Below are 72,089 nucleotides of genomic sequence, written 5' to 3' on the forward strand. Positions count from 1 at the left end.
GCTCGTACTAGGCCTACCTCCGGGAGAAGGAGCCGCCGCGGCCTCAGGGGTCCTACGGGTCTTCATACTGGATCCCTTGCCTGATTCTTGGCCAGATCTTGTGACCCTAGCCGGAGTTGGAGTCCTCCCACCCCCCGCCGGCTTGGACCGGGAGGTGGGAGCCGGGGGCCCAGCCCCGGAGGCCAGTCCAAAAATGAGCCTTCTTTCCTGGGAAGGGGGCAGACAAAAAGTCCTGGATGAAAAACGTTACCTCCCTTCCCAGGAGAACTCTCTAGGCAGCACACAGAGCACACGGCAAGCAGGCTCCACCTCTTCCTCTATGACACTCCAGAGCTGCACTCACTATTCTGCTGGTGCAGTCGCTGTGTACATACATTACATTACTGATCCTGAGTTACATCCTGTATTACACCCCAGAGCTGCACGCACTATTCTGCTGGTGCAGTCACTGTGTACATACATTACATTACTGATCCTGAGTTACCTTCTGTATTATACTCCAGAGCTGCACTCACTATTCTGCTGGTGCAGTCACTGTGCACATACATTACATTACTGATCCTGAGTTACATCCTGTATTATACTCCAGAGCTGCACTCACTATTCTGCTGGTGCAGTCACTGTGTATATACATTACATTACTGATCCTGAGTTACCTTCTGTATTATACTCCAGAGCTGCACTCACTATTCTGCTGGTGCAGTCACTGTGTACATACATTACATTACTGATCCTGAGTTACATCCTGTATTATACCCCAGAGCTGCACTCACTATTCTCCTGGTGCAGTCACTGTGCACATACAATACATTACTGATCCTGAGTTACATCCTATATTATACCCCAGAGCTGCACTCACTATTCTGCTGGTGCAGTCACAACGTACATACATTACATTACATTACTGATCCTGAGTTACCTCCTGTATTATACCCTAGAGCTGCACTCACTATTCTGCTGGTGCAGTCACTGTGTACATACATTACATTACTGATCCTGAGTTACATCCTGTATTATACCCCAGAGCTGCACTCACTATTCTGCTGGTGCAGTCACTGTGTACATACATTACTGATCCTGAGTTACCTCCTGTATTATACCCCAGAGCTGCACTCACTATTCTGCTGGTGCCGTCACTGTGTACATACATTACTGATCCTGAGTTACATCCTGTATTATACTCCAGAGCTGCGCTCATTATTCTGCTGGTGCAGTCACTGTGTACATACATTACATTACTGATCCTGAGTTACATCCTGTATTATACCCCAGAGCTGCACTCACTATTCTGCTGGTGCAGTCACTGTGTATATACATTACATTACTGATCCTGAGTTACAGCCTGTATTATACCCCAGAGCTGCACTCACTATTCTGCTGGTGCTGTCACTGTGCACATACATTACATTACTGATCCTGAGTTACATCCTGTATTATACTCCAGAGCTGCACTCACTATTCTGCTGGTGCAGTCACTGTGTACATACATTACATTACTGATCCTGAGTTACATCCTGTATTATACCCCAGAGCTGCACTCACTATTCTGCTGGTGCAGTCACTGTGTACATACATTACATTACTGATCCTGAGTTACCTCCTGTATTATACCCCAGAGCTGCACTCACTATTCTGCTGGTGCAGTCACTGTGTACATACATTACATTACTGATCCTGAGTTACCTCCTGTATTATACCCCAGAGCTGCGCTCACTGTTCTGCTGGTTCAGTCACTGTGCACATACATTACATTACTGATCCTGAGTTACATCCTGTATTATACCCCAGAGCTGCACTCACTATTCTGCTGGTGCAGTCACTGTGTACATACATTACTGATCCTGAGTTACCTTCTGTATTATACTCCAGAGCTGCACTCACTATTCTGCTGGTGCAGTCACTGTGCACATACATTACATTACTGATCCTGAGTTACATCCTGTATTATACCCCAGAGCTGCACTCACTGTTCTGCTGGTGCAGTCACTGTGTACATGCATTACATTACTGATCCTGAGTTACATCCTGTATTATACCCCAGAGCTGCACTCACCATTCTGCTGGTGCATTCACTGTGTACATACATTACATTACTGATCCTGAGTTACCTCCTGTATTATACTCCAGAGCTGCACACACTATTCTGCTGGTGCAGTCACTGTGTACATACATTACATTACTGATCCTGAGTTACATCCTGTATTATACCCCAGAGCTGCACTCACTATTCTGCTGGTGCAGTCACTGTGTACATACATTACATTACTGATCTTGAGTTACATCCTGTATTATACCCCAGAGCTGCACTCACTATTCTGCTGGTGCAGTCACTGTGTACATGTACATACATTACATTACTGATCCTGAGTTACATCCTGTATTATACCCCAGAGCTGCACTCACTATTCTGCTGGTGCATTCACTGTGTACATACATTACATTACTGATCCTGAGTTACATCCTGTATTATACCCCAGAGCTGCACTCACTATTCTGCTGGTGCAGTCACTGTGTACATACATTACATTACTGATCTTGAGTTACATCCTGTATTATACCCCAGAGCTGCACTCACTATTCTGCTGGTGCAGTCACTGTGTACATACATTACATTACTGATCCTGAGTTACATCCTGTATTATACTCCGGAGCTGCACTCACTATTCTGCTGGTGCAGTCACTGTGTACATACATTACATTACTGATCCTGAGTTACATCCTATATTATACTCCAGAGCTGCACTCACTATTCTGCTGGTGCAGTCACTGTGTACATGCATTACTGATCCTGAGTTACATCCTGTTTTATGCTCCAGAGCTGCACTCACTATTCTGCTGGTGCAGTCACTGTGTACATACATTACATTACTGATCCTGAGTTACCTCCTGTATTATACCCCAGAGCTGCGCTCACTGTTCTGCTGTGGTGAGCCGGAGCTGCTGATTCTATTGTTTGGTAGAATTAGGATTGTGGCACCTGAGCTGTCGTCCCCGTGTGGCCTTATTGATCAGACATACCAGAAATGTCTCTCCAGAATATGTGAGGATAATCTGGGGTTTCTCCTTTATTTCTGTATTTTGAGTCCGGGGGGGATGTTTTAGTTGTGAGAATATGAAGAGTTAATGGAGACATTTTTAAGGCATTTTATTAATTTATCATCACAAGAGCGAACAAAAGAGCAGAAGCGCGGCGGAGCACAATGACAGCGCAGGTGATCTCCGAGCCGAGCGCTTGTCCGGAATAATTAGAACATTTATAAAAAAGGTAACGGAGAATTCTCCCACAGAGATCGAAGGAAAGTTCTGAGGCAAAGAGACCTCAACAAAGCAAACAGCCCCCGTCAGCCGCGCGTCCAGCTGGCAATAAAAGGCGGCAGAGAGGAGTTGTGAAAGTTTAATTATCTTATTACTAAAGCGAAACCGCAGGGACCCCAGTGTCTTGTCATCCATGTGACAGCCCCCAAAACCTGTGATGCGACAGCACGTCCCCCCCGCTGCTGGGGCAGGAATGGAAGGTGGAGGTGTGTATTCATACAGGAGGATTCTGACATTGTCCTACTGAAAGCGGCCGACTCGCGAGTTGTCACGTGACTTTCTCCTCCACAAGAAAACTTTGGTGCTTTGCAATAAAAGTGTATGGATTCCAATGAGACAAGAAGTGACGAGGAAAATGGCGCTGGATGAAATGAGCAATGAATGAGACAGCTCTGCATGTGCAACCACCTGACAGTGTGAATGAGGGCTGATTGTGGAGATGCAGGAGCTTCTCACAATATTACAATATCTCCAAAACGTGAATGTATTTCAGTTCTTCTATACAAAAAGTGAATCTCCTATATTCTATAGAGTCATTACACACAGAGTGATCTATTTCATGTGTTTATTTCTGTTAATGTTGATGATTATGGCTTACAGCCAATGAGAACCCAAAAGTCATTGTCTCAGTAAATTAGAATACTTTATAACACCAGCTTGAGAAATGATTGTAAAATCTGAAATGTTCCCTACTGAAATGTATGATCAGTAAATGCTCTCAATACTTGGTTGCAGCTCCTTCTGCATCAATTACTGTATCAATGCAGCATGGCATGGAGGTGATCAGCCTGTGGCACTGCTGAGGGGTTATGGAAGCCCAGGTTGCTTTGATAGCAGCCTTCAGCTCGTCTGCATTGTTGGGTCTCATGTCTCTCATCTTCCTCTTGACAATACTCCATAGATTCTCTATGGGGTTAAGGTCAGGTGAGTTTGCTGCCAATCAAGCCCAGTGATATTGTTGTTTTTACACCAGGTGTTGGTACTTTTGTCAGTGTGGAAAGGGGCCAAGTCCTGCTGGAGAATGACATTTCCATCTCCAAAAAGCTTGTCGGCAGAGGGAAGCATGAAGTGCTCTAAAATTTCCTGGTAGACGGCTGCGCTGACTTTGGTCTTGATAAAACACAGTGGACCTACACCAGCAGATGACATGGCCCCCAAACCATCACTGACTGTGGAGACTTCACACTAGACCTCCAGCAGCTTGGATTGTGGCCTCTCCACTCTTCCTCCAGACTCTGGGACCTTGATTTCCAAAGGAAATGCTAAATTTACTCTCAACTGAAACCAACACCTTGGACCACTGACAACAGTCCGGTTCTTCTTCTCCTTGGCCCAGGTAAGACGCTTCTGACCTTGTCTATTGGTCATGAGTGGCTGACACAAGGAATGTGACACTTGTAGCCCATGTCCTGAATACGTCTGTGTGTGGTGGCTCTTGAAGCAATGACTCCAGCAGCAGTCCTCTCCTTGTGAGTCTCCCCCAAATTCTTGAATGGCCTTTCTTGACAATACTTTCAAGGCTGCGGTTATCCCGGTTGCTTGTGCACCTTTTTCTACCTGTTATGACCCCAATGGCAGAGGGTCTCAGAAATAATTACTAAGTCTGCAAACACAAAAAACCAGCTCATAGGGCAGTGGTAACTGCGCTGACCATATATCTAATCCTAGCACCACAAATAGCAGCATCCTAGCACAAAAGGATCGCCAGAACCTGGAAACAAACTGGGATCCTCTGTTAGACACAATATTCTCAGGAATACCGTGCAAACGAACCACATTCTGAAAGAACACAGGAACCAGATCGGAAGAGGAAGGCAGCTTAGGCAAAGGCACCAAATGGACCATTTTAGAAAAGCGATCACATACCACCCAGATGACAGACATGCCCTGAGACACCGGGAGATCTGAAATGAAATCCATAGAAATGTGTGTCCAAGGCCTCTTCGGGACAGGCAAGGGCAAGAGCAACCCGCTGGCACGAGAACAGCAAGGCTTAGCTCGAGCACAAGTCCCACAGGACTGCACAAATGACCGCACATTCCGTGAAAAGGAAGGCCACCAAAAGGACCTAGCCACCAGATCTCTGGTGCCAAAAATTCCCGGATGCCCTGCCAACACCGAGGAATGAACCTCGGAAATGACTCTGCTGGTCCACTTATCAGGAACAAACAGTCTGTCAGGTGGACAAGAGTTAGGTCTACCAGCCTGAAATCTCTGCAACACACGTCGCAAATCAGGAGAAATGGCCGACAAGATAACTCCCTCTTTAAGAATACCAACTGGTTCTGCGACTCCAGGAGAGTCAGGCACAAAGCTGTTGTGGATTCTGTTTGCGGGCTCCCTCTGGTGGTTACTGCTGGTACTGGGTGACTTTGGTGGGTTGCGGCCTTTGGTTTCCATCTGTCCATCAGAGGCTGGGTGTTTCCTATTTTACCTGGCCTCTCTGTCATTTCCCTTGCCGGCTATCAATGTGTTCAGATGTGCTCTGTTTGGTTCCTGCCTACCTGCTCCCAGATCTTTCAGGATAAGCTAAGTGCTGATTTTCAGTTGTTTGGTTTTTTGTCCAGCTTGCTTAGAATGTTTCTTTGTTAGCTGGTTGCTCTAGTGGACTGAGGTTCTTCCCATGTGCCATGAGTTGGCACATGGGTTCTTGTAATCTCAGGATGGTTTTTTTGATTAGGGTTTTTTGCTGACCGCTCAGTCCCCTTTTGTGTCATTCTGCTTTCTAGTTTTCAGCGGGCCTCTATTTGCTAAAGCTATATACATCATCTCTATGTATGTGCCTTCCTCTCATTTCATCGTCAATACATGTGGGGGGCAACGATATCTTTGGGGTTAATTCCTCTGGAGGCAAGTGAGGTCTTTGTTTTCTCTGCAGTACTAGTTAGCTCTTAGGCTGGTGCGTGGCGTCTAGAACCAACGTAGGCACGCTCCCTGGCTATCTCTAGTTGCGTTTGTCAGGCGTAGGGCAGCGGTCAGCCCAGGTTCCATCACCCTAGAGCTCGTCCGATATTTATTATACTTTGATTATCCTGTGCTATCCCTAGCCATTGGGGATTCATGACAGTATAGCCGGCCCACAAAGTGTTAATTGTTTGGGCTGAAGCAGGAGGAAAAGAAGTGTTCAAGGAAAATTTTTTTTTTTTTTTTTTCCTTCAGAGTTTTACTGCCTAGCCCTTAATTGCTGTCTAGCTGCTTCTTACCTCCTCTTAACCCTTGAATGGCTCTGATCTTAGCTGTTTATCATGGATGTTCAGAGTTTGGCTTCCAGCCTGAGTAATCTCGCGGCAAAGGTTCAAAACATACAGGATTTCGTTGTTCACACTCCCATGTCTGAACCTAGAATTCCTATTCCAGAGTTTTTTTCTGGAGATAGATCTACCTTCCTGAATTTCAGGAACAATTGTAAATTGTTTCTCTCTTTGAAATCTCGCTCCTCTGGAGACCCTGCTCAACAGGTCAAGATTGTTATATCGTTCCTACGGGGCGACCCTCAGAATTGGGCATTTGCATTGGCACCAGGGGATCCTGCATTGCTCAGTGTGGATGCGTTTTTTCTGGCATTGGGATTGCTCTATGAGGAACCTAACCTAGAGATTCAGGCTGAAAAGGCTTTATTGGCCCTCTCTCAGGGGCATGATGAAGCGGAAATATATTGTCAGAAATTTCGGAAATGGTCGGTGCTTACTCAGTGGAATGAGTGCGCCCTGGCTGCAAACTTCAGAAATGGTCTTTCTGAGGCCATTAAGGATATTATGGTGGGGTTCCCTGCGCCTACAGGTCTGAATGAGTCGATGGCTATGGCCATTCAGATTGATCGGCGTTTACGGGAGCGCAAACCCGTGCACCAGTTGGCGGTGTCTTCTGAACAGGCACCTGAGACTATGCAATGTGATAGAATTCAGTCCAGAAGTGAACGGCAAAATTATAGGCGGAAAAATGGTTTGTGTTTTTATTGTGGTGATTCAGCTCATGTTATATCAGCATGCTCTAAACGCACAAAAAGGGTTGATAAATCTTTTGCCATTGATACTCTGCAGTCTAAGTTCATTTTGTCTGTGACTCTGATTTTTTCACTGTCTTCCATTTCCGTCGATGCCTATGTGGATTCGGGCGCTGCCCTGAGTCTTATGGATTGGTCATTTGCTAAACGCTGCGGTTTTAGTCTAGAGCCTCTGGAAGTTCCTATTCCTCTGAAAGGAATTGATTCTACACCATTGGCTATGAATAAACCGCAGTATTGGACACAAGTGACCATGCGCATGACTCCCGTTCATCAGGAGGTGATTCGCTTCCTTGTACTGTATAATTTACATGATGTACTAGTGCTGGGTCTGCCATGGTTACAAACTCATAATCCTGTCCTGGACTGGAAAACAATGTCTGTGCTAAGCTGGGGATGTCAGGGGGTTCATGATGATGCACCTCCGATTTCTATAGCTTCATCTACTCCTTCGGATTGTCGGATTATAGGGATGTTTTTGAGGAGCCTAAGCTCAATTCGCTCCCTCCTCATAGAGAGTGTGACTGTGCTATAGAATTGATTCCTGGCAGTAAGTTCCCTAAGGGTCGTTTATTTAATCTGTCACTGCCAGAGCATACTGCTATGCAGAATTATATTAAGGAGTCCTTGGAAAAGGGACATATTCGTCCATCTTCGTCCCCTCTGGGAGCAGGTTTTTTTTTTTCGTGGCAAAAAAAGATGGTTCCCTGAGGCCTTGTATAGATTATCGCCTTCTGAATAAGATTACAGTCAAATACCAGTATCCATTGCCTTTATTTACGGATTTGTTTGCTCGCATTAAGGGGGCTAGGTGGTTCACTAAGATAGATCTTCGCGGTGCGTATAATCTGGTGCGGATAAAACAGGGTGATGAGTGGAAAACCGCATTTAATACGCCTGAGGGCCAATTTGAGTATTTGGTAATGCCTTTTGGACTCTCCAATGCTCCGTCAGTCTTTCAGTCCTTTATGCACAATATTTTCCGTGAATATCTGGATAAGTTTATGATTGTGTATTTGGATGATATTTTGGTGTTTTCTGATGACTGGGAGTCTCATGTTCTTCAGGTCAGGAAGGTGTTTCAGGTTCTGCGGGCCAATTCTCTGTTTGTGAAGGGCTCAAAGTGTCTCTTCGGAGTCCAGAAGATTTCTTTTTTGGGGTACATTTTTTCTCCTTCTACTATTGAGATGGATCCCGTTAAGGTTCAGGCTATTTGTGACTGGACACAACCTACATCTGTTAAGAGCCTTCAGAAGTTCTTGGGGATTGCTAATTTTTATCGTCGGTTCATTGCTAATTTTTCCAGTATTGTTAAACCTTTGACTGATTTGACTAAAAAGGGTGCTGATGTTGCTGATTGGTCTCCTGCGGCCGTGGAGGCCTTTCGGGAACTTAAGCGCCGGTTTTCTTCTGCTCCTGTGTTGTGTCAACCAGATGTTTCACTTCCTTTCCAGGTGGAGGTTGATGCTTCCGAGATTGGAGCGGGGGCGGTTTTGTCACAGAGAAGTTCTAATGGCTCGGTGATGAAGCCATGTGCTTTCTTCTCTAGAAAATTCTCGCCCGCCGAGCGCAATTATGATGTGGGTAATCGGGAGCTTTTGGCCATGAAGTGGGCATTTGAGGAGTGGCGTCATTGGCTTGAGGGTGCTAAACATCGCGTGGTGGTCTTGACTGATCACAAGAATCTCATTTACCTTGAGTCTGCCAGGCGTTTGAATCCTAGACAGGCTCGTTGGTCGTTATTTTTTTCTCGTTTCAATTTCGTGGTTTCATACCTGCCAGGTTCAAAGAATGTGAAGGCAGATGCTCTTTCCAGGAGTTTTGTGCCTGACTCTCCTGGAGACACTGGGCCTGCTGGTATCCTTAGGGATGGAGTAATATTGTCCGCCGTATCCCCAGACTTGCGACCCGCATTGCAGGAGTTTCAGGTGGATAAACCGGATCGATGTCCACCAGAAAGACTGTTTGTTCCGGATGATTGGACCAGTAGAGTCATCTCCGAGGTCCATTCTTCTGTGTTGGCTGGTCATCCTGGAATATTTGATACAAGAGACTTGGTGGCCAGGTCTTTTTGGTGGCCTTCCTTGTCTAGGGATGTGCGTACCTTTGTGCAGTCTTGTGAAGTGTGTGCTCGAGCTAAGCCTTGCTGTTCACGGGCTAGTGGGTTGTTGTTATCCTTGCCCATCCCGAAGAGGCCTTGGACGCACATTTCCATGGATTTTATTTCTGATCTCCCGGTTTCACAGAAAATGTCTGTTATCTGGGTTGTGTGTGACCGCTTTTCTAAGATTGTTCATTTGGTGCCCTTGCCTAAGTTGCCCTCCTCCTCTGAGTTGGTTCCTTTGTTTTTTCAGAACGTGGTTCGTTTGCATGGGATTCCGGAGAATATCGTTTCTGACAGGGGATCCCAGTTTGTGTCTAGATTTTGGCGGACGTTTTGTGCCAAGATGGGCATTGATTTGTCTTTCTCGTCTGCATTCCATCCTCAGACGAATGGCCAGACGGAGCGAACTAATCAGACCTTGGAAACTTATTTGAGGTGTTTTGTTTCTGCTGATCAGGATGACTGGGTTGCTTTTTTGCCACTGGCCGAATTTGCTCTTAATAATCGGGCTAGTTCGGCCACGTTGGTCTCTCCTTTTTTTTGTAATTCGGGGTTTCATCCTCGTTTTTCCTCTGGTCAGGTGGAGTCTTCGGATTGTCCTGGAGTGGACGTGGTGGTGGACAGGCTACATCACATTTGGAATCAGGTGGTGGACAATTTGAAGTTATCTCAGGAGAAGACTCAGCGGTTTGCTAATCGCCGTCGCCGCGTGGGTCCCCGACTTCTTGTTGGGGACTTGGTGTGGTTGTCTTCTCGTTTTGTCCCTATGAAGGTCTCTTCTCCTAAGTTCAAGCCTCGGTTCATCGGTCCTTATAGGATCTCGGAGATTCTTAACCCTGTATCTTTCCGTTTGGATCTCCCAGCATCGTTCGCTATTCATAATGTGTTCCATCGGTCGTTGTTGCGGAGGTATGAGGTGCCTGTTGTTCCTTCGGTCGAGCCTCCTGCTCCGGTGCTGGTGGAGGGAGAATTGGAGTATGTTGTTGAAAAGATCTTGGATTCTCGTGTTTCCAGACGCAAACTCCAGTATTTGGTTAAGTGGAAGGGTTATGGTCAGGAGGACAATTCCTGGGTGGTCGCCTCCGATGTTCATGCGACTGATTTGGTCCGCGCCTTCCATAGAGCTCACCCTGATCGCCCTGGGGGTTCTCGTGAGGGTTCGGTGACCCCTCCTCAAGGGGGGGGTACTGTTGTGGATTCTGTTTGCGGGCTCCCTCTGGTGGTTACTGCTGGTACTGGGTGACTTTGGTGGGTTGCGGCCTTTGGTTTCCATCTGTCCATCAGAGGCTGGGTGTTTCCTATTTTACCTGGCCTCTCTGTCATTTCCCTTGCCGGCTATCAATGTGTTCAGATGTGCTCTGTTTGGTTCCTGCCTACCTGCTCCCAGATCTTTCAGGATAAGCTAAGTGCTGATTTTCAGTTGTTTGGTTTTTTGTCCAGCTTGCTTAGAATGTCTCTTTGTTAGCTGGTTGCTCTAGTGGACTGAGGTTCTCCCCATGTGACATGAGTTGGCACATGGGTTCTTGTAATCTCAGGATGGTTTTTTTGATTAGGGTTTTTTGCTGACCGCTCAGTCCCCTTTTGTGTCATTCTGCTTTCTAGTTTTCAGCGGGCCTCTATTTGCTAAAGCTATATACATCATCTCTATGTATGTGCCTTCCTCTCATTTCATCGTCAATACATGTGGGGGGCAACGATATCTTTGGGGTTAATTCCTCTGGAGGCAAGTGAGGTCTTTGTTTTCTCTGCAGTACTAGTTAGCTCTTAGGCTGGTGCGTGGCGTCTAGAACCAACGTAGGCACGCTCCCTGGCTATCTCTAGTTGCGTTTGTCAGGCGTAGGGCAGCGGTCAGCCCAGGTTCCATCACCCTAGAGCTCGTCCGATATTTATTATACTTTGCTTATCCTGTGCTATCCCTAGCCATTGGGGATTCATGACACAAAGCTCCTTGAAAGAGCATCAGCCTTCACATTCTTTGAACCTGGTAAATACGAGACCACAAAGTCAAAACGGGAGAAAAACAATGACCAGCGGGCCTGTCTAGGATTCAGGCGTTTAGCAGACTCGAGATACATCAGATTTTTGTGATCAGTCAAGACCACCACAAATAATAACGGTGAGGTAAGAGGAAAAGACAAACGTAAGAATGAGCTAGGTATTTAGCAAAGAGAGGCCCACTGACTAATAGCAGAATATAGTAAGATGAGTTATATGGTCAGCAAAAACCCTATCAAAATATCCACGCTGGATATTCAAGAACCCCCGAACCGTCTAACGGCCCGGGGGGAGAACACCAGCCCCCTAGAGCTTCCAGCAAAGTCAGGAATCACATTTAGTACAAGCTGGACAAAAATAAGAGCAAAGCAAATAACCAAAAAACAAAGAAGCAGGACTTAGCTTAATTTTGCACGAACCAGGAACAGCAGACAGGAGCAAACAGAAAGGATCTGATTACAACGATGCCAGGCACTGGACTAAGGATCCAGGAAGTTTATATAGCAACACCCCTGGACTAACGACCCAGGTGAGTGCCAAACTGAGGAAAGACAATCCCAGAGTCATATCACTAGTAACCACAAGAGGGAGCCAAAAAGTCTAATTCACAACACTACCACACTGTTTCCTTCCACTCCACTTTCCTTTAATATTCTTGGATCCAGCACTGTGTGAACAGCAGCTTCTTCAGCAATGACCTTTTGTGGCTTCCCCTCCTTTTGGCGTGTGTCAATGACGCCTTCTGGACATCTGTCAGGTCAGCAGTCTTCCCCATGATTGTGGAGCTTCTGAAACAAACTAAGGACCTTTATAAACACTTAGGAGCCTTTACAGGTGTTTTGTGTTAATTATTCTAATTTACTGAGATAATGACTTTTGGGTTTTCATTGGCTGTAAGCCATAATCATCAACATTAACAGAAAGAAACACGTGAAATAGATCACTCTGTGTGTAATGACTCTATAGAATATAGGAGATTCACTTTTTGTATTGAAGAACTGAAATAAATTAACTTTTTGATGATATTCTCAATTGAGTAGCACCTGTAGATGTGAATTTCAGCAGTGGAACCAGCATCTGTCAGTGAATGAGAACGCTGTCTTGACGTTCAGCTGTAGTAAACTCTGTTCATATTTCTTTCTCCTTTGATGTAAGAACTGGATACAATTGTTTGTTAATAATGCTCATCAGATGTAATGTATCTGCAGCGGCCCAGGGTCCTGGTCGATGCAGTAATGTCATTCTCCCACCAGGGGGAGTGATGTTGCGTCCAAAGACAATAAAGGAGATCTCTTTACCAGGTATCACATACCACACAACACACTTCACACTCCAGTCCACCAGGGGGAGCTATGCTCCTATATATTAGGGCACTCTTCACAATTAGGTAAAACTGGTGGCCTGGATAGGAAGTTAGGCAGAAGCTGACTGGGCTTCACCCAGTAAGCTGCTATCTGAGCTCCGCTCAGGTAGTGGGTCCCTGACAGGGGTGGGATCCTGTCAGAGGCCTAGACAGAAGGCCACGGAGCTGCGCCTGCCCCACGTGCGGCAGCATCCTAAGAAAGAGACAAGAACAGCAGATTGTGTTGTAGAGGGTGAGAAGAAGTCATAGCAAAAGGAGAGGAAACCAGAAGGAGTTCTGCCCTGCACAGGCTGCCTCCTTCTGAGGTGCAGGATCCGGTAGCCGGAACACCGAGGGAGCGATCGTCTCTATGCCTTGCTCCAGAGACCGGCAGGACAGCTAATTCCATATTACCTGCCCGACCTATACCCAGGAGGCACGGTGGCAACTTGTGGGGCCGGGGCGTGCTAGAGTCCCTGTAAAAAGCCTCAGGCCATCAGTCATATGGGTTTGTCCTATGTTTACCATCAGGGGGACAGAGAGAGACATAACATCTACAACAGTTGTGAGGACCTTACCGAGAAGCTCAGCAGGAAGGCACTACAACTCCCAGGCGCTAGAGGAAGGCTGATTTCCACAAGGATAAGGGGACTCTGGACTTGCCTTCAGACCGGCCGGACTCTGCCTGCCCTGTGATCTGGTGCCCTGGACTGTGGATTCTGAAGCCTTCAGTAAAAAGGTAAAGAGACTGCAACCTGGTGTCCTCGTTCTTCACTGCGCCTCTCACCATCCACCATCTACACACTGGGAAGCCCTGGGGACACACTTCACCTGTGGGAAGGTATACCATCTAGCTGCCATAACATCACCACAGCGGACCTCTTAAAACAGCATCGGTCACCCTGACCGAATACCACAGGTGGCGTCACGAACATTTCCCCTTTAAAGACCTTTTCCTCCTTTTACACGGACGTCCCTAGGGCCACGGACCGGGTCAGCCACCATGACATCCCCCCTGTGAACCGAAGGACCCGGTACCGAGTACCCCACTGCCCTATGGGGGCGCTCCATATCAGTCTGGAGTCCAGGCAGTTTAGCTCACAGAGCATTGCTGCACTGGATACATTGTATCTTCTCCCCATCTGTGCACAAAGTAAGAGAAGAGGCACACGGCCTTCAGAAGAGGATCGCAATGCAATACCCGGACTGGCCGGCAGCTCTCCCAACCTGAATGTGACAGCTGCATAGAAATCGCTGACCTATAAATCTGTATTTCTACTTTTCACCCTGTTGAACTGCACTATAGAGTATGCTATGGGCCTATTTTGATGTATTCGGAACATTGAACGTCTGAGTGAGGTCATACGCAGAAAATATGACCAGGTGATAAAGGTTTCCATCAGAAAAGCAAGCCTTCTCCATGTCTTGGCTACTTTCTGCCTATACTGATACATTGTATCAGTCTGGAGTCCTGGCTGCTTCAGAGGTTTTCTAGATTGGATAGAATGTAGAAATATCAGCTCTGGCCCGATCTCTGGATAATCAGCAGTGTTGCCATTCCTTCACAGCAATCAGAGATCTTAAAAACAATAGTGAATTAAAACACAAGTTATGTAAAAAAAAATGCAGAACTTTTCATTAATTGCAAATCCTTAATTTGTAGAAGACTGAGCCAATCCTTTATGACCAAAAATGCTCCGGTCACTAAGGGGTTAGGTAGCGTGATACCAATGTGCTCCTGTAGTGTCACTCCTATGGCTTCTGATGAAGAGCTGAGACCTCCAGGCGCTGCGGCTTCTCCTACTGACCGGTCACTTGAGGATTCTTCAGCTGACCCCCGGATTCAATGCTCGGTGGTCACAGAACTTGCAGTTTCTCAAAGATGATGAAATATCCACAATCTACAGGGAAGAAACCACAGTACGAAACCCGGCAATTAAGAGGTTAATTTCTATATACTTATCCTGTCGCCACTAAATGATCCCTTCCCGTTCTCCGGTCCCCACCAGAGCAGCGAGTCCTCAGCAGAATATAATTAGCAGTTGGCAGCCAGTAATTAGGTCTCCATTACTGTATAGTTAGAAAACTGGAAACCGGAGGTGTGGTGACAGCTGACCGTCACTATCCTCTTGTTAGGCGCAGTGCACACGGCCTACAATGTGCGGCTGGAGCGTGTACGGCGTCTACTGTAATGCTGCCACCAGATGCCCCTGGACCGTTTATAGCATAGGAAAGTGCAGCACCTGCAAAGAGACGTTCACCATGCGGGTCCCCCAGCATCCAGCCTGCGGTGCCTCTGTGCAAGGCTCCTGAGACTATGCGCCAGACGATAGACACAAGCGTAGTGTGAACATGGCCCTAACCCTGCAACTGCACAAATCACCGTCACTTACAAAGCTGCATCCACAATCCTACTCCACCAGGTCTGCATCACATCCATCTGCATTTACAATCCTGCTGCTACATTCTACTTTATACTCCAGTCACATCCAGAGCTGCAAGTACATACCCCGTTTTACAACCAGAACAGCAGTCAGTCACAATTCAGGAATATATATATAAAAAAATAAATACTATAAACACTTAAACAGCAGAATATAACTCCAAGTAGAGCAAACTTCTGTGAAATCCAACTGTCCACTTAGGAAGCAACACTGATTGACAATCAATTTCACATGCTGTTGTGCAAATAAAATAGACAACGGATGGAAATTATTGGCAATTATCAAGACACCCTCAATAAAGGAGTGGTTCTGCAGGTGGGGACCACAGACCACATCTCAGTACCAATGCTTTCTGGCTGATGTTTTGGTCACTTTTTGTTGGTTGTGCTTTCACACTCGTGGTAGCATGAGACGGACTCTACAACCCACACAAGTGTCTCAGGTAGTGCAGCTCATCCAGGATGGCACATCAATGCGAGCTGTGGCAAGAAGGTTTGCTGTGTCTGTCAGTGTAGTGTCCAGAGGCTGGAGGCACTACCAGGAGAGGCCAGTACACCAGGAGACATGGAGGGGGCCCTAGGAGGGCAACAACCCAGCAGCGGAACCGCTACCTTAGCCTTTGTGCAAGGAGGAACAGGAGGAGCACTGCCAGAGCCCTGCAAAATGACCTCCAGCAGGCCACAAATGTGCATGTGCCTGCACAAACGGTTAAAAACCGACTCCATGAGGATGGCCTGAGTGCGTGAAGTCCACAGATGGGGGTTGTGCTCACAGCCCATCCGTGCAGGATGCTTGGCCAACCGCACCAGCATATGGTCTCACAAGGGGTCTGAGGATCTCATCTCGGTACCTACTGGCAGTCAGGCTACCTCTGGCGAGCACATGGAGGGTTGTGTGGCCCTCCAAAGAAATGCCACCCCACACCATTACTGACCCACTGCCAGACCGGTCATGCTGAAGGATGTTGCAGGCAGCAGATCGCTCTCCACGGAGTCTCCAGACTCTCACTTCTGTCACATGTGCTCAGTGTGAACCTGCTTTCATCTGTGAAGAGCACAGGGCACCAGTGGTGAATTTGCCAATCCTGGTGTTCTGTGGCAAATGCCAAGCGTCCTGCACCATGTTGGGCTGTGAGCACAACCCCCCCATCTGTGGACGTCGGGCCCTCAGACCATCCTCATGGAGTTGGTGTGCAAAAAATAAGCCCTCACCCGACCCGAGATCCTGAAAAATGGAGACGCTACAGGTCTCGGAAAATTGAGCAATTTTTTTTTTTTTAGCAAAGTTTGGAATTTTATTTCACCACTTAAATAAAAAATAACCTAGACATGTTTGGTGTCTATGAACTCGTAATGACCTGAAGAATCAAGTGTGGTATTGCACTTTTTTTCCAATTTCACTGTATTTGAATTTTTTTTCCCATTTTCTAGTACACGACATTGTAAAACCAATGGTGTCATTCAAAAATACAACTCGTCATGCAAAAAATAAGCTCTCACATGACCATATTGACTGAAAAATAAAAAAGTTATGGCTCTGGGAAGAAGGGGGAGCAAAAACAAAAACGTGAAACAGAAAAAAGCTCCGGGGGTTAAGGGGTTAAATTCAGAAAAATATTTCAGAAATTCAGAGAACTGTTTCCTTGGCCTCTAGATAGATCATGGTGACCTTTGCATTACTTATTCGGGACAGTTCCTTATTGTGCACCATAAAGCGCTGCGGAATATGTTGGCGCTATATAAATAAAATTATTATTATTATTATATTGTGAATCAACTTTTTCTTGTAAGTGTGAATAAGGCCTAAATGTAAAGCTATAAACACTGAGATCTGATGCGAAAACCTGACGTTACACAGAGCTGCTGATGAATGTGGTGATCACATGAATGGCTCCGGAGAAAAACGTTTCCAAACCGATGAGACGTCTGTCAGACCCCAATCACTTCTCATCATACACGTCTGAACTGCCGCGCAGATCCCACCAGATCCCGATGTAAAGGCTGGAACATGGACATGTGTCAGTCACCAGGTCTGGGGGAACCCTGGCCGGGTATTTGCTTCTTTCCCACTGAGGGACATATGTAAGAAGCCCCCGAGGGCAGTGTACTGTGCGGTCAGGGCCCATCAGGGATGGGGGTCCTCTGGTGGGTTATGGAGTTTAATCGATGAGCATTTCTCAGTGCTTCATGTAAAAGTGCAGAAGAACTGATACAAATGTAGCCAATGAAGCAGCCTGCTACACAAGGAAGCATCCTCATCAGAGGAGACATTCGGCAGGTCGGCTTTGACTATTTTGCATATTTAGGATATAGAATCGCGGTTGTCCAGACACGTGCCGGCGGCCCAGCATTGATCCTTGGGGGCATAGCTGATCGGGGTCCTGTTCTGTAGATACGATGGACCCTTGCTCAGCGCCATCTAGATCTCACCCAGGGGAAGAAGATTCTATAGGAAACATTTAGATTACAAAATGGGCAAAATGGGAGAAGAGGGAAGCGGGTAGGAAAACATTTCTTCCCACTGTCCACTGCAGGAGGATTAGTGTTCTGCCCTTGGAATTCATACATCACAATGAGGCTCGGGTCACACAAACAGATTTTCTCTCATTCCAAGAGAATTGGGACAATTACGGTAATCACAGTGTGATCCGAGTGTGATCAGGGTTTTATCAGAGTGAGATCGCAGTGTGATCAGGGTTTTATCAGAGAGAGATCATGGTGTGATCAGGGTTTTATCAGAGTGAGATCACAGTGTGATCAGGGTTTTATCAGAGAGAGATCACGGTGTGATCAGGGTTTTATCAGAGTGAGATCACAGTGTGATCAGGGTTTTATCAGAGTGTGATCAGAGTGTGATCAGGGTTTTATCAGAGTGAGATCATAGTGTGATCAGGGTTTATCAGAGTGAGATCACAGTGTGATCAGGGTTTATCAGAGTGAGATCACAGTGTGATCAGGGTTTTATCAGAGTGTGATCAGAGTGTGATCAGGGTTTTATCAGAGTGAGATCACAGTGTGATCAGGGTTTTATCAGAGTGAGATCACAGTGTGATCAGGGTTTTATCAGAGTGTGATCAGAGTGTGATCAGGGTTTATCAGAGTGAGATAACAGTGTGATCAGAGTGTGATCAGGGTGAGTTCACAGTGTGATCAGGGTTTTATCAGAGTGTGATCCGAGTGTGATCAGGGTTTTATCAGAGTGAGATCGCAGTGTGATCAGGGTTTTATCAGAGAGAGATCATGGTGTGATCAGGGTTTTATCAGAGTGAGATCACAGTGTGATCAGGGTTTTATCAGAGAGAGATCACGGTGTGATCAGGGTTTTATCAGAGTGAGATCACAGTGTGATCAGGGTTTTATCAGAGTGTGATCAGAGTGTGATCAGGGTTTATCAGAGTGAGATAACAGTGTGATCAGAGTGTGATCAGGGTTTTATCAGAGTGAGATCATAGTGTGATCAGGGTTTATCAGAGTGAGATCACAGTGTGATCAGGGTTTTATCAGAGTGTGATCAGAGTGTGATCAGGGTTTATCAGAGTGAGATCATAGTGTGATCAGGGTTTATCAGAGTGAGATCACAGTGTGATCAGGGTTTATCAGAGTGAGATCACAGTGTGATCAGGGTTTTATCAGAGTGTGATCAGAGTGTGATCAGGGTTTTATCAGAGTGAGATCACAGTGTGATCAGGGTTTTATCAGAGTGAGATCACAGTGTGATCAGGGTTTTATCAGAGTGTGATCAGAGTGTGATCAGGGTTTATCAGAGTGAGATAACAGTGTGATCAGAGTGTGATCAGGGTGAGTTCACAGTGTGATCAGGGTTTTATCAGAGTGTGATCCGAGTGTGATCAGGGTTTTATCAGAGTGAGATCGCAGTGTGATCAGGGTTTTATCAGAGAGAGATCATGGTGTGATCAGGGTTTTATCAGAGTGAGATCACAGTGTGATCAGGGTTTTATCAGAGAGAGATCACGGTGTGATCAGGGTTTTATCAGAGTGAGATCACAGTGTGATCAGGGTTTTATCAGAGTGTGATCAGAGTGTGATCAGGGTTTATCAGAGTGAGATAACAGTGTGATCAGAGTGTGATCAGGGTTTTATCAGAGTGAGATCATAGTGTGATCAGGGTTTATCAGAGTGAGATCACAGTGTGATCAGGGTTTTATCAGAGTGTGATCAGAGTGTGATCAGGGTTTATCAGAGTGAGATCATAGTGTGATCAGGGTTTATCAGAGTGAGATCACAGTGTGATCAGGGTTTATCAGAGTGAGATCACAGTGTGATCAGGGTTTTATCAGAGTGTGATCAGAGTGTGATCAGGGTTTTATCAGAGTGAGATCACAGTGTGATCAGGGTTTTATCAGAGTGAGATCACAGTGTGATCAGGGTTTTATCAGAGTGTGATCAGAGTGTGATCAGGGTTTATCAGAGTGAGATAACAGTGTGATCAGGGTTTTATCAGAGTGAGATCACAGTGTGATCAGGGTTTATCAGAGTGAGATCATAGTGTGATCAGGGTTTATCAGAGTGAGATCACAGTGTGATCAGGGTTTATCAGAGTGAGATCACAGTATGATCAGGGTTTTATCAGAGTGTGATCAGAGTGTGATCAGGGTTTTATCAGAGTGAGATCACAGTGTGATCAGGGTTTTATCAGAGTGAGATCACAGTGTGATCAGGGTTTTATCAGAGTGTGATCAGAGTGTGATCAGGGTTTATCAGAGTGAGATAACAGTGTGATCAGGATTTTATCAGAGTGAGATCAGGGTTTTATCAGAGTGAGATCACAGTGTGATCAGGGTTTATCAGAGTGAGATCACAGTGTGATCAGGGTTTATCAGAGTGAGATCACGGTGTGATCAGGGTTTTATCAGAGTGTGATCAGGGTTTTATCAGAGTGTGATCAGAGTGTGATCAGGGTTTATCAGAGTGTGATCAGAGTGTGATCAGGGTTTTATCAGAGTGAGATCATAGTGTGATCAGGGTTTATCAGAGTGAGATCACAGTGTGATCAGGATTTTATCAGAGTGAGATCACAGTGTGATCAGGGTTTATCAGAGTGAGATCACAGTGTGATCAGGGTTTATCAGAGTGAGATCACAGTGTGATCAGGGTTTTATCAGAGTGTGATCAGGGTTTTATCAGAGTGTGATCAGAGTGTGATCAGGGTTTATCAGAGTGTGATCAGAGTGTGATCAGGGTTTCATCAGAGTGAGATCATAGTGTGATCAGGGTTTATCAGAGTGAGATCACAGTGTGATCAGAGTTTTATCAGAGTGTGATCAGAGTGTGATCAGGATTTTATCAGAGTGAGATCACAGTGTGATCAGGGTTTATCAGAGTGAGATCACAGTGTGATCAGGGTTTTATCAGAGTGAGATCAGGGTTTTATCAGAGTGAGATCACAGTGTGATCAGGGTTTATCAGAGTGAGATTACAGTGTGATCAGGGTTTTATCAGAGTGAGATCAGGGTTTTATCAGAGTGTGATCAGAGTGTGATCAGGGTTTATCAGAGTGTGATCAGAGTGTGATCAGGGTTTTATCAGAGTGAGATCATAGTGTGATCAGGGTTTATCAGAGTGAGATCACAGTGTGATCAGGGTTTTATCAGAGTGTGATCAGAGTGTGATCAGGGTTTATCACAGTGAGATCACAGTGTGATCAGGGTTTATCAGAGTGAGATCAGGGTTTTATCAGAGTGTGATCAGAGTGTGATCAGGGTTTATCAGAGTGAGATCACAGTGTGATCAGAGTGTGATCAGGGTTTATCAGAGTGTGATCAGAGTGTGATCAGGGCTTATTAGAGTGAGATAACAGTGTGATCAGGGTTTATCAGAGTGAGATAACAGTGTGATCAGAGTGTGATCAGGGTTTATCAGAGTGAGATCACAGTGTGATCAGAGTGTGATCAGGGTTTTATCAGAGTGAGATCACAGTGTGATCAGGGTTTTATCAGAGTGAGATCACAGTGTGATCAGGGTTTTATCAGAGTGAGATCAGGGTTTTATCAGAGTGAGATCACAGTGTGATCAGGGTTTATCAGAGTGAGATCACAGTGTGATCAGGGTTTTATCAGAGTGAGATCGCAGTGTGATCAGGGTTTATCAGAGTGAGATCACGGTGTGATCAGGGTTTATCAGAGTGAGATCACGGTGTGATCAGGGTTTTATCAGAGTGTGATCAGGGTTTTATCAGAGTGTGATCAGAGTGTGATCAGGGTTTATCAGAGTGTGATCAGAGTGTGGTCAGGGTTTTATCAGAGTGAGATCATAGTGTGATCAGGGTTTATCAGAGTGAGATCACAGTGTGATCAGGGTTTTATCAGAGTGAGATCACAGTGTGATCAGGGTTTATCAGAGTGAGATCACAGTGTGATCAGGGTTTATCAGAGTGAGATCACAGTGTGATCAGGGTTTTATCAGAGTGTGATCAGGGTTTTATCAGAGTGTGATCAGAGTGTGATCAGGGTTTATCAGAGTGTGATCAGAGTGTGATCAGGGTTTTATCAGAGTGAGATCATAGTGTGATCAGGGTTTATCAGAGTGAGATCACAGTGTGATCAGGGTTTTATCAGAGTGTGATCAGAGTGTGATCAGGATTTTATCAGAGTGAGATCAGGGTTTTATCAGAGTGAGATCACAGTGTGATCAGGGTTTATCAGAGTGAGATCACAGTGTGATCAGGGTTTTATCAGAGTGAGATCAGGGTTTTATCAGAGTGAGATCACAGTGTGATCAGGGTTTATCAGAGTGAGATCACAGTGTGATCAGGGTTTTATCAGAGTGAGATCAGGGTTTTATCAGAGTGTGATCAGAGTGTGATCAGGGTTTATCAGAGTGTGATCAGAGTGTGATCAGGGTTTTATCAGAGTGAGATCATAGTGTGATCAGGGTTTTATCAGAGTGTGATCAGAGTTTGATCAGGGTTTATCACAGTGAGATCACAGTGTGATCAGGGTTTATCAGAGTGAGATCAGGGTTTTATCAGAGTGTGATCAGAGTGTGATCAGGGTTTATCAGAGTGAGATCACAGTGTGATCAGAGTGTGATCAGGGTTTATCAGAGTGTGATCAGAGTGTGATCAGGGCTTATTAGAGTGAGATAACAGTGTGATCAGGGTTTATCAGAGTGAGATAACAGTGTGATCAGAGTGTGATCAGGGTTTATCAGAGTGAGATCACAGTGTGATCAGAGTGTGATCAGGGTTTTATCAGAGTGAGATCACAGTGTGATCAGGGTTTTATCAGAGTGAGATCACAGTGTGATCAGGGTTTTATCAGAGTGAGATCAGGGTTTTATCAGAGTGAGATCACAGTGTGATCAGGGTTTTATCAGAGTGAGATCACAGTGTGATCAGGGTTTTATCAGAGTGAGATCAGGGTTTTATCAGAGTGAGATCACAGTGTGATCAGGGTTTATCAGAGTGAGATCACAGTGTGATCAGGGTTTTATCAGAGTGAGATCAGGGTTTTATCAGAGTGTGATCAGAGTGTGATCAGGGTTTATCAGAGTGAGATCACAGTGTGATCAGGGTTTATCAGAGTGAGATCAGGGTTTTATCAGAGTGAGATCACAGTGTGATCAGGGTTTATCAGTGAGATCAGGGTTTTATCAGAGTGTGATCAGGGCTTATCAGAGTGAGATCACAGTGTGATCAGGGTTTTATCAGAGTGAGATCACAGTGTGATACGATTTTCTTGGATGTGGAAAGGGTGGAAAAAAACTTCTCCATCTTCTCCATTTTGTGAGTCCATGAAAATCACACTGCGCTGGGATATCGCCTGGGTGCGGTTTGATGGTTTACACACGCTCATTGACTTGCATTGCTGAGTGCGATCTGATGTGCATGCTGTGATTCCTCCGATAGACTTGGTCCAGGGAAAAGATTGGACATGTACACAGCCCCATAGAATAACATTGGTCTGAGTGTGATCTGACGTTTTGTCGGACTGCCCACGGACCGAAAATATGGCCGAAGTCGCTACTGTTCTAAGTGATAATTGTGTTAATATAATGTAAAACGTGAAGGGTTCGACCACCTTTGAGGACACTTTTTCTTCACTTAAATGCAGGTATTTGGATATAATAAAATCATTTTTGCAATTGGGTTTCTGGAAAAATGTCACACTGACTTTTACAGGCTGTTGCCTTAGACTTTGATGTGATCTGCGGAGATAAGACAGATAAATAAGTGATAACCTCCCCTCTTACAGTGAAGCTTGGGGGCTAAAGAAGGACAGCACTTTTAGTATAAAAATGAATGACAACGCCTGTTTTGTGCCACGATAAACTTGGCTCAGTGTTTCTCTGTTTGCAGGAGTCAGAACAGAGAATTGGGGGGAGGCTCCTGCTGCAGCCAGCTGCCTTACAGACAGGACTACTGAGTTTCCTCAGCAGTGGCCGATCTCCTGATTGTGCTCGGATGCTTAGGCTATGTGCTGTGCACATGTTGCGGATTTGGCTGCGGATTCGCGGCAGCTTTCCATCAGGTTTACAGTATCATGTAAACCTATGGAAAACCAAATCCGCAGTGCACATGGTGCGGAAAATACCACGCGGAAACGCTGCATTGTATTTTCCGCAGCATGTCAATTTTTTGTGCTGATTCCGCAGGGTTTTACACCTATTCCTTAATAGGAATCCGCAGGTGTAAAAACGCAGGTGAACTCTGCACAAAATCCGCAGTAAATCCATGTGGAAAAATCTGCAAAGGAATCTGCAATGTGTGCACATAGCCTTAGAGTCCTTTCCTGTAAGCCAACTGTCACGATAATGCCAAAAAATGTCCTATTGTGAGTTTAGTTTCAGAAGGACATGGCTTTCTATACACACACAATGCAGCTGCGACCCCCCTTTCCCCCCTCTGCATTCCTCCACCCAAAGGCAAAGCCCAGAGCAGCAACACCGGGTAACTTGAAACTAGTGTGTGAGCAGGGTGTAGCTTTAAACTGCAGGTGACCAATCCTGCAAAGCCACCCGTTGTCGCTCCCCTCTCACTCAGGAATGCCTTTGTCTCCAGACTCTAAGAACATAGATAACTATCAGATCAGTGCATTTCATTACTCAGCCCCTTAGTGATGTCACAAGCCCAGAAGTATAAGTTACTACACTTAGCCCAGCCTTTATTCTTGCCTGGGACCTTAATGCCCTTTGTAATGCATTGTGATGTCTGGATCCTCAACCAGCAGTGACTTAAGCAAAATGTGAGTGTAATCTTCTATTTTAATCCTTATTTTATTTTGTAATCTGTAATGTATATACGAATTGTCTCCTTTCTAATATCTTTTTATACTTTCTAAACACTGCCTAATTTTTTATGGAGTAAAATATTTAATTGCTAGCTTGTCACTTCTGCTCTATAACGAACTGTGTCCTCTGAATTGAATTGCGCTACTGATTTGGGGTGGCTTCAGACCCATTAATCGGAGCTGGTGGCAGCATACTTTGTGCGATTGGGAATCTTTGCAGCGACAGCGGTGTTGATAATTATTGTTCCTGCCTGTGGAAGTAGTTATATTGCCCTCGCTGCAGTGTGCCCAATAGCCAGTACACAGCAGGCAGCCTTTCTGGCGACTAATTACCCTAGGTGCAGTACCTAGTCTGACCTGAGGGTAAGGGGGGGCGCCAGAGAGCTGTAAGTTCCAAACCGGAAATGGGAAGTGGGATATAGATAAATCCCCTTCAGAAGGAACCAGAGGCAGCCAAACAACCCCGGTTCATGACAAATTGGTGTGAGCGGTGGGGACGATAAAGATATCCTCCCAGGGATGCCTGACATACTGCTGGGATCCGTGACATAGTGTTGGCAGCACGGTGTGAACCGTTACACCAACAATCCACAAACATTCACAAAAGCTCAAGCTCACGATCGTGCAACCGATAAGTCAACTCATGACCAAAACATTAATTCACTGGGAGAAGGATCAATTATGCAGGAAAATATATCACTGTACAAGTTGCAGGGGGACAAATCAATCACATCAATGCTATATTCTGCATCCCCCCCATGTGAATGGGCATTCACATGAGCTCTGTGAGACAGACGATCTGCCCTCTTTTTGGCAATAATTTTGCCCATGTGAACAAGCCTTTATTTTCAATAGAAAATAATGTGAGTTTGGAAACTGTCACACTGAGCACAGGAAAAATCTACGAAAAAACTAAAATGTTCAGCTTAAGGGGTTTGTCCGGTCCAAACTGATAAGTCTGCAGTGCACATTGCGGGCGCTGGGGGGATTCAAGTCTGCAGTCATCCTGAGACATATCCGTTTGAATCAGACAACCCCTTTACTTATAACCCATTAATACAAAAGAGAAAGTATATTACAAAGTAGCCTAAAATCATGCACATGACGGCCTGGAGTAGGACGGACAGCCTTTAAGTGCAGAGCTTATTATAAGGCTGGGGGCCATGAAGGTAGAGGGAGCAATAGCTGCACGGCCCAAAGATAAATGATAAGGCTGCTTGTTTGGATCTGAATTGCTTTTATGGATTATTCATTTTTTGTTTTTCATATTATACACATATTTGCACATGGATATTGCACAGCTTTCTTCTCCTTTTAGTTATAAGGCTGGGTGCAGATGGCTGTATTTTCGGTCAGTGCCCTGTCTGTTCGATCTACGGACAATACACGGATCACAGCCGACACATGTCTGGTGCGACATCACAGCCGGCACATGTCTGGTCCGAGATCACAGCCAGCACATGTCTGGTCCGAGATCACAGCCGGCACATGTCTGGTCCAAGATCACAGCCGGCACATGTCTGGTCCAAGATCACAGACGGCACATGTCTGGTCCGAGATCACAGATGGCACATGTCTGGTCCGAGATCACAACCGGCACATGTCTGGTCCAAGATCACAGCCGGCACATGTCTGGTCCGACATCACAGCCGGCACATGTCTGGTGCGAGATCACAGCCGGTATATGTCTGGTACAAGATCACAGTTGGCACATATCTGGTCCGAGATCACAGCCGGCACATGTCTTGTCCGAGATCACAGCCGGCACATGTCTGGTCCGAGATCGCAGCTGGCACATGTCTGGTCCGAGATCACAGCTGGCACATGTCTGGTCTGAGATCACATCTGGCACATGTCTGGGCTGAGATCATAGCCGGCACATGTCTGGTCTGAGATCACGGCCGGCACATGTCTGGTCTGAGATCACAGCCGGCACATGTCTGATCTGAGATCACAGCCGGCACATGTCTGGTCCGAGATCACAGCTGGCACATGTCTGGTCCGAGATCACAGCTGGCACATGTCTGGTCCAAGATCACAGCTGATGAGATTTATGTATTAACACTGTAATCTTGTCACTGTGACAGGTTATGCCCTTTAAAACAGGGATCGTTTGTTTCTCCTCCACTACTGCCACCTTTATGCATGTATATCATTGGACTAGAGGTAAAACTTTGTATAGTCTATTTTCATTATCATTGCACTTTATGACAGAATTGTTTCGCCGCTCCTGATTGTATGACCATTGTCATCCTTCGAGTTGTTTTGTATATATTAGTCTTGCTTGTTTTTCCTTTTGGTGATTTATTTTATTTATCTATTTTGTAGTTATGTATCCTTACCTAATGTATGTCAAACAATTGTTTATATATATTTTTTGTTTGTTTCTCCAGTAACCCCATGAATAAGGCCCGGGAGGGTCGAAACGTCGGGTTTTGTTCTATCAATGTGGCAAACTATTACTTTGTTTTTTCTTGAATAAAATTGGCATAAACCCTTTTTCTGCATTACACCAGTATCGAGTGTGCGGTAATTTTCTCTATGATAGACTTGACCTTATGGTCAGTTTACCAGCACCTCACTGTCCTACGACCTGAGTGCACACCATTTTCCCTATACCAAGATCACAGCTGGCACATGTCTGGTCTGAGACCACAGCCGACACATGTCTGGTCTGAGATCACAGCCAGCATATGTCTGGTCCGAGATCACAGCCGGCACATGTCTGGTCCGAGATCACAGCCGGCAAAAGTCTGGTCTGAGATCACAGCCGAAACATATCTGGTCCGAGATTACAGCCGGCACATGTCTGGTGTGAGATCACAGCCGGCACATGTCTGGTTCGAGATCATAGCCGGCACATGTCTGGTCCGAGATCACAGCTGGCCCATGTCTGATCCGAGATGACAACCGGCACATGTCTGGTTTGAGATTACAGCCGGCACATGTCTGATCCGAGATCACAGCCGGCACATGTCTGGTGTGAGATCACAGTTGGCACATGTCTGGTCCGAGATCACAGCCGGCATATGTCTGGTCCGATTTACAGATGAGACTAGTGCATGTACAGTACAGACCAAAAGTTTGGACACACCTTCTCATTCAAAGATTTTTCTGTATTTTCATGACTATGAAAATTTTAAGTTCACACTGAAGGCATCAAAACTATGAATTAACACATGTGGAATTATATACTTAACAAAAAAGTGTGAAACAACTGAAATTATGTCTTATATTCTAGGTCCTTCAAAGTAGCCACCTTTTGCTTTGATGACTGCTTTGCACACTCTTGGCATTCTCTTGATGAGCTTCAAGAGGCAGTCACCGGGAATGGTCTTCCAACAATCTTGAAGGAGTTCCCAGAGATGCTTAGCACTTGTTGGCCCTTTTGCCTTCACTCTGCGGTCCAGCTCACCCCAAACCATCTCGATTGGGTTCAGGTCTGGTGACTGTGGAGGCCAGGTCATCTGGCCTAGCAAACCATCACTCTCCTTATTGGTCAAATAGCCCTTACACAGCCTGGAGGTGTGTTTGGGGTCATTGTCCTGTTGAAAAATAAATGATGGTCCAACTAAACGCAAACCGGATGGAATAGCATGCCGCTGCAAGATGCTGTGGTAGCCATGCTGGTTCAGTATGCCTTCAATTTTGAATAAATCCCCAACAGTGTCACCAGCAAAGCCCCCCACACCATCACACGTCCTCCTCCATGCTTCACGGTGGGAACCAGGCATGTAGAGTCCATCCGTTCACCTTTTCTGCGTCGCACAAAGACACGGTGGTTGGAACCAAAGATCTCAAATTTGGACTCATCAGACCAAAGCACAGATTTCCACTGGTCTAATGTCCATTCCTTGTGTTCTTTAGCCCAAACAAGTCTCTTCTGCTTGTTGCCTGTCCTTAGCAGTGGTTTTCTAGCAGCTATTTTACCATGAAGGCCTGCTGCACAAAGTCTCCTCTTAACAGTTGTTGTAGAGATGTGTCTGCTGCTAGAACTCTGTGTGGCATTGACCTGGTCTCTAATCTGAGCTGCTGTTAACCTGCAATTTCTGAGGCTGGTGACTCGGATAAACTTACTCTCAGAAGCAGAGGTGACTCTTGGTCTTCCTTTCCTGGGGTGGTCCTCACGTGAGCCAGTTTCTTTGTAGCGCTTGATGGTTTTTGCCACTGCACTTGGGGACACTTTCAAAGTTTTCCCAATTTTTCGGACTGACTGACCTTCATTTCTTAAAGTAATGATGGCCACTCGTTTTTCTTTACTTAGCTGCTTTTTTCTTGCCATAATGCAAATTCTAACAGTCTATTCAGTAGGACTATCAGCTGAGTATCCACCAGACTTCTACACAACACAACTGATGGTCCCAACCCCATTTATAAGGCAAGAAATCCCACTTATTAAACCTGACAGGGCACACCTGTGAAGTGAAAACCATTTCCGGTGACTACCTCTTGAAGCTCATCAAGAGAATGCCAAGAGTGTGCAAAGCAGTCATCAAAGCAATAGGTGGCTACTTTGTAGAACCTAGAGTATAAGACATAATTTCAGTTGTTTCACACTTTTTTGTTAAGTATATAATTCCACATGTGATAATTCATAGTTTTGATGCCTTCAGTGTGAATGTACAATTTTCATAGTCATGAAAATACAGAAAAATCTTTAAATTAGAAGGTGTGTCCAAACTTTTGGTCTGCACGGTACACAGCAGGCAGCACCTGCAGAACAGCACATGGACACTGTCTTTCTTCACCACAATTTGTGAAGTGCCTGGCCTGAGATTTAAGACGACTGTCTAAGGCCATGTTCCCACCTTCAGTATTTGATCAGTATTTTACATCAGTATTTGTAACCAAAACCAGGAGAGGAACAATCAGAGGAAAAGTGTAATAGAAACACGTCACCACACTTCTGCATTTATCACCCACTGCTGGTTTTGGCTTGTAAATACTGATGTAAAACCCTGACCCATCCTCTGTATCTAGCTATCGCCCTATATCGCTTCTCCCCTATGCCTCAAAACTACTGGAACAACACGTCCATCTTGAACTGTCCTCCCATCTCTCTTCCTGCTCCCTCTTCGACCGCTCACAATCAGGCTTCCGGTCACACCACTCCACTAAAACTGCCCTAACTAATGACCTATGACCTATTAACCACCAAGACCAAGCGACACTACTCTGTCCTCCTCCTCCTGGACCTGTCCCTATCCTGGATCTCATCATACCTAACTGACCGGACATTCAGCGTCTCCCACTCACACACCACCTCCTCACCTCGCCCCCTATTTGTCGGATTCCCGCAACGTTCAGTTCTAGTGCCCCTGCTCTTCATAGAATCTCATGGCTCTCACTATCACCTCTATGCTGATGACACACGGATCTACATCTCTGGACCAGAAATCACCTCCCTACTAACCAGAATCCCTCAATGTCTATCTGCTATTTCATCCTTCTTCTCCGCTAGATTTCTGAAACTTAACATGGACAAAACAGAATTCATTGTCTTTCCCCCATCTCACGTGACCCCCCCCCCCCCAACAAACTTATCCATTACAGTAAACGGCTGCCCACTCTCCCCAGTCCCACAAGCTCACTGCCTCGGGGTAATCCTTGACATTGATCTCTCCTTCAAACCTCATATCCAAGCCCTTTCCACTTCCTGCCACCTTCAACTCAAAAATATTTCACGGATCCGTACATTCCTAAACCAAGAATCTGCAACCCTAGTCCATGCCCTCATCATCTCCCGCCTGGACTACTGTAACCTCCTGCTTTGTGGCCTCCCCTCTAAGGCTGGGTTCACATTGCGTTAATGGGTTAACGCTAACGGACTGCGTTGCACGGCGAAAATGTCGCAATTAACGCCGTGCAACGGGTCCGTTAGCGCACCCATTGACAGCAATGTAAATTTAGCCTGCAGCGCATCACTAGCGCGTGCCTTTTTCAGCTCGCGCTAGTGATGTGCCGTTCTTCTGTGACGCGCCTCGGACGCTGCTTTCAGCGTCCGCGGCGCGCCCGAGGTCCGTTCCCCGCTCTCGCAGATCAGGGATCTGCGAGAGCGGGGACGTTAACGCGACCCCTAACGCGGCCCCTAAAAAAACATTGCGTTAGCGCAATCCGCTAGCGCTAGCGCTAAACGGATTGCCCTAACGCAATGTGAACCTAGCCTAACACTCTCGCACCCCTCCAATCTATTCTAAACTCAGCTGCCCGACTGTCATGGTTCTCAATGGCAAGAGAACGTAGTAAAGCATACAAAAGGACTAGCTCTTGGAAGATGGGAACTCGAGCTGACCGTGAGCTAAACCTACCGCACAACTAACAGTGGCCGGGTAGCGTGCCTACGTTTTATCCCTAGACGGCCAGCGCCAGCCGGAGAACTGACTGACCCTAGCAGAGGAAAATACAGACCTGGCTTACCTCTAGAGAAATTTTCCCCAAAAGGCAGACAGTAGCCCCCACATATATTGGCGGTGATTTTAGAGGAAATTGACATACGAAGTATGAAGATAGGTTTAGCAAATTGAGGTCCGCTTACTAGATAGTAGGAAGACAGAAAAGGGAACTTCACGGTCAGCTGAAAACCCTTTCAAAATACCATCCTGAAATTACTTTAAGACTCTAATATCAACTCATGACACCAGAGTGGCAATTTCAGCTCACAAGAGCTTCCAGCCTCAGAATATTCAATCACAGAGAACTGGAACAAAAATACAAAACAAACTTAGGACTACAAGTCCAACTTAGCTGATAGTAGTCTAGGAGCAGGAACATGCAACAGAAAGGCTTCTGGTAACATTGTTGGCCAGCATAGAAATGACTGAGGAGCAAGGCTAAATAGACAACTCCCACATCCTGATGGAAACAGGTGAACAGAGGAGATGAAGCACATAAGTGCAGAACCACCAGAAACCACCGGGGGAGCCCAGAAACCAAATTCACAACACCCGACTAATCCACCTGTCCCCCCGCTATTCCCCGGCCTCTCCCCTCTGTCAATCCCTTCACTGGCTCCCCATTACCCAGAGACTCCAGTACAAAACCCTAACCATGACGTACAAAGCCATCCACAACCTGTCTCCTCCATACATCTGTGACCTCGTCTCCCGGTACTTTCTGGCACACAACCTCCGATCCTCACAAGATCTCCTTCTCTACTCCCCTCTTATCTCCTCTTCCCACAATTGTATACAAGATTTCTCTCGCGTATCACCCCTACTCTGGAACTCTCTACCACAACATATAAGACTCCCACCTACCATTGAAACCTTCAAAAAGAACCTGAAGACCTACCTCTTCCGACAAGCCTACAACCTGCAGTAAACACCGATCGACCAAACCGCTGCACGACCAGCTCTATCCTCACCTACTGTATCCTCACCCATCCCTTGTAGATTGTGAGCCCTCGCGGGCAGGGTCCTCTCACCTGCTGTATCCTCACCCATCTCTTGTAGATTGTGAGCCCTCGCGGGCAGGGTCCTCTCTCCTCCTGTATTCTCACCCATCCCTTGTAGATTGTGAGCCCTCGCGGGCAGGGTTGTTGTGAATTCTGCTTTTGGGTTCCCTCCGGTGGTGGTAGGTGGTAATGCAGTTGTCCCTGAGTTGCAGTCCTGGTCAGGTGTTTCTGCTGATTGCAGTTCTGACTGGGGTATTTAGGTGTGCAGGATTCATTAGTCCTTGCCAGTTGACAATTGTTGTTGGGAGGTGTTGGACCTCTGCCTGGTTCCTCCTGCCTTTCTGCCAAATCAGCAAAGATAAGTTTCTGGCTTTGTTTCTGTGGCGCACATGCTGTGTGCTTCATGATTCAGTGTTATTCTTTTGTGTTTTCTTGTCCAGCTTAGATTGTGTCAGTATTTTCTCAGTCTTGTTGGATTCTCTGGGGTTGCAGATATTCATTCCACTTTAGTTAGATTGTGGAATTTTTTGTATTATCTGCTGTGGATATTTTTTGAAGGGTTTTAATACTGACCGCCTAGTATTCTGTCCTATCCTTTCCTATTTAGCTAGAGTGGCCTCTTTTGCTAAATCTTGTTTTCTGCCTGCGTGTGTCTTTTCTTCTCCAACTCACAGTCAATATTCGTGGGGGCTGCCTATCCTTTGGGGTTCTGCTCTGAGGCAAGGTAGTATTCCTATTTCCATCTATAGGGGTATTTAGTCCTCCGGCTGTGTCGAGGTGTCTAGGGTTTGTTAGGCACACCCCACGGCTACTTCTAGTTGCGGTGTTAGTTCAGGATCTGCGGTCAGTATAGTTTCCACTACTCCAGAGAAAGTTTCATGTGGCTCCAAGGTCACCGGATCATAACAGTACAACTGGCCAATAATAAGCTAAATGCATCTCAGAAGAAGGGAAGAAAGGTGTTGAGCCATTTTTTTTCTGCAGTCTGTTTTGTCTTTTTTTCCCTCTTTATCTATGGGTGGCTGAGGAGTCTTGTGCTAGCATGGATGTTCAGGAATTAGCTTCTTGTGTAGACCAGCTTGCTGCTAGGGTACAGGGCATTTCTGATTATATTGTTCAGACTCCTGTTTTAGAACCGAAGATTCCTACTCCTGATTTGTTTTTTGGTGACAGGTCCAAATTTTTGAGTTTTAAAAACAATTGTAAACTGTTTTTTGCTTTGAGACCTCGATCCTCCGGTGATTCCATTCAGCAGGTTAAAATTGTCATATCCCTGCTGCGTGGCGATCCACAGGATTGGGCAATTTCCCTGGAATCTGGGAATCCTGCTTTGTTTAATGTAGATTCCTTTTTTCAGGCTTTAGGATTATTATATGATGAACCGAATTCTGTGGATCAAGCGGAGAAGACCTTGTTGGCCCTGTCTCAGGGTCAAGAGGCGGCAGAATTGTATTGTCAGAAATTCAGAAAATGGTCTGTGTTGACTAAATGGAATGATGATGCTTTGGCGGCAATTTTCAGAAAGGGTCTTTCTGAATCCGTTAAAGATGTTATGGTGGGGTTTCCCACGCCTTCCGGTCTGAGTGATTCTATGTCTCTGGCCATTCAGATTGATCGGCTCTTGTGGGAGCGTAGAACTGTGCGCACTGTGGCGTCGTCCTCAGAGCCAATTCCTGAGCCAATGCAGTATGATAGGATTCTGTCTAGGACAGAACGACAAGGACTCAGATGTCTGAATAGGTTGTGTTATTATTGTGGCGACGCTTCTCATGACATTTCAGTCTGCCCTAAGCAGACAAAAAGGATCGCTAGTTCATTTACCATCAGTACAGTACAACCTAAATTTCTGTTATCGGTGTCCTTGATCTGCTCACTGTCATCATTTTCTGTCATGGCATTTGTGGATTCAGGTGCCGCCTTGAACTTAATGGATTTTGAGTTTGCCAGGCGTTGTGGTTTTCCCTTGCAGCCTTTGCAGAACCCTATTCCTTTAAGGGGCATCGATGCTACACCTTTGGCTAAAAATAAGCCTCAGTTTTGGACACAGGTGACCATGCACATGGCGCCAGCCCATCAGGAAGATTGTTGATTTCTGGTGTTGCATAATTTGCATGATGTTATCGTGCTGGGTTTTCCGTGGTTGCAGGTACATAATCCTGTGTTGGATTGGAAGTCTATGTCTGTGACTAGTTGGGGTTCTCAGGGGGTTCATAATGATGTTCCTTTGATGTCAATCTCCTCTTCTTCTTCTTCTGAAATTCCAGAGTTTTTGTCTGATTTTCAGGATGTATTCGATGAGCCCAAGTCCAGTTCCCTTCCACCGCACAGGGACTGTGATTGTGCGATTGACTTGATTCCAGGCAGTAAGTTTCCTAAGGGCCGACTTTTCAACCTGTCTGTGCCTGAACATACCGCCATGCGGAGTTATGTTAAGGAGTCTTTGGAGAAAGGGCATATTCGGCTATCTTCTTCACCGTTGGGAGCGGGATTTTTTTTTTGTTGCTAAAAAGGATGGCTCCTTGAGACCTTGTATTGATTATCGCCTCTTGAATAAGATCACGGTCAAGTTTCAATACCCTTTACCTTTGCTTTCTGATTTGTTTGCTAGGATTAAGGGGGCTAGTTGGTTTACTAAGATTGACCTTCGGGGGGGCATATAATCTTGTTCGTATTAAACAGGGTGATGAATGGAAAACTGCGTTTAATACGCCCGAAGGCCATTTTGAATACCTTGTGATGCCATTCGGCCTCACTAATGCTCCATCGGTTTTTCAATCCTTCATGCATGATATCTTCCGGACTTATATTGATAAATTCTTGATTGTATATTTGGACGATATTTTGATTTTTTCCAATGATTGGGAGTCTCATGTGGAACAGGTCAGGATGGTATTTCAGATCCTTCGTGACAATGCTTTGTTTGTGAAGGGGTCTAAGTGCCTCTTTGGAGTGCAGAAGGTTTCTTTTTTGGGCTTCATTTTTTCTCCCTCATGGAGATGGATCCGGTTAAGGTTCAGGCCATTCATGATTGGATTCAACCCACATCCGTGAAGAGCCTTCAGAAATTTTTGGGTTTTGCAAATTTTTATCGCCGTTTCATTGCTAATTTCTCCAGCGTGGTTAAACCCTTGACCGAGTTGACGAAGAAAGGCGCTGATGTGGCGAATTGGTCCTCTGCGGCTGTCTCTGCCTTTCAGGAGCTTAAACGCCGATTTACTTCTGCTCCGGTGTTGCGCCAACCGGATGTTTCCCTTCCGTTTCAGGTTGAGATTGACGCCTTTGAGATTGGGGCAGGGGCCGTTTTGTCTCAGAGGGATTCTGTGGGTTCCTTGATGAAACCGTGTGCCTTCTTCTCCCGCAAGTTTTTGCCTGCTGAACGCAATTATGATGTCGGCAATCGGGAGTTGTTGGCTATGAAGTGGGCGTTTGAGGAGTGGCGACATTGGCTTGAGGGAGCTAAGCATCGTATTGTGGTCCTGACTGATCATAAGAATCTGATTTACCTCGAGTCTGCCAAACGGCTGAGTCCTAGACAGGCTCGATGGTCCTTGTTTTTTTCCCGTTTTGATTTTGTGGTTTCGTATTTTCCGGGTTCTATGAATATTAAGGCTGATGCCCTTTCTAGGAGTTTTTTGCCTGATTCTCCTGAGGTCCTTGAACCGGTCGGCATTCTGAAAGAAGGGGTGGTCCTTTCTGCCATTTCCCCTGATTTATGGCGGGTTCTTCAGGAATTTCAGGCTGACAGACCTGACCGCTGTCCTGTGGGGAAATTGTTTGTTCCTGACAGATGGACTAGTAGAGTGATTTCTGAGGTTCACTGTTCCGTGTTGGCTGGTCATCCTGGTATTTTTGGTACCAGAGATTTGGTTGGTAGGTCCTTTTGGTGGCCTTCCTTGTCGCGTGATGTGCGTTCTTTTGTGCAGTCCTGTGGGACTTGTGCACGGGCCAAGCCTTGTTGTTCCCGTGCTAGTGGGTTACTTTTGCCATTGCCGGTCCCTGAGAGGTCCTGGACGCATATTTCTATGGATTTTATTTCTGATCTTCCGGTTTCCCAGAGGATGTCGGTTATCTGGGTTGTTTGTGACCGGTTTTCTAAGATGGTTCATTTGGTGCCTTTGCCTAAATTGCCTTCCTCTTCAGATTTGGTTCTGTTGTTTTTTCAGCATGTGGTTTGTTTGCATGGCATTCCGGAGAATATTGTGTCCGACAGAGGTTCCCAGTTTGTTTCTAGGTTTTGGCGGGCCTTTTGTGCTAGGCTGGGCATTAATTTGTCTTTTTCTTCTGCATTTCATTCTCAGACAAATGGCCAGACCGAGCGAACTAATCAGACCTTGGAGACCTATTTGAGATGCTTTGTGTCTGCCGATCAGGATGATTGGGTGGCCTTTTTGCCATTGGCCGAGTTTGCCCTTAATAATCGGGCTAGTTCTGCTACCTTGGTTTCGCCTTTCTTTTGTAATTTTGCTTTTCATCCTCGTTTTTCTTCGGGGCATGTTGAGCCTTCTGACTGTCCTGGTGTGGATTCTGTGGTTGACAGGTTGCAGCAGATTTGGGCTCATGTGGTGGACAATTTGGTGTTGTCTCAGGAGGAGGCTCAACGTTTTGCTAACCGTCGTCGGTGTGTTGGTTCCCGGCTTCGGGTTGGGGATCTGGTGTGGTTGTCTTCCCGTCATGTTCCTTTGAAGGTCTCTTGCCCTAAGTTTAAGCCTCGGTTTATTGGTCCTTATAGGATTTCTGAGATTATTAATCCGGTGTCTTTTCGATTGGCGCTTCCGGCCTCTTTTGCTATCCATAATGTCTTCCATAGATCTTTATTGTGGAAATATGTGGTGCCCGTTGTTCCCTCTGTTGATCCTCCGGCCCCTGTGTTGGTTGATGGGGAGTTGGAGTATGTGGTTGAGAAGATTTGGGATTCTCGTTTTTCGAGGCGGAGGCTTCAGTACCTTGTCAAATGGAAGGGTTATGGCCAGGAGGATAATTCTTGGGTTTTTGCTTCTGATGTCCATGCTGCTGATTTGGTCCGTGCCTTTCATCTGGCTCATCCTGATCAGCCTGGGGGCGCTGGTGAGGGTTTGGTGACCCCTCCTCACGGGGGGGTACTGTTGTGAATTCTGCTTTTGGGTTCCCTCCGGTGGTGGTAGGTGGTAATGCAGTTGTCCCTGAGTTGCAGTCCTGGTCAGGTGTTTCTGCTGATTGCAGTTCTGACTGGGGTATTTAGGTGTGCAGGATTCATTAGTCCTTGCCAGTTGACAATTGTTGTTGGGAGGTGTTGGACCTCTGCCTGGTTCCTCCTGCCTTTCTGCCAAATCAGCAAAGATAAGTTTCTGGCTTTGTTTCCGTGGTGCACATGCTGTGTGCTTCATGATTCAGTGTTATTCTTTTGTGTTTTCTTGTCCAGCTTAGATTGTGTCAGTATTTTCTCAGTCTTGTTGGATTCTCTGGGGTTGCAGATATTCATTCCACGTCTTTAGTTAGATTGTGGAATTTTTTGTATTATCTGCTGTGGATATTTTTTGAAGGGTTTTAATACTGACCGCCTAGTATTCTGTCCTATCCTTTCCTATTTAGCTAGAGTGGCCTCTTTTGCTAAATCTTGTTTTCTGCCTGCGTGTGTCTTTTCTTCTCCAACTCACAGTCAATATTTGTGGGGGCTGCCTATCCTTTGGGGTTCTGCTCTGAGGCAAGGTAGTATTCCTATTTCCATCTATAGGGGTATTTAGTCCTCCGGCTGTGTCGAGGTGTCTAGGGTTTGTTAGGCACACCCCACGGCTACTTCTAGTTGCGGTGTTAGTTCAGGATCTGCGGTCAGTATAGTTTCCACTACTCCAGAGAAAGTTTCATGCGGCTCTAAGGTCACCGGATCATAACACAGGGTCCTCTCTCCTCCTGTATCCTCACCCATCCCTTGTAGATTGTGAGCCTTCGCGGGCAGGGTCCTCTCTCCTCCTGTACCAGCTGTGACTTGTATTGTTTAAGATTTTTGTGCTTGTTTTTATTATGTATACCCCTCCTTACATGTAAAGCGCCATGGAATAAATGGCGCTATAATAATAAATAATAATAATAATGCCTAATTTACTGACAACTGATGGGACATGTCCAGCCCCTCACAGTTGTCAGAGGCCTGTACACTGTAAGCCGCTCAGATGAGTGTCCTGTAGATCTGATTTCCCCTCCTGATCTGATCCTGATGCTCTTTTTGCAAAGTTATCTTTATCAGACTCTAACATTTTATTTTCCAATCCAATAAGTTGTTTGTAATTATTTTTTTCCTTTTGAGAAGCAACATAATAACTCCCTGTAAAATGTAATTGCTCTTAAAGGTACGTCGCCCATTAATGTCTTTACTTTCTCTATCCCATCCATCTCTGCATTAAGCTGCAAGTGTTAAGCCTCTGTCCCAAACCTTGTCTTATTGGTGATTTCTTGGGGCTTCTTTTGGGGTCTTACAAGCTTTCTCCCCTATACCCGTAATGGTGGAGAGAGCTAAACCAGATACAAAACCTTGGCATGGCAATGGTTAAATCCAGCCCAGGCAAAGTAATTTAAGAGCCTTGCAGGCCAAATTAAGTGTAATCCTTCCAGAACCGCTCTCAGCCCATAAATATGTTTTAATGAGAATTCCAGCGAGCCAGATAGAGCGACCTAAACACAAATAACACAATAACAAAGCAGGAAAAGCAGGAAGAGGGGAGGGGCCAAAGTGCAACAATGTAACAATGCAAAATACAAACAAAGACGGAATGTTACAGTGCGGAGTGGAGGGATATAGGGCGATCAGTGGGGACTCGCGGACCTGAGATCGCCAGCCAGATCCATGGGAATCCACGGAGAGCTGAGCCGGGGAATAAATCAACGTTTGCAAATGTCATTTGGTTTTTCACCTGTCCCCGCTATCAGAGTTATTGGCTCATGAATGTGAAGCACATGTTGAGCCTCTTGTCTGGAGGACGGTAATGAGGTGCGTTTAACGCTCTCCAGTCGCTGCCTCTGACACGACTCCCAGTTTTTTTGTTTTTTTTTAGCATTTCCCAACGAGCAGGAATAATGAGTGAATACTGCGGGGAGCATTTCCGAAGGAAGGGCGATAACTTCTGCACTTTTCCCCCTTGCGGCGCGTCTCCCGGGACGGCTGCTGACTTCTGGCAGATTGCGGTGTCCGCCGTGATGGATGACATCATTTAGGCGGTTTGCGAGCTGCGCTGGGCGGTTCTCGTCCGCTGGCTCCATAGTGAGGATTGATCTCGGATGCATCTATTATCATTACTATTACGGGAGGGTTGTCCCAGATTAGGGACCAGGACACTAAATAAACGCTCTGGACGGGCCGCTGCCTCCTCCTGAGACGTCCGCGGTAATGGAGAAGAACGCCGCCGGATTTATGGATTTCTCCATGTTTGCGCTGGTTCCTTGGAGTCTTTCTTAAAGAGCCCTGCGCCGCTCCTCAGCTCATTCACTTCTATTGAGCCTTCACAACTTTCTTCCTTATATCTTATTCTGGGAAAGCTGTATGAGAACCAGTATAGCTGCCATCACAGCGCTACAGGGATTGTCACCCAGCTTTCCCAAACCTCTGCATTCAGAACCATCTTTAATAGCAGAAATAATATAATAGCAGATCATCTCCAAGCCACATAGTACATACAGTGCAGTATGCCTTTCCGGAGACTGGGAGAGCTGGGTAACAACAATATGGCTACTATTAAATCAGAGGGTCCTACAAAGCTTTGCGAGACCCCTAAATTCCTATGAATTCCAAATCTAAAGTTATACAAACCCAACCTGTATCTGAGGGTTGTAATTCAGGAGACTGGAAAAGCTGGATGAGACCAATATGGCTGTCATTATAGTTAATTTGTAGGATGCCGCCCAGCTCTCCAACATTTCTGACACTCACATTTTCTTAGTTTTGTGCTGGTAGAACTACAATTTGATATTCCAGATATTCTATGCAGGAAAAGCTGGGAGACAACCAATATGGCTGCCATCATAACGCATGCAGAGGTTGTCACCCAACTTTTTCAGACTTCTGATATTTCATATACTGTTAGTGTTGAAATGGCACAATCCTAAAATGCAAAGTGGACACATTTGCATTCAGGAGGCTAGGAAAACAGGGTTACAGCCAGTCTTTGTGGTAGGGCTCATACTCAAAAACGGACGAGTGCAATCAGATAAAAAATCTGATTGCACTCTGACCAATGTTATTCAGTGAATTACATCTCATCTGCGATTTTTTTCTCAGCTGAAATCGGACTGAGAAAAACTTTTCTGTATGCTACGTATCTCGGACGAGACTCGCCAATGCTGCCTTATACTACAGGGTCTGGCTATGGGGTGCTGCCTTATACTACAGGGTCTGCCTATGGGGGTGCTGCTTTATACTACAGGCTCTGCCTGTGGGGTGCTGCCTTATACTACAGGGTCTGTGTATGGGGGTGCTGCTTTATACTACAGGGTCTGCCTGTGGGGTGCTGCCTTAAACTACAGGGTCTGCCTATGGGGGTGCTGTCTTATACTACAGGGTCAGCCTGTGAGGTGCTGCCTTATACTACAGGGTCTGCCTAAAGGGGTGCTGCTTTATACTACAGGGTCTGCCTTTGGGGGTTCTGCCTTATACTACAGGGTCTGCCTATGGGGGTTCTGCCTTATACTACAGGGTCTGCCTATGGGGGTGATGCTTTATACTACAGGGTCTTCCTATGGGGGCTGCCTTGTACTACAGGATCTGCCTATAGGGGTGCTGCCTTATACTACAAGGTCTCCCTATGGGGATGCTGTCTTATACTACATGGGCTGCCTATGGGAGCTGGATAATATTACAGGGTCTGCCTATGGGGGTGCTGGCTTATACTACAGGGTTTGCCTATGGGGTGCTGCCTTATACTGCAGAGTCTTCCTATGGATGCTGTCTTGTGCTATAGAGTCTGACTATGGGTGCTGCCTTGTGCTATAGAATCTGCCTATGGGGGGTGCATTATACAATATAGAGTAGGCATATGGGGAGTGCATTATACTATATGGAGTCCTATGGGGAGTGCATTAAACTATATTGAGGACTATCTGGTGCATTATACTATATGGAGGTTATCTAGGGGGCATCATATAGTGTGGAGATTACAGTGAGGGGGCCATCATACAGTGTTGGAGCTATCAAACAGTTTGGAGGTTACTAAGGGGTCAGTATATTGTGTGGGTGGTACTATACAGTGAGGTGCTGCCTTATACTACAGGGTCTGCCTATGGGGTGATGCTTTATTCCACAGGGTCTGCCTATGGGGGCTGCCTTGTACTACAGGGTCTGCCTATAGGGGTGCTGCCTTATACTACAAGGTCTCCCTATGGGGATGCTGTCTTATACTACAGGGGCTGCCTATGGGGGCTAGCTTATATTGCAGGGTCTGCCTATGGGAGTGCTGGCTTATACTACAGGGTTTGCCTATGGGGTGCTGCCTTATACTACAGAGTCTTCCTATGGGTGCTGCCTTGTGCTATAGAGTCTGACTATGGGTGCTGCCTTGTGCTATAGAGTCTGCCTATGGGGGGTGCATTATACAATATAGAGTAGGCATATGGGGGGTGCATTATACTATATGGAGTCCTATGGGGAGGGCATTATACTATATTGAGGACTATCTGGTGCATTATACTATATGGAGGTTATCTAGGGGGGCATTATATAGTGTGGAGATGACAGTGTGGGGGCCATCATACAGTGTTGGAGCTATCAAACAGTTTGGAGGCTACTAAGGGGTCAGTATACTGTGTGGATGGTAATATACAGTGAGGGGGCATTATACTGTGTATAAGAGAGCATCATACTGTGTATAGAGGAGCTGTACAGGGGGAGACTCGGGATATGGTTAAATATAAAGTGGGCACTTATTGTTATAGGGGAACTCAGGTTACTGTGACTATCAAAGTGGAACACACAGGGCATTATTACTTTCTAGGGGGGCAAAATGTGTGCACTGTTTTCTAGGGCAGTTGCACCCGGCATTACTATATTATAGAGGGGTGCTTTAGAATTTAGAGGGCACAGAGAACCACACAGCAGGGGCAGTAATAGGGACACATACGGCAGCAGCGGCTCAGTATTGAGGTATCAGGTGCAGTAATAAGGACACGACTGCAGAGACCCGTGTGTCGTAAACCGTGCCTTCCCCCGTCCCACCACTCCGTAATAAAAGATACCAAGAAACCTGGATGGGTTGAACAGGTCGGTCACAGTTTATTTTGCAAAGTAGAGAAGGGCAATTACATTTCGCGACGCACTCATTGCTGAAGGCCCCAGCCGACGACCGCTGGGCCAGCAAGCCGATGAGAGGTTACGAACCTTTGCCTCCCTCTACCTACCGCTGTGACGTATATAAAAAGAACGTCAACATTTTTTTATTTATTTTTTTTTTTTTAAATAATTTAACCCCTTAGTGACAGAGCCAATTTGGTACTTAATGACCGAGCCAATTTTTACAATTCTGACCAGTGTCACTTTATGAGGTTATAACTCTGGAACGCTTTATCGGATCCCGCTGATTCTGAGATTGTTTTTTCGTGACATGTTGTACTTCAAGTTAGTGGTAACATTTCTTCGATATTACTTGCGATTATTTATGAAAAAAATGGAAATATGGCGAAAATTTTTAAAATTTTGCAATTTTCAAACTTTGTATTTTTATGCCCTTAAATCAGAGAGATATGTCACAAAAAATAGTTAATAAATAACATTTCTCACATGTCTACTTTACATCAGCACAATTTTGGAAACAATTTTTTTTTTTTGTTAGGGAGTTATAAGGGTTAAAAGTTGACCAGCAATTTCTCATTTTTACAACACCATGTTTTTTTTAGGGACCACATCACCTTTGAAGTGATTTTGAGGGGTCTATATGATAGAAAATAACCAAGTGTGACACCATTCTAAAAACTGCACCCCTCAAGCTGCTCAAAACCACATTCAAGAAGTTTATTAACCCTTTACGTACTTCACAGGAACTAAAACAATGTGGAAGAAAAAAATTAACATTTTACTTTTTTTTGCAAACATTTTACTTCAGAACCATTTTTTTTAATTTTCACAAGTGTAAAAACAGAAATTTAACCACAAATTTTGTTGTGCAATTTTTCCTGAGTACGCCGATACCCCATATGTGGAGGTAAACCACTGTTTGGGCGCACCGCAGAGCTTGGAAGTGAAGGAGCACCGTTTGACTGTTTCAATGCAGAATTGGCTGGAATTGAGATCGGACGCCATGTCGCGTTTGGAGAGCCCCTAATGTGCCTAAACAGTGGAAACCCCCCACAAGTGACACCATTTTGGAAACTAGACCCCCCAAGGAACTTATCTAGATGTGTGGTGAGCACTTTGAACCCCCAAGTGCTTCACAGAAGTTTATAACGTAGAGCCGTGAAAATAAAAAATCGCATTTGTTTTCACAAAAATGATTTTTTCGCCCACAAATTCTTATTTTCACAAGGGTAACAGGAGAAATTAGACCACAAAAGTTGTTGTGCAATTTCTCCTGAGTACGTCGATACCCCATATGTGGAGGTAAACCACTGTTTGGGCGCACCGCAGAGCTTGGAAGTGAAGGAGCACCGTTTGACTTTTTCAATGCAGAATTGGCTGGAATTGAGATCGGATGCCATGTCGCGTTTGGAGAGTCCCTGATGTGCCTAAACAGTGGAAACCCCCCACAAGTGATACCATTTTGGAAACTAGACCCCCCAAGGAACTTATCTAGATGTGTGGTGAGCACTTTGAACCCCCAAGTGCTTCACAGAAGTTTATAACGTAGAGCCGTGAAAATAAAAAATCTCATTTTTTCTACAAAAATGATCTTTTTGCCCCCAAATTTTTATTTTCACAAGGGTAACGGGAGAAATTAGACCACAAAAGTTGTTGTGCAATTTCTCCTGAGTACGTCGATACCCCATATATGGGGGTAAACCACTGTTTGGGCGCACCGCAGAGCTTGGAAGTGAAGGAGCACCGTTTGACTTTTTCAATGCAGAATTGGCTGGAATTGAGATCGGATGCCATGTCGCGTTTGGAGAGTCCCTGATGTGCCTAAACAGTGGAAACCCCCCACAAGTGATACCATTTTGGAAACTAGACCCCCCAAGGAACTTATCTAGATGTGTGGTGAGCACTTTGAACCCCCAAGTGCTTCACAGAAGTTTATAACGTAGAGCCGTGAAAATAAAAAATCTCATTTTTTCTACAAAAATGATCTTTTTGCCCCCAAATTTTTATTTTCACAAGGGTAACAGGAGAAATTAGACCACAAAAGTTGTTTTGCAATTTCTCCTGAGTACGTCGATACCCCATATATGGGGGTAAACCACTGTTTGGGCGCACCGCAGAGCTTGGAAGAGAAGGAGTGTCGTTTTACTTTTTCAATGTAGAATTGGCTGGAATTGAGATCGGACGCCATGTCACATTTGGAGAGCCGCTGATGTGCCTAAACAGTAGAGACCCCCCACATATGACACCATTTTGGAAACTAGACCCCTTAAGGAACTTATCTAGATGTGTGGTGAGCACTTTAAACCCCCAGGTGCTTCACAGAAGTTTATAACGTAGAGCCGTGAAAATAAAAAAATCGCATTTTTTCTACAAAAATGATCTTTTTGCCTCCAAATTTTTATTTTACCAAGGGTAACAGGAGAAAATGGACCCCAGAAGCTGTTGTACAATTTGTCTTGAGTACGCCGACACCCCATATGTGGGGGTAAACCACTGTTTGGGCGCATGGCTGAGCTCGGAAGCAAAGGAGCGCCATTTGACTTTTCAATGCAAAATTGACTGGAATTGAGATCGGACGCCATGTCGCGTTTGGAGAGCCCCTGATGTGCCTAAACAGCAGAAACCCCCCAAAAGTGACCCCATTTTGGAAACTAGACCCCCCATGGAACTTATCTAGATGTGTAGTGAGAACTTTGAATGCCCAAGTGCATCACAGAAGTTTATAATGCAGAGTCGTGAAAATAAAAAATATATATTTTTTAACAATAAAGATTTTTTAGCCCCCAAGTTTTTATTTTCACAAGGGTAACAAGAGAAATTGGACCCCAAAAGTTGTTGTCCAATTTGTCCTGAGTATGCTGGTACCCCATATGTGGGGGTAAACCACTGTTTGGGCGCATGGCAGAGCTCGGAAGGGAAGGAGTGCCATTTTGGAATGCAGACTTTGATAGAATTGTCTGCGGGCGTTATGTTGCCTTTGCAGACCCCTAATGTACCTAAACAGTAGAAACCCCCAACAAGTGACCCCATTTTGGAAAATAGACCCCCCAAGGAACTTATCTAGATATGTGGTGAGAACTTTGAATGCCCAAGTGCTTCACAGAAGTTTATAATGCAGAGTAGTGAAAATAAAAAATATTTTTTTCCCACAAAAAAGATTTTTTTAGCCCCCAAATTTTTATTTTCACAAGGGTAACAAGAGAAATTGGACCCCAAAAGTTGTTGTCCAATTTGTCCTGAGTATGCTGGTACCCCATATGTGGGGGTAAACCACTGTTTGGGCGCATGGCAGAGCTCGGAAGGGAAGGAGTGCCATTTTGGAATGCAGACTTTGATAGAATTGTCTGCGGGCGTTATGTTGCCTTTGCAGACCCCTAATGTACCTAAACAGTAGAAACCCCCAACAAGTGACCCCATTTTGGAAAATAGACCCCCCAAGGAACTTATCTAGATATGTGGTGAGAACTTTGAATGCCCAAGTGCTTCACAGAAGTTTATAATGCAGAGTAGTGAAAATAAAAAATATTTTTTTTCCCACAAAAAAGATTTTTTTAGCCCCCAAATTTTTATTTTCACAAGGGTAACAAGAGAAATTGGACCCCAAAAGTTGTTGTCCAATTTGTCCTGAGTATGCTGGTACCCCATATGTGGGGGTAAACCACTGTTTGGGCGCACGGCAGAGCTCGGAAGGGAAGGAGCGCCATTTTGCAATGCAGACTTTGATAGAATTGTCTGCGGGCGTTATGTTGCGTTTGCAGACCCCTAATGTACCTAAACAGTAGAAACCCCCACAAGTGACCAAATTTTGGAAACTAGACCCCCTAAGGAACTTATCTAGATATGTGGTGAGAACTTTGAAAGCTCAAGTGCTTCACAGAAATTTATAATGCAGAGTAGTGAAAATAAAAAAATATATTTTTTTCCAACAAAAAAGATTTTTAGCCCCCAAGTTTTTATTTTCACAAGGGTAACAGGAGAAATTGGACCCCAAAAGTTGTTGTCCAATTTATCCCGAGTACGCTGATCCCCCATATGTGGGGGTAAACCACTGTTTGGGCGCACGGCAGAGCTCAGAAGGGAGGGAGTACCATTTGACTTTTTTAGCGCAAAATTGGCTGTCGTGTTTGGAGACCCCCTGATGTACCTAAACAGTGGAAACCCCCCAATTCTAACTCCAACCCTAACCCCAACACAGCCCTAACCCTAATCTCAACCCGATCCATAATCCTAATCACAACCCTAACGATAATCACAACCCTAACCCCAAAACAGCCCTAATCTCAACCCTAACCATAACCCTAATCAAAACCCTAAATCCAACACACCCCTAACCCTAATCCCAACCGACGCAAGTGTGAAAGAAGCCTTAGGCTACTTTCAGACATAGCGCATTTTTGAGCGCTATTTTGCGGGCGCTTTTCAAAAATGTGCAATGTCATTTTCGTCTGCCGGCAAAGTGAATGAGAAATTCACTTTGCCGTTCAGACACACCGCAAAAAAACGCGGCGCTTTTGTCTGCAAACACGCCGGCGTAAAAAGAATTGACATGTCAATTCTTTACGCAGCGGCGTGTCTGCGTATCCCCCTAGGGCCCCATATTACCTTCCACACACAGCGCCTTTGTCCTGGGTGTCGGCGTCTTTGTACGGAGGGGTTGACACCCAGGACCGGACGTGACGTCGGACAGGAAGAGGGAAGCCCCCGCCCCCCAGTGAAGCAGCATGGAGTCCTTCTGTGTGTGTGTGTGCGTGTGTGTGCGTGTGTGTGCGTGTGTGTGTCCCCATGCGACGCTAGTGCCACCATTGTGCTAAGTCGCCGTATGGGACTACTACTCCCATCCGGTATTAGGATGGGAGAGTTGTCCCTGTGTCCGGCGACTTAGCACAATTGTAAAGTTACACAAAACACCTACACACAATACACATACATGACACACAGTACATACAACATATAACACAGAGTATATACTCACCAACAGCACACTGGTAGGCGAAGCCTTCGATCCTCCAGGAAAAAATCCAAAAATAATAAACCAAATTCATACTCCCTGTCCGCAGAATCCATAAAACGAGTGTCCCACGCCGATCGGCTGCTCTCCGGCGATACACTGCCAGGAGCGAAGCTCCTAGCAGTGTATCGCGTACTGTTCCGGAGTTCAATGACTCCGGCGTCTCGGTTAACAGCAGTACAGCTGCGTTGAACTTTCCCACGCAGCACTGCCGTTAAGCGAGAGTGCCGGGGTCAATGACCGCCGGTAAACTCGCTCGCGCATGCGCAGTGACACACCGACAGGAACTATGGCTCCTGTCAGTGTGTTGCTGCAGCCGTGGAGAGCAGACATATCTCTGGATGTGTCTGTTCTCCATGGAAAATCTTGATACGTGGCACTTAAATATGTGGCAATTAAATACGTGACACGTGGCACTTATACGTGATACGTGTCACTTAAATACGTGGCACTGAAATACGTGATACGTGGCACTTTGATACGTGGCACGTGTCTCTTAAATACGTGGCACGTGAAACTGAAAGATGTGGCACGTGGCACTTTGATACGTGGCACGTGGCACTTTGATACGTGGCACGTGGCACTGAAATATGTGGCACGTGGCACTTTGATACGTGGCACGTGGCACTTTGATACGTGGCACGTGGCACTTTGATACGTGGCACTGAAATGTGTGGCACGTGGCACTTTGATACGTGGCACGTGGCACTTAAATACGTGGCACGTGGCACTGAAATATGTGGCACGTGGCACTTTGATACGTGGCACGTGTCTCTTAAATACGTGGCACGTGGCACTGAAAGATGTGGCACGTGGCACTTTGATACGTGGCACGTGGCACTTTGATACGTGGCACGTGGCACTGAAATATGTGGCACGTGGCACTTTGATACGTGGCACGTGGCACTTTGATACGTGGCACGTGGCACTTTGATACGTGGCACGTGGCACTTTGATACGTGGCACGTGGCACTTTGATACGTGGCACTGAAATATGTGGCACGTGGCACTTTGATACGTGGCACGTGTCACTTAAATACGTGGCACGTGGCACTGAAATATGTGGGACACGTTGCACAAAAAAGTTACATGTAGTTTTTTTTGTGTCGACGGTCCGCCGAAGCACGACGCATCCGTCGCACGACGGATGCGACATGTGGCAATCCGTCGCAATGCGTCGCTAATGCAAGCCAATGGAGAAAAAACGCATCCTGCAAGCACTTTTGCAGGATGCGTTTTTTCTCCAACGACGCATTGCGACGGAAGCCAAAAAACGCTAGTGTGAAAGTAGCCTAACCCTAGCCCTAACCCTAACCCTAAATTTAGCCCCAACCCTAACCCTAACTCTAACCCTAACCCTAACTCTAACTCTAACCCTAACCCTAACCCTAACCCTAATTTTAGCCCCAACTTGTCTTCTCCTGCCGGCCGGCAGATGGCAGCAGATGGCGGGCGCACTGCGCATGCGCCCGCCATGATGAAAAAGCCGGCCGGCAGGAGAAGACAGAAGAGGACCCAGGGACCCCGGGTGAGTATGATAGGGTCCCCGAATCCCCCTATTTCTCTGTCCTCTGATGTGCGATCACATCAGAGGACAGAGAAATAACTGATCGCTTTTTTTTTTTTTTTTTTTTTTGCGGTCGCCGGTAAACTGTTAATTACCGGCGATCGCAAAGCAGGGGTCGGTGCAAATCGACCCCGATCATGTTCTTTGGGGTCTCGGCTACCCCCGGCAGCCGAGACCCCAAAGAACATCCGGGTGCCGGGCGGCGGGCGTACTGCGCGTGCGCCCGCCATTTTTTCCCGGAAAAAAGATGGCGGCGCCCATGGGGAGACACGAGGAGCACCGGGGGAGGTAGGTAAGTATTGGGGGGCTATTGGGGGCCATCGGGGACCACATTTCTCTGTCCTCCGATGTGCGATCACATCGGAGGACAGAGAAATTAAACGGCAAATCGCGTTTTGTTTTTTTTTGTTGCGACCGCCGGTAAACGGTTAATTACCGGCGATCGCAACTCGGGGGTCGGTAAAAACCCCCCGAATCATGTTCTCTGGGGTCTCGGCTACCCTCGGCAACCGAGACCCCAGAGAAAATCCGACTCTGGGGGGCGCTATTCACTTTTTCCACAGCGCCGTTAATTAACGGCGCTGTGGTTTAAGTACCCTTAGCGGCCGCCGTTAAAAGGCGTATCGGCGGTCGTTAAGGGGTTAAAACATTTTAACAATAATAGCACAGTACATTCAGCCTCCGAGGGTCAGCCGGGGAGAAAGAGGGAGAACCGGGCCCGGCACTAGAATTTAACCCCTGAGGGTGTGGCCAGACTTCCCTCCTCTCCCCGGTTGGTCCGCTGGGCGTCCCAATCATGACCTCACCTGGGACAGTAGTGGGAGGGGGGAATTGGGCACTGCACAGTTTTCCCCTCTAGCTATCCCTTAAGGGCTCCGCAGTCAGAGGCATGTTCCTTATACAGTACCATGCCTACCAATACGGCAGCAGCGGCTCAGTATTGGGGTATCAGGTGCAGTAATAAGGACACATACGGCAGCAGCGGCTCAGTATTGGGGTATCAGGTGCAGTAATAGGGACACATACGGCAGCAGCAGTGTATTGGGGTATCAGGTGCAGTAATAGGGACACATATGGCAGCAGCAGTGTATTGGGGTATCAGGGGCAGTAATAAGGACACATATGGCAGCAGAGGCTCAGTATTGGGGTATCAGGAGCAGTAATAGGGACACATACGGCAGCAGAGGCTCAGTATTGGGGTATCAGGTGGAGTAATAGGGTCACATACGGCAGCAGCGGCTCAGTATTGGGGTATCAGGTGCAGTAATAGGGACACATACGGCAGCAGTGGCTCAGTATTGGGGTATCAGGTGCAGTAATAGGGACACATACGGCAGCAGAGGCTCAGTATTGGGGTATCAGGTGCAGTAATAGGGACACATACGGCAGCAGAGGCTCAGTATTGGGGTATCAGGGGCAGTAATAGGGACACATACGGCAGCAGAGGCTCAGTATTGGGGTATCAGGTGCAGTAATAGGGACACATACGGCAGCAGCGGCTCAGTATTGGGGTATCAGGTGCAGTAATAGGGACACATAAGGCAGCAGCGGCTCAGTATTGGGGTATCAGGGGCAGTAATAGGGACACATACGGCAGCAGCGGCTCAGTATTGGGGTATCAGGGGCAGTAATAGGGACACATACGGCAGCAGAGGCTCAGTATTGGGGTATCAGGGGCAGTAATAGGGACACATACAGCAGCAGTGGCTCAGTATTGGGGTATCAGGTGGAGTAATAGGGTCACATACGGCAGCAGCAGCTCAGTATTGGGGTATCAGGGGCAGTAATAGGGACACATACGGCAGCAGCGGCTCAGTATTGGGATATCAGGTGCAGTAATAGGGACACATACGGCAGCAGAGGCTCAGTATTGGGGTATCAGGTGCAGTAATAAGGACACATACGGCAGCAGCGGCTCAGTATTGGGGTATCAGGTGCAGTAATAGGGACACATACGGCAGTAGCGGCTCAGTATTGGGGTATCAGGAGCAGTAATAGGGACACATACGGCAGCAGAGGCTCAGTATTGGGGTATCAGGTGGAGTAATAGGGTCACATACGGCAGCAGCGGCTCAGTATTGGGGTATCAGGTGCAGTAATAGGGACACATACGGCAGCAGTGGCTCAGTATTGGGGTATCAGGTGCAGTAATAGGGACACATACGGCAGTAGCGGCTCAGTATTGGGGTATCAGGAGCAGTAATAGGGACACATACGGCAGCAGAGGCTCAGTATTGGGGTATCAGGTGGAGTAATAGGGTCACATACGGCAGCAGCGGCTCAGTATTGGGGTATCAGGTGCAGTAATAGGGTCACATACGGCAGCAGCGGCTCAGTATTGGGGTATCAGGGGCAGTAATAGGGACACATACGGCAGCAGCGGCTCAGTATTGGGGTATCGGGCAGTAATAGGGACACATACGGCAGCAGCGGCTCAGTATTGGGGTATCAGGGGCAGTAATAGGGTCACATACGGCAGCAGCGGCTCAGTATTGGGGTATCAGGTGCAGTAATAGGGACACATACGGCAGCAGCGGCTCAGTATTGGGGTATCAGGTGCAGTAATAGGGACACATACGGCAGCAGAGGCTCAGTAGTGGGGTATCAGGGGCAGTAATAGGGACACATACGGCAGCAGCGGCTCAGTATTGGAGTATCAGGTGCAGTAATAAGGACACATATGGCAGCAGCGGCTCAGTATTGGGGTATCAGGTGCAGTAATAGGGACACATACGGCAGCAGCTCAGTATTGGGGTATCAGGGGCAGTAATAGGGACACATACGGCAGCAGCGGCTCAGTATTGGGGTATCAGGTGCAGTAATAGGGACACATACGGCAGCAGAGGCTCAGTATTGGGGTATCAGGTGCAGTAATAGGGACACATACGGCAGCAGCGGCTCAGTATTGGGGTATCAGGTGCAGTAATAGGGACACATACGGCAGCAGCGGCTCAGTATTGGGGTATCAGGTGCAGTAATAGGGACACATACGGCAGCAGCGGCTCAGTATTGGGGTATCGGGCGCAGTAATAGGGTCACACGGCAGCAGTGGCTCAGTATTGGGGTATCAGGTGCAGTAATAGGGACACATACGGCAGCAGCGGCTCAGTATTGGGGTATCAGGTGCAGTAATAGGGACACATACGGCAGCAGCGGCTCAGTATTGGGGTATCAGGGGCAGTAATAGGGACACATACGGCAGCAGCGGCTCAGTATTGGGGTATCAGGGGCAGTAATAGGGACACATACGTCAGCAGTGGCTCAGTATTGGGGTATCAGGGGCAGTAATAAGGACACATACGGCAGCAGAGGCTCAGTATTGGGGTATCAGGTGCAGTAATAGGGACACATACGGCAGCAGCGGCTCAGTATTGGGGTATCAGGTGCAGTAATAGGGACACATATGGCAGCAGCGGCTCAGTATTGGGGTATCGGGCAGTAATAGGGACACATATGGCAGCAGCGGCTCAGTATTGGGGTATCAGGTGCAGTAATAGGGACACATACGGCAGCAGCGGCTCAGTATTGGGGTATCAGGGGCAGTAATAGGGACACATACGGCAGCAGCGGCTCAGTATTGGGGTATCAGGAGCAGTAATAGGGACACATACGGCAGCAGAGGCTCAGTATTGGGGTATCAGGTGCAGTAATAGGGACACATACAGCAGCAGCGGCTCAGTATTGGGGTATCAGGGGCAGTAATAGGGACACATACGGCAGCAGCGGCTCAGTATTGGGGTATCAGGTGCAGTAATAGGGACACATACGGCAGCAGCAGCTCAGTATTGGGGTATCAGGGGCAGTAATAGGGACACATATGGCAGCAGAGGCTCAGTATTGGGGTATCAGGTGCAGTAATAGGGACACATACAGCAGCAGCGGCTCAGTATTGGGGTATCAGGGGCAGTAATAGGGACACATACGGCAGCAGCGGCTCAGTATTGGGGTATCAGGTGCAGTAATAGGGACACATACAGCAGCAGCAGCTCAGTATTGGGGTATCAGGAGCAGTAATAGGGACACATACGGCAGCAGAGGCTCAGTATTGGGGTATCAGGTGCAGTAATAGGGACACATACAGCAGCAGCGGCTCAGTATTGGGGTATCAGGGGCAGTAATAGGGACACATACGGCAGCAGCGGCTCAGTATTGGGGTATCAGGTGCAGTAATAGGGACACATACAGCAGCAGCGGCTCAGTATTGGGGTATCAGGGGCAGTAATAGGGACACATACGGCAGCAGCGGCTCAGTACTGGGGTATCAGGTGCAGTAATAGGGACACATACGGCAGCAGCGGCTCAGTATTGGGGTATCAGGTGCAGTAATAGGGACACATACAGCAGCAGCGGCTCAGTATTGGGGTATCAGGTGCAGTAATAGGGACACATACGGCAGCAGTGGCTCAGTATTGGGGTATCAGGTGCAGTAATAGGGACACATACGGCAGCAGCGGCTCAGTATTGGGGTATCAGGTGCAGTAATAGGGACACATACGGCAGCAGCGGCTCAGTATTGGGGTATCAGGGGCAGGAATAGGGACACATACGTCAGCAGTGGCTCAGTATTGGGGTATCAGATGCAGTAATAGGGACACATATGGCAGCAGCGGCTCAGTATTGGGGTATCAGGTGCAGTAATAGGGACACATACGGCAGCAGCGGCTCAGTATTGGGGTATCAGGTGCAGTAATAGGGACACATACGGCAGCAGAGGCTCAGTATTGGGGTATCAGGTGCAGTAATAGGGACACATATGGCAGCAGCGGCTCAGTATTGGGGTATCAGGTGCAGTAATAGGGACACATACGGCAGCAGTGGCTCAGTATTGGGGTATCAGGTGCAGTAATAGGGACACATACGGCAGCAGAGGCTCAGTATTGGGGTATCGGGCAGTAATAGGGACACATACGGCAGCAGCAGCTCAGTATCAGGGTATCAGGGGCAGTAATAGGGACACATACGGCAGCAGCGGCTCAGTATTGGGGTATCAGGTGCAGTAATAGGGACACATACGGCAGAGGCTCAGTATTGGGGTATCAGGTGCAGTAATAGGGACACATACGGCAGCAGCAGCTCAGTATTGGGGTATCAGGGGCAGTAATAAGGACACATACGGCAGCAGCGGCTCAGTATCGGGGTATCAGGGGCAGTAATAGGGACACATACGGCAGCAGCAGTTCAGTATTGGGGTATCAGGTGCAGTAATAGGGACACATACGGCAGCAGCGGCTCAGTATTGGGGTTATCAGGTGCAGTAATAGGGACACATACGGCAGCAGCAGTTCAGTATTGGGGTATCAGGGGCAGTAATAGGGACACATATGGCAGCAGAGGCTCAGTATTGGGGTATCAGGGGCAGTAATAGGGACACATACGGCAGCAGTGGCTCAGTATTGAGGTATCAGGGGCAGTAATAGGGACACATACGGCAGCAGCGGCTCAGTATTGGGGTATCAGGTGCAGTAATAGGGACACATACGGCAGCAGCAGCTCAGTATCAGGGTATCAGGGGCAGTAATAGGGACACATACGGCAGCAGCGGCTCAGTATTGGGGTATCAGGTGCAGTAATAGGGACACATACGGCAGCAGCGGCTCAGTATTGGCGTATTAGGTGCAGAAATAGGGACACATACGGCAGCAGCGGCTCAGTATTGGGGTATCAGGTGCAGTAATAGGGACACATACGGCAGCAGAGGCTCAGTATTGGGGTATCGGGCAGAAATAGGGACACATACGGCAGCAGCGGCTCAGTATTGGGGTATCAGGTGCAGTAATAGGGGCACATACGGCAGAGGCTCAGTATTGGGGTATCAGGTGTAGTAATAGGGACACATATGGCAGCAGCGGCTCAGTACTGGGGTATCAGGTGCAGTAATAGGGACACATACGGCAGCAGCGGCTCAGTATTGGGGTATCAGGTGCAGTAATAGGGACACATACGGCAGCAGCGGCTCAGTATTGGGGTATCAGGTGCAGTAATAGGGTCACATACGGCAGCAGCGGCTCAGTATTGAGGTATCAGGTGCAGTAATAGGGGCACATACGGCAGCAGTGGCTCAGTATTGGGGTATTAGGTGCAGTAATAGGGACACATACGGCAGCAGAGGCTCAGTATTGGGGTATCAGGTGCAGTAATAAGGACACATACGGCAGCAGCAGCTCAGTATCAGGGTATCAGGGGCAGTAATAGGGACACATACGGCAGCAGCGGCTCAGTATTGGGGTATCAGGTGCAGTAATAGGGACACATTCGGCAGTGGCTCAGTATTGGGGTATCAGGTGCAGTAATAAGGACACATACGGCAGCAGTGGCTCAGTATTGGGGTATCAGGTGCAGTAATAGGGACACATACTGCAGCAGAGGCTCAGTAATGGGGTATCAGGTGCAGTAATAGGGACACATACGGCAGCAGCGGCTCAGTATTGGGGGTAACAGGTGCAGTAATAGGGACACATACGGCAGCAGCAGCTCAGTATCAGGGTATCAGGGGCAGTAATAGGGACACATACGGCAGCAGCGGCTCAGTATTGGGGTATCAGGTGCAGTAATAGGGACACATACGGCAGCAGCGGCTCAGTATTGGGGTATCAGGAGCAGTAATAGGGACACATACGGCAGCAGCGGCTCAGTATTGGGGTATCAGGGGCAGTAATAAGGACACATACGGCAGCAGCGGCTCAGTATTGGGGTATCAGGTGCAGTAATAGGGACACATACAGCAGCAGCGGCTCAGTATTGGGTTATCAGGTGCAGTAATAGGGACACATACGGCAGCAGCGGCTCAGTATTGGGGTATCAGGGGCAGTAATAGGGACACATACGGCAGCAGCGGCTCAGTATTGGGTTATCAGGTGCAGTAATAGGGACACATACGGCAGCAGCGGCTCAGTATTGAGGTATCAGGTGCAGTAATAGGGACACATACGGCAGCAGCGGCTCAGTATTGAGGTATCAGGTGCAGTAATAGGGACACATACGGCAGCAGCGGCTCAGTATTGGGGTATCAGGTGCAGTAATAGGGACACATACAGCAGCAGCGGTTCAGTATTGGGGTATCAGGTGCAGTAATAGGGACACATACGGCAGCAGCAGCTCAGTATCAGGGTATCAGGGGCAGTAATAGGGACACATACGGCAGCAGCGGCTCAGTATTGGGGTATCAGGTGCAGTAATAGGGACACATACGGCAGCAGCGGCTCAGTATTGGGGTATCAGGTGCAGTAATAGGGACACATACGGCAGCAGCAGCTCAGTATCAGGGTATCAGGGGCAGTAATAAGGACACATACGGCAGCAACGGCTCAGTATTGGGGTATCAGGTGCAGTAATAGGGACACATAAGGCAGCAGAGGCTCAGTATTGGGGTATCGGGCAGTAATAGGGACACATACGGCAGCAGCGGCTCAGTATTGGGGTGTCAGGTGCAGTAATAAGGTCACATACGGCAGCAGTGGCTCAGTATTGGGGTATCAGGTGCAGTAATAGGGACACATACGGCAGCAGCGGCTCAGTATTGGGGTATCAGGTGCAGTAATAAGGTCACATACGGCAGCAGTGGCTCAGTATTGGGGTATCAGGTGCAGTAATAGGGTCACACACGGCAGCAGCGGCTCAGTATTGGGGTATCGGGCAGTAATAGGGACACATACGGCAGCAGCGGCTCAGTATTGGGGTATCAGGTGCAGTAATAGGGACACATACAGCAGCAGAGGCTCAGTATTGGGGTATCAGGTGCAGTAATAGGGACACATACGGCAGCAGAGGCTCAGTATTGGGGTATCAGGTGCAGTAATAAGGACACATACGGCAGCAGCGGCTCAGTATTGGGATATTAGGTGTAGTAATAGAGAAACATACGGCAGCAGCGGCTCAGTATTGGGGTATCAGGTGCAGTAATAGGGACACATACGGCAGCAGTGGCTCAGTATTGGGGTATCAGGTGCAGTAATAGGGACACATACGGCAGCAGAGGCTCAGTATTGGGGTATCAGGTGCAGTAATAAGGACACATACGGCAGCAGCGGCTCAGTATTGGGATATTAGGTGTAGTAATAGGGAAACATACGGCAGCAGCGGCTCAGTATTGGGGTATCAGGTGCAGTAATAGGGACACATACGGCAGCAGTGGCTCAGTATTGGGGTATCAGGGGCAGTAATAGGGACACATACGGCAGCAGCGGCTCAGTATTGCGGTATCAGGTGCAGTAATAGGGACACATACGGCAGCAGCGGCTCAGTATTGGGGTATCAGGGGCAGTAATAGGGACACATATGGCAGCAGCGGCTCAGTATTGGGGTATCAGGGGCAGTAATAGGGACACATATGGCAGCAGCGGCTCAGTATTGGTGTATCAGGGGCAGTAATAGGGACACATACGGCAGCAGCGGCTCAGTATTGGGGTATCAGGGGCAGTAATAGGGACACATATGGCAGCAGCGGCTCAGTATTGGGGTATCAGGGGCAGTAATAGGGACACATACGGCAGCAGCGGCTCAGTATTGGGGTATCAGGTACAGTAATAGGGACACATATGGCAGCAGCGGCTCAGTATTGGGGTATCAGGGGCAGTAATAGGGACACATATGGCAGCAGCGGCTCAGTATTGGTGTATCAGGGGCAGTAATAGGGACACATACGGCAGCAGCGGCTCAGTATTGGGGTATCAGGGGCAGTAATAGGGACACATATGGCAGCAGCGGCTCAGTATTGGGGTATCAGGGGCAGTAATAGGGACACATACGGCAGCAGCGGCTCAGTATTGGGGTATCAGGTGCAGTAATAGGGACACATACGGCAGCAGTGGCTCAGTATTGGTGTATCAGGTGCAGTAATAGGGACACATACGGCAGAGGCTCAGTATTGGGGTATCAGGTGCAGTAATAGGGACACATACGGCAGCAGCGGCTCAGTATTGGGGTATCAGGTGCAGTAATAGGGACACATACGGCAGAGGCTCAGTATTGGGGTATCAGGGGCAGTAATAGGGACACATACGGCAGCAGCGGCTCAGTATTGGGGTATCAGGTGCAGTAATAGGGACACATACGGTAGCAGCGGCTCAGTATTGGGGTATCAGGTGCAGTAATATGGACACATACGGCAGCAGCGGCTCAGTATTGGGGTATCAGGTGCAGTAATAGGGACACATATGGCAGCAGCGGCTCAGTATTGAGGTATCAGGTGCAGTAATAGGGACACATACGGCAACAGCGGCTCAGTATTGGGGTATCAGGAGCAGTAATAGGGACACATACGGCAGCAGAGGCTCAGTATTGGTGTATCACGTGTAGTAATAGGGACACATACGGCAGCAGCGGCTCAGTATTGGGTATCAGGGGCAGTAATAGGGACACATACGGCAGCAGTGGCTCAGTATTGGGGTATCAGGGGCAGTATTAGGGACACATACTGCAGCAGTGGCTCAGTATTGGGGTATCAGGTGTAGTAATAGGGACACATACGGCAGCAGCGGCTCAGTATTGGGGTATCAGGTGCAGTAATAGGGTCACATATGGCAGCAGTGGCTCAGTATTGGGGTATCAGGTGTAGTAATAGGGACACATATGGCAGCAGTGGCTCAGTATTGGGGTATCAGGGGCAGTAATAGGGACACATAAGGCAGCAGAGGCTCAGTATTGGGTTATCAGGTGCAGTAATAGGGACACATACGGCAGCAGCGGCTCAGTATTGGGGTATCAGGGGCAGTAATGGGGACACATACGGCAGCAGCGGCTCAGTATTGGCGTATCAGGTGCAGTAATAGGGACACATACAGCAGCAGCGGCTCAGTATTGGGGTATCAGGTGCAGTAATAGGGACACATACGGCAGAGGCTCAGTATTGGGGTATCAGGTGCAGTAATAATGACACATATGGCAGAGGCTCAGTATTGGGGTATCAGGGGCAGTAATAGGGACACATACGGCAGCAGCGGCTCAGTATTGGGGTATCAGGTGCAGTAATAGGGGCACATACGGCAGCAGCGGCTCAGTATTGGGGTATCAGGAGCAGTAATAGGGTCACATACGGCAGCAGCGGCTCAGTATTGGGGTATCAGGTGCAGTAATAGGGACACATACGGCAGCAGCGGCTCAGTATTGGGGTATCAGGAGCAGTAATAGGGTCACATACGGCAGCAGCGGCTCAGTATTGGGGTATCAGGTGCAGTAATAGGGACACATACGGCAGCAGCGGCTCAGTATTGGGGTATCAGTACAGTAATAGGGACACATACGGCAGCAGCGGCTCAGTATTGGGGTATCAGGTGCAGTAATAGGGACACATACGGCAGCAGCGGCTCAGTATTGGGGTATCAGGTGCAGTAATAGGGACACATACAGCAGCAGCGGCTCAGTATTGGGGTATCAGGTGCAGTAATAGGGACACATACGGCAGCAGCGGCTCAGTATTGGGGTATCAGGAGCAGTAATAGGGACACATATGGCAGCAGCGGCTCAGTATTGGGGTATCAGGAGCAGTAATAGGGTCACATACGGCAGCAGCGGCTCAGTATTGCGGTATCAGGTGTAGTAATAGGGACACATACGGCAGCAGCAGTTCAGTATTGGGGTATCAGGTGCAGTAATAAGGACACATACGGCAGCAGCGGCTCAGTATTGGGGTATCAGGTGCAGTAATAAGGACACATACGGCAGCAGCGGCTCAGTATTGGGGTATCACGTGCAGTAATAAGGACACATACGGCAGCAGCGGCTCAGTATTGGGGTATCAGGTGTTTTAATAGGGACACATACGGCAGCAGCGGCTCAGTATTGGGGTATCAGGTGCAGTAATAGGGTCACATACGGCAGCAGTGGCTCAGTATTGGGGTATCAGGTGTAGTAATAGGGACACATACGGCAGCAGTGGCTCAGTATTGGGGTATCAGGGGCAGTAATAGGGACACATAAGGCAGCAGAGGCTCAGTATTGGGTTATCAGGTGCAGTAATAGGGACACATACGGCAGCAGCGGCTCAGTATTGGGGTATCAGGGGCAGTAATGGGGACACATACGGCAGCAGCGGCTCAGTATTGGCGTATCAGGTGCAGTAATAGGGACACATACAGCAGCAGCGGCTCAGTATTGGGGTATCAGGAGCAGTAATAGGGTCACATACGGCAGCAGCGGCTCAGTATTGGGGTATCAGGTGCAGTAATAGGGACACATACGGCAGCAGCGGCTCAGTATTGGGGTATCAGGAGCAGTAATAGGGTCACATACGGCAGCAGCGGCTTAGTATTGGGGTATCAGAAGCAGTAATAGGGACACATACGGCAGCAGCGGCTCAGTATTGGGGTATCAGTACAGTAATAGGGACACATACGGCAGCAGCGGCTCAGTATTGGGGTATCAGGTGCAGTAATAGGGACACATACGGCAGCAGCGGCTCAGTATTGGGGTATCAGGTGCAGTAATAGGGACACATACAGCAGCAGCGGCTCAGTATTGGGGTATCAGGTGCAGTAATAGGGACACATACGGCAGCAGCGGCTCAGTATTGGGGTATCAGGGGCAGTAATAGGGACACATACGGCAGCAGCGGCTCAGTATTGGGGTATCAGGAGCAGTAATAGGGACACATACGGCAGCAGCGGCTCAGTATTGGGGTATCAGGTGCAGTAATAGGGACACATATGGCAGCAGCGGCTCAGTATTGGGGTATCAGGAGCAGTAATAGGGTCACATACGGCAGCAGCGGCTCAGTATTGCGGTATCAGGTGTAGTAATAGGGACACATACGGCAGCAGCAGTTCAGTATTGGGGTATCAGGTGCAGTAATAAGGACACATACGGCAGCAGCGGCTCAGTATTGGGGTATCAGGTGCAGTAATAGGGACACATACGGCCGGAGCGGCTCAGTATTGGGGTATCAGGTGCAGTAATAGGGACACATATGGCAGCAGCGGCTCAGTATTGGGGTATCAGGTGCAGTAATAAGGACACATACGGCCGGAGCGGCTCAGTATTGGGGTATCAGGTGCAGTAATAGGGACACATACGGCAGCAGCGGCTCAGTATTGGGGTATCAGGTGCAGTAATAGGGACACATACGGCAGCAGCGGCTCAGTATTGGGGTATCAGGGGCAGTAATAGGGACACATATGGCAGCAGCGGCTCAGTATTGGGGTATCAGGTGCAGTAATAGGGACACATATGGCAGCAGCGGCTCAGTATTGGGGTATCAGGGGCAGTAATAGGGACACATATGGCAGCAGCGGCTCAGTATTGGGGTATCAGGTGCAGTAATAGGGACACATATGGCAGCAGCGGCTCAGTATTGGGGTATCAGGGGCAGTAATAGGGACACATACGGCAGCAGAGGCTCAGTATTGGGGTATCAGGTGCAGTAATAGGGACACATACGGCAGCAGCAGCTCAGTATTGGGGTATCAGGTGCAGTAATAGGGACACATACGGCAGCAGAGGCTCAGTATTGGGGTATTAGGGGCAGTAATAGGGACACATACGGCAGCAGCGGCTCAGTATTGGGGTATCAGGGGCAGTAATAGGGACACATATGGCAGCAGAGGCTCAGTATTGGGTTATCAGGTGCAGTAATAGGGACACATACGGCAGCAGCGGCTCAGTATTGGGGTATCAGGTGCAGTAATAGGGACACATATGGCAGCAGCGGCTCAGTATTGGGGTATCAGGGGCAGTAATAGGGACACATATGGCAGCAGCGGCTCAGTATTGGGGTATCAGGTGCAGTAATAGGGACACATATGGCAGCAGCGGCTCAGTATTGGGGTATCAGGGGCAGTAATAGGGACACATACGGCAGCAGAGGCTCAGTATTGGGGTATCAGGTGCAGTAATAGGGACACATACGGCAGCAGCGGCTCAGTATTGGGGTATCAGGTGCAGTAATAGGGACACATACGGCAGTAGCGGCTCAGTATTGGGGTATCAGGGGCAGTAATAGGGACACATACGGCAGCAGCGGCTCAGTATTGGGGTATCAGGAGCAGTAATAGGGACACATACGGCAGCAGCGGCTCAGTATTGGGGTATTAGGTGCAGTAATAGGGACACATACGGCAGCAGCGGCTCAGTATTGGGGTATCAGGTGCAGTAATAGGGACACATACGGCAGCAGTGGCTCAGTATTGGGGTATCAGGGGCAGTAATAGGGACACATATGGCAGCAGCGGCTCAGTATTGGGGTATCAGGTGCAGTAATAGGGACACATATGGCAGCAGCGGCTCAGTATTGAGGTATCAGGTGCAGTAATAGGGACACATATGGCAGCAGCGGCTCAGTATTGGGGTATCAGGGGCAGTAATAGGGACACATATGGCAGCAGCGGCTCAGTATTGGGGTATCAGGTACAGTAATAGGGACACATACGGCAGCAGCGGCTCAGTATTGGGGTATCAGGTGCAGTAATAGGGACACATACGGCAGCAGCGGCTCAGTATTGGGGTATCAGGGGCAGTAATAGGGACACATACGGCAGCAGCGGCTCAGTATTGGGGTATCAGTAGGATGAGGACTTTGTGCAGGTTGGGGATAGATGGTGATGGGGCTGGAATGTGAGAAGTGTCTTTGTTGTAATCTCTGCAGACGAGTCATGGGTGGAAGAAGTTGTCATATCGGTCTGTGCCAGATGGAAAAGACGGGAAAAATGAACGATTTCATCAGAAAGAACGTCAGCGGTAAGACATTATCTGTAACTGTGCAGTGATCTCTTATATGTTCTGTAGGGCTGGTATCTACCACTGACCATATGGCGGTAATATCCATGTTGGTCGTTATATAGAGATTTATCTTCAGTAATAGCGCGGTCATCTGCTGAGGTTCTCCTCCATTATTAGGGCGCGCCACCGAGTTGTAATCAAGGTTACCTGGTTAGGGGCCCACTCAGAAGCTTCGCCCCCCTGAACCAAAACCCTAGCTACGCCTCTGCTGGGGAATATACAGTTTTCAACCAGGATGGTGCCAAGATGCGACCGCCTCAGCTGAAAACCACTGATGAATGAACGAGATGCTGCCAGCGCAGGTTCAGTGACTAGCGGTGCCGTGACTAGCGGTGCCATCACTAATGCTGCGCTGCCTCACAGCCTGACCTGCACTGAATTCCGGAGCGTGGGAAAATGCTAGTTCATTTTCCCACACTCCAGAGTTCAGCGCAGGTCAGGCTGTGAGGCAGCGCAGCATTAGTGACGGCACCGCTAATCACTGAAGCTGCCGTTCGCAGCAGTGCTGAACTAGGATGACCTATTTTGATAACCAGCAAAGGTAAAGCAGACAGCTGAGAGCTGATATCAGGCTGGGAAGGTCCTTGGTTATTGTGCTCTTCTGAGTCTTAAAATACGAGCCCGCAGCTGCCCCAGAATGGTCCATCACAATAGACGTGCCAATTTTGGCGCTTCACCTTTCCGATTACACTGGTGCGGTGGGAATCAGGGTAATGACAGTTGGGGTTAATGTCAGCTGTGAATTGTCTAAAAACACAGTTGGCATCAAACCCTGGGGTTAGTAATGGAGAGGGGTCTATCAGAGACCCCCAATAGTAACACAGTAAGAAAAATCGAAAAACACAAAAAAATACTTTATTTAAATAAACTCTCCCCGACACTGTCCCTCATTCGCCACATTATAAAAAAAAAACTTCCCTTCAGGTCCGACGTAGTCCAGAGCACAGCGACATTATTGACATTACTGACGTCACCGCCCGCGCCATTGTTGTCATTTATTAGCTCCACGGGGGTCCGTCTATCATATGTCGGGGTTGTGCAATCATATGTCGGTCTGTATTATCTGTATCTATTATATCTTGTAGCGTTCATTGTTGTCCAGAAACGCACCCAAAACACTAAAAATGAGCGATTTTTTTTGCCTCTGCATTTTTCCTGCCTAGAGATGGAGAAATTTCGGCATCCAAATCCTCACTGTGTGCACCGAGCCTTACAGTAAGAAAACGCTAAAATACAAAACTAGACATAAAGGACCAGTAAAGCTGCGGGTCCAGTATGGCTGCCACCACTGCTCCCGCTGAGGCTATAGCTCACGTTTCCCATGGCATTCAGGGGTCTGGGAAAGCTGGGTAACACCCAGTATGGTCATTGTGAGGGAGCGGCCCACATGTAGCACATACCTGGAGCACTGCAGATATTGGGGTGAGGGGCTTCACGCTTCATGTCCCGGATGGAGACGTTCACACGACTTGGATTCTTGAAGTGGAATCTTTGGCGCAGAGGATTGAAGCCTCTGATGCATCTCCAGAGCCTGGATGCGCCATTATTAATTTACTGCAGCGGCCGAACAGATCAATCCCATGAAGATTCCCGTCTGTAATTAATAGCGCCATTTGTAGTAACCACGTAACGCTTTCCAGCGGAAGCATGAGGAAAAACAGGCAGTCATGGGAGAGAGTAAGTGCCCCCCGCTGGGAGCTTTATGTTTTTGAACATTAATATTTTATCTTCATTTACGCAACATATAAACAGCGCCATGTTTGGGGGGAGATAAACTCAGAAAACGTACAGGACTGAACCAGGAGCAACGTGAAACCTCTCGGTAATGTTTACCTGCACATGGTGGGATCTACAGGGGACGGGGGATTATTAGGATGCTATATATTATTTAGGCACATCATGGAGAGCATAAAAGGACAGCGTATGGCGGTACTATGTTCTCACTATATGGCAGTATTATCTTCTCACTATGTGGCGGTATTATTACTATTGTGGAGCTACTGAAACAGACTAAGGCCGGTTCCACACGTCAGTGTCTCCGGTACGTGTAGTGACAGTTTTCTCACGTACCGGAGACACTGACACACGTAGACCCATTCAAATGAATGGGTCTATGCACATGCCTGCGTGTTTTCACGGACCGTGTGTCCGTGTGCAAAACACGGAGACATGTCCGTTTTTCTCCGGCAGCACGGTCCGCAAAGCGTCCCGCACACGTGCACACTGAGAACAGTGTGCAGTCTCCTCCGTGTGCACGTACCGCCGCAGGAGAAACAGCGCTACAGTTAAGTGCTGTCCCCTGCGTGTGGTGCTGAAGCCGGCATTCATCTCTTCTGTCCTGCTCGGCTGAAATCAGCGCTTGCAGGAGAGAAGGGATGAAAGATCAAGTTTTTTTTTGTTAAAAATAAAGTTTGGGGTCACCTCCTGCTTCCCACCCCCCGCGCACCTGCCCGCTTGCAGAGAAATACTCACCCAGCTCCCGCGATGCCTCCTCTCAGCGCCGGCAGCTTATCCTGTGTGAGCGGTCATGTGGTACCGCTCATTACAGTGATGAATATGCGGCTCCACCTCCCATATGGGGTGGAGCCGCATATTCATCACTGTAATGAGTGGTACCACGTGACCGCTCACACAGGACAGGCTGCCGGTGCTGAGAGGAGGCGGCGCGGGAGCTGGGTGAGTATTTCTCTGCAAGTGGGCAGGTGCATGGGGGGTGGGGAGGGGTGGGACGCGGGAGGTGACCCCAAACTTTATTTTTAACAAAAAAAAATAATAAAAAATAGATTTTTCATCTCTTCTCTCCTCCGAGCACTGCAGGGGACAAGAGATGAATGCCGCCTTCAGCACCACAAGCTGGGGACAGCGCTTACAGTAGTGCTGTCTCTCCTGTACAGTCCGTGTGGTCCTCAGGTGGCATACGGGCGGCACACGGCTGCCGCTCGTGTGCCACACTGATGTGCCACGTGAGCACATGGACACAGATAACTCTCTGGATGTGTGAGACTGGCCTAAGGGACCTTTATAAATGCTTAGGAGCCTTTACAGGTGTTTTTTGTTAATTATTCTAATTTACTGAGATAATGACTTTTGGGTTTTCATTGGCTGCAAGCCATAATCATCAACATTAACAGAAATAAACACATGAATTAGATCACTCTGTGTGTAATAACTCTTAGGCCGGCGTCACACTCGGCGTAAGACAATACGGTCCGTATTTTACGGCCGTAATACGGCCGAAATACGGTGAAATGTTCCCAAAATAGTGATACGTAGGCAGGGTGTGTCAGCGTATTTTGCGCATGGCATCCTCCGTATGTAATCCGTATGGCATCCGTACTGCGAGATTTTCGCGCAGGCTTGCAAAACCGACATCTAATGGCATTATGTGCTCAAATGTTCATTAAAACATATATACAGTATATATATATATATATATATATATATATATATATATATATATATATATATATATATATGTCATTGAGACACATATATATATATTCTGTATTTAGATTTCATTCAGTGCGATATCTGTGAACAGCCGGTAATTCAATTGCCGGCTTTTCATTTCTCCTGCACAAACCCGACAGGATATGAGACATGATTACATACAGTAAACCATCTCATATCCCCATTTTTTTTGCATATTCCACACTACTAATGTTAGTAGTGTGTATGTGCAAAATTTCAGCGCTGTAGCTGCTGAAATAAAGGGTTAAATGGCGGAAAAAATTGGCGTGGGCTCCCGAGCAATTTTCTCCGCCAGAATGGTAAAGCCAGTGACTGAGGGCAGATATTAATAGCCAGGAGAGGGTCCACGGTTATTGCCCCCCCCCCCTTGGCTAAAAACATCTGCCCCCAGCCACCCCAGAAAAGGCACATCTGGAAGATGCGCCTATTCTGGCACTTGGCCACTCTCTTCCCACTCCCTGTAGCGGTGGGATATGGGGTAATGAAGGGTTAATGCCACCTTGCTATTGGAAGGTGACATTAAGCCAGATTAATAATGGAGAGGCGTCAATTATGACACCTATCCATTATTAATCCAATTGTTGGAAAGGGTTAAAAAACACACACACATGATTAAAAAGGATTTTAATGAAATAAACACAGCGGTTGTTGTAATAATTTATTGTTCTCTCAAATCCATTTGCAGTCCCTCGCTTGGCAAAATAATAAACGCACAAGATACATACCTTCTGATGTCAGATCACGTCCAACGATGTAATCCATCTGAAGGGGTTAACTAATATTACAGGCAGGAGCCCTGCTATAATGCAGCTGTGCTCCGTGCTTGTAATTCCCCTGCGAATGAATGAAATGTAGGTCATTGACCTACATTTCATTCATTCGCGGTGAGGCGCCCCTGCTGGATGTTCTCATGAACTGCAGCCTGGGGCCTTTTTCCCACACTCCAGGTCATATGAGGACATCCACCAGAGGGCGCATCACCGCGAATGAATGAAATGTAGGTCAATGACCTACATTTCATTCATTCGCAGGGGAACTACAAGCACGGAGCACAGCTGCATTATAGCAGGGCTCCTGCTTGTAATATTAGTTAACCCCTTCAGATGGATTACATCGTTGGACCTGACAGTACATCAGAAGGTATGTATCTTGTGCGTTTATTATGTTGCCAAGCGAGGGACTGCAAATGGATTTGAGAGAACAATAAATTATTACAACAACCGCTGTGTTTATTTCATTAAAATACTTTTTAATCATGTGTGTGTGTGTTTTTTAACCCTTTCCTACAATTGGATTAATAATGGATAGGTGTCATAATTGACGCCTCTCCATTATTAATCTGGCTTAATGTCACCTTACAATAGCAAGGTGGCATTAACCCTTCATTACCCCATATCCCACCGCTACACGGGAGTGGGAAGAGAGAGGCCAAGTGTCAGAATAGGCGCATCTTCCAGATGTGCCTTTTCTGGGGTGGCTGGGGGCAGATGTTTGTAGCCAGGGGGGGCCAATAACCATGGACCCTCTCCTGGCTATTAATATCTGCCCTCAGTCACTGGCTTTACCGCTCTGGCGGAGAAAATTGCTCGGGAGCCCACGCCAATTTTTTCCGCCATTTAACCCTTTATTTTAGCAGCTACAGCGCTGAAATTTTGCACATACACACTACTAACATTAGTAGTGTGGAATATGCAAAAAAAAGGGGATATGAGAAGGTTTACTGTATGTAATCCATGTCTCATATCCTGTCGGGTTTGTGCAGGAGAAATGAAAAGCCGGCAATTGAATTACCGACTTTTCACTAACAGTGCTGCGTATTTCTCGCAAGTCACACTGCTGGTCCGTGTGGAATCCGTATTTTTCTCGCCCCCATAGACTTTCATTGGCGATTTTTTTGCGCAGTACGCTGACAAACGCAGCATGCTGCGATTTTGTACGGCCGTAGAAAGCCGTATATTACGGATCCGTAATATACGGCTGATAGGAGCAGCCCCATTGAGAATAATTGTGCCGTTTGTTTGGCGAGTTTTACGGACGTAGTTTCTGCGCTCTTACGTCCGTAAAACTCGCCAGTGTGACGCCGGCCTAAGGCTATGTGCACACGATGCGGAATTTGTGCGGATCCGCAGCGGATTTTTACGCGCAGAAGCGCTGCAGTTCCGCATAGTGATTTACAGTACAATGTAAATCAATAGGGAAAAAAAAGCTGTGCTAATGGTGTGGAAAAATCTGCACTGAATCCGCTGCGGAATCAAAAGAAGTGCATGTCACTTTTTTGTGCGGAGCTGCAGCGTTTCTGCACCCTTCCATTATAGAAATCCGCAGTGGTAAAAACCACAGAAAATCCGCACAAAATCCGCATCAATTCTGCATCAAAACTGCACAAAATCCACACTTGCGGTTTCTGCCAGGAGATGCGGATTTTGTGTGGAAAATTCTGCACCCCAATCCGCTATGTGTGCACACAGCCTATAGAATATACAGGGTGGTCCAAAAGTAGGTGGACAGTATGTGTAATAGGGTTATGAAGGGGGTAAAGTGAAACTGACTCAGTTGCCCTTAGCAACCAATCAGATTCCACCTTTCATTTTCCAAAGAGTCTGTGAAGAATGAAAAGTGGAATCTGATTGGTTGCTAAGGGCAACTGAGTCAGTTTCACTTTATCCCCTTCATAACCCTATTACACATCCTGTCCACCTACTTGTGGACCACCCTGTATGAGTTTCAATTTTTGTATTGAAGAACTGAAATAAATTAACTTTCTTTTCATGATATTCTAATTTTGTGAGAAGCACCTGTATATCTCTGCATGAGCACGATGACGGCCATGTTGGTTGTTGTGGCACCCCAGGAGTCCGGTTGCCACAGAGGCATTGCCTCGGGGGGCGGGGGGGGGGGGAGTTGATGTCATGCCTGGAAGCAAGGAGGGATCCCCTTAGCAGGTAATACAATCAGCATGCAACACCTTTCCTACTCCAGACCAGAAGGGGGAGCTCTAACTCGGTTTTCAGGGGAACTTCCCTATAAGTTCTGGTCTGGAGGAGGGGTTAGTCAGTTTCAGTCGGAGAGCAGAAAGAGAAGGAGGAAGAGGCAAGAAGTGAGGAGAATCTGGGGGATAGGAGCTGCGACTGAGCTCACCCCAGGACTAAGCGCCAAAGACCGGACACCGGAGTCCATGTTTGTGTGGGAACTTCAGGCCCAGCAACTAAATCCGGAGGACAGGAGATTGCAGGTCTCCTGGCCCCAGCCGACACCCGGAGGCACAGAAGCATATGAGAGCCTGGAGTCACCATGAGGGAGTGACACCTGGAAAAGGCTCAAGCTGCCTGCCATGCGGGCAGTGATTCACGTAGTGGACAGACTGAGAGAGGGACTTGAGGAGAACTAAAAGCAACAAGCACCCAGGAAGGCCTCCAACCCCACCTGGCTAGGGGGACTCTAAATTGCTTCCAGGCTGCCCGGATCTCCATCACCAGCTGTGATTTGTGCCCCGGACTGCATCTGCAACCTGGAATTAAAGGTAAAGAAAACGGCAACCCTTGAGTCCTCTAGTTATTCCTGCACCCTCAGTCCTGCACCCAATTGTCCACAAGTCCCTTATAAAACTGCACCGGTAGCTCTGGGGCCCCACTCCACCTGTGGGGAGCAGAACCATCCCAGCCGCATCACCATCAGCCGCAGCAGTCTCTTTAAGCAGCGTCGGCCATCCCTGGCTGAGTACCACAGGTGGCGTCACGAACAATCCCCTTTCCCTATATAAACTTTACTCCCATTTCCACCATCATCCATTTTCTATTCTCCATCCCTTTAATTGTGTGCCCAGGGCCACGGACCGGGTCACTGCTGCCGTCACCACCCCCTTAAGAGCTGTCTGACCCGTTTCCGAGTACCCCACGGACCTAGCGGGTGTTACACTGTCTCCCAGCTTTTCCAGTCTCCTAAGTAGAGGCATTTTCCAGCATCTTATGCTCTGGGACTGATTTTCCTGGACAGTGATGGTCTTCTGACTCCCCCCATGTCGATGCCATGGGGGCCCTTCACTCTTATGGTCGCCTCGTGCACTGTACCCTTCGCAATAGTTCGAACTTCCTGTAGGATAAAGATCTAATTTCTTAGAGATGATTTCCAGCATTCGTGTTCTGGGACTTTTCCTCTAGGACTGAAGGCATGTCCGCTCCATTGGTTGCCTCCTGCACAGCGTTTCATGTACCTTAAAGTTGTTGTTCTTTAGAGAAGATTTACAGCACCATGTGTTCTGGGACTGTTCTTCCAGGACAGTGGTGGTCTCTTCCTGACACCTGTCATGTAGATCTACTGAAGACATGTCCTCTCCAATGGTCGCCTCCTGCACTGTAGCTGTAGTACGACCGTTTCATGTAGCTTAAAGTTGTTGTTCTTTAGAGATGATTTACAGCACCATGTGTTCTGGGACTGCTCTTCCAGGACAGTGGTGGTCTCTTCCTGGCACCTGTCATGTAGATCTACTGAAGGCATGTCCTCTCCAATGGTCGCCTCCTGCACTGTAGCTGTAGTACGAGCGTTTCATGTAGCATAAAGTTGTCTTTCTTTAGAGATGATTTCCAGCATCATGTGTTCTGGGACTGTTCTTCCAGGACAGTGGTGGTCCCTTCCTGACACCAGTCATGTAGATATACTGAAGGCCTGTCCTCTCCAATGGTCGCCTCCTGCACTGTAGCTGTAGTACGACCGTTTCATGTAGCATAAAGTTGTCTTTCTTTAGAGATGATTTCCAGCACCATGTGTTCTGGGACTGTTCTTCCAGGACAGTGGTGGTCTCTTCCTGACACCTGTCATGTAGATATACTGAAGGCCTGTCCTCTCCAATGGTCGCCCCCTGCACTGTGACCTCAGTAGTGATGAGAGCATCCTGTAGGTCCCAGAATTATATTTGGCTTCTTGAATCTTTCTTCCCACATCTTCCAGCCTTCTCTGCCATAAATGTCCTTTAGGGTCCAGACAGAACTACAGGATTGGGGGTCTCTGTGACCTGTCTGTCAGTGGAGCATGCCATGAATGTCTGCAGAGTACACCTGGGAGGAATTGATAAGTGTAGGGGTGCACTTACTTTAGTTGTTATCCATGGAGATGATTAATGAGCACATAAGAACTATAGATACATTTGGTATTTTACAACATTTCGAGGTCTGGTACATTGTGGAATAATCAGGAGGTGCAGGATGATTTATGTGATGCGATGCCAGGGCAGATCTCTTGTACTACATCCACCATCATCCATCCTGTCTGGGAACCATCACCGAACGCAGACAGAAGCCAAATGTCCAACCATGTAACACTGAACATTGTCCTACAGCTGATCAGACCCGTCCGGGAAATGAAAACCAGGAGGGAACCCAGAGATATGGTGTGCTCATTAGTTACAATGTATCACATCTGTATCCCATCCCTTAAAGGGACAGTGATAATTATTGGGAGCACGCAGCAATAACCTGGGCTCCCAGAGGTAGAAACTTATCACATTTTATTTATTTCTCCATAAAGAGATGAAAAATATAATAAATCCAACATCAAACAAATCTGAAGAATTTTCGGCATAAGGGGTCCAAGGGGCGATAGTTCAGGGTGGGCTCGCTGACCTATTTTCAATGAAGCAGCATTATTAATACCTTTGACACAAATGTCAAATACAGAAACTTTGCAGTATATTTTTTAGTGATTTGGCTTATTTTTCAGGTGATATTTCCCATTACACCGTGAAAACCATCAGTAAGCCGGTAGTTACAATGGTAATCTGTTGTGGTGTATTAATGCACTGGACGTTCACACAAGGATAACCGAAAAATTCAATTAAAATCTCTCGGAAAAAGCTAACACCTGCTTGTTGATGGTTTCCACGTGGAAACAAAAGTTTGGCTGCATTGCGATGACTCCAGATGTGGAGCTTCACTGACCGGCAGCAGGAAGGCTCCTAATATTGGGCTTACTGGGAACCTAATACGGTGTAAGCAACCCCCAGCCCTATCCATGTCCCGCACCGTGAGCAGGATGGCCGCCACCAATTTATGGTGTCCTAGGACTCTAGAATGGTCAGGAGATTGCTGGAGGGATCCACAGAATTTGGGGACCTCATTTAGCTGACGTTTCGGCTACAAGGTGGACATCCCATGTGAGGACCTCACCCCAGGTTGGATCACGGTGGTGGATCATGGCTCGTTTCACTTGTGGATCCAGATATTTCCAGTAACTGCTGTGGCTCATACTGGTG

The sequence above is a fragment of the Ranitomeya variabilis genome, chromosome 4, assembly GCF_051348905.1.
Source record: "Ranitomeya variabilis isolate aRanVar5 chromosome 4, aRanVar5.hap1, whole genome shotgun sequence".
Taxonomy (NCBI): Eukaryota; Metazoa; Chordata; class Amphibia; order Anura; family Dendrobatidae; genus Ranitomeya; species Ranitomeya variabilis.